The sequence below is a fragment of the Ochotona curzoniae genome, unplaced genomic scaffold (assembly GCF_017591425.1).
Source record: "Ochotona curzoniae isolate NIBS_2020 unplaced genomic scaffold, NIBS_Ocur_1.0 scaffold_4683, whole genome shotgun sequence".
Lineage (NCBI taxonomy): Eukaryota > Metazoa > Chordata > Mammalia > Lagomorpha > Ochotonidae > Ochotona > Ochotona curzoniae.
In genome coordinates, this window is record NW_024467121.1 from 18,221,135 (window position 1) to 18,282,082 (window position 60,948).

Consider the following 60,948-nt stretch of genomic DNA (forward strand, 5'->3'; position numbering starts at 1 on the left):
TCTGCTTTTGCTTCCTGATGAGTGGAGGGAGAGAAAAGATTTCTTTTTCCACCCATTGCAACATATATGGCTGACATACATGCAAGAGACAAACTTCGCAAAAGTATGACCAAATGTGTTAAACATGAATTTGATGGCACTCAGGTGCCTTCAGAAACAAAGACTCCAAGATCCAGTAAAACCTGTGTTGTATTTTTACAGATGGTAGGTCTGTCTGCTGTGCAAAATATGGCTGCAGGACAGAAGGACGTGGCCTCCCTGGTGGTATTAAGCGGCGAGCTTAGCAAGGCCTGTGCCTTTAGCACTTTGTTCTGGTCCTCTGAGACATTCTTCCCCTCTGGGCCCAGGGCAGGATGTATGTCACAGGAGGGTCATCAGAGGAGAAAGGAGGAAGAAGACCAAAGACACACAGAGAGAATCCCTGGGTCATGGCACTTGCTTCAGGGAGAAGAGGGAGGGGAAGTGAGAGTGGCCCTCCTGCCTCTGCTAGCATCTCCAACGCCGAGGTGCCACGCTGTGGGGTAGCAGGTTCTGAACTCCATCATCCAACTTTGATTCTGAACAGTCTTTGTCTGAGACCAGGCAGGTCTCACTTGTTAAACAGTGAGTCTGGCTCCTGCACTAAGAGCTAAGAGGAGTGCACGTGGCCAGGACTTCAAAGAAAATCAGACAGCCTTGACCCCCAGGGCTGCTGAGTAAGACAGGTGTGTGACGACTGTGGCAGCCGGCAGGAGTCAGCAATCATGATAAAGAGAGAGAAAGGTCAGAGGCAGTTGACGTGGCTATGTGGTGGGCCTGTGTGCTTTTTTGTTTTTCTGAAGATTTGTTTGTTTGCAAGTCAGAGTTGCAGAAAGAGAGGGAGAGGTCTACCCTCCACTGCTTCACTGTCCAAGTGGCCACAACAGCAGCCAGTGCTGAGCCAGGTGAAAAACAGGAGCCAAGAGCTGCATATGGATCACCCACAAGGGTGTCAAGGATCCAAACACTTGGATTATTTTCAGCAGCTTTTCCCAGGGAGCCAGATCAGAAGTGGAGAAGCCAGGACACAGGCACCGTTATGGCATGCCAGCATCAGAGGTATGCGGTTTTACCTGCTATACCACAACGCCAGCCCCCGGGCCTGTGTGTCTTAATCTTTATTCCCACAGGTTCTTGTTCCCGTAGAGATAAGAATTCAAAGCAGAGGTAACACTGTACACACAGGGGGTCGTCATCATAGCACAGCAGGTTAAGCCACTGTGACACCAACATTCTACATGAGTGTCAGTTTGATTTCTGGCTTCTCCACTTCCGATCCAGCTCTCTGTCAATGCTCTTGGAAACGCAGGAAAATATGACCCAAGTGCTTGAATCCCTGCCACCCACACAGGAGACCCAGGTGGGATTCCTCACTACTGGCTTCAGCTAAGCCCAGACCTGTCTGTTGTACCCATTTGGGGAGTGAACCAGAGGATGGAAGATCTTTATCTTGTTTCTTTATTTCCCTCTCTCTCTAACTCTGGCTTTCAAATAAAATAAATAAATCTTTAGCTGCTTAAGGGGAAGAGGCCAAAGAAGGATCTGGAAGCATGGTCAAGCACACAAGAAAGACCCTTCCTACATTGCCAGTCTGAGGAGATAGGGGGTGGTGCCTGACTATACATACAGGGTGGAGGTTAGCGTGCCTGAGGCTGTCTGGGAGCCTCATGACATCACCATGTGAAGTTAAACTTCCAGGTGGCGATCATGGCGTCTCCCCCTTCCAGGTCCTAGATGAGACACAGGTACAGCCTGGGATGAAAGAGGCTCACAGATCCACAGGTAAGGGGCTAGAGTTCTGATGCAAGGGCTGGCAGGAATTCTAGTTTACCTATTCTTACCCAAGTTTCCTGCCTGGTTCCTCTATAGCAGTCAAGGACACCAGAACAAACTTCCTGAAGGAGGGAGCATTCAAGCTGAATGTCCAAGGTGGATGAGAGTGTCATCAGGGCAGGATGAAAACAGCCCAGCAAAGGCCCAGAGCCCAAAAGCTCGAGCAGGACTCAAGAAACCGTAGAGTCGCAAATGTATGGCCAAGAGGAGGGGCAAGGGAATGGGGTGAAGCAGTCCTGGGGTCTGATAGAGGAAGGCAGGTCCAACCTAGTGAGCACCCGAGTGTTTGGGAGCAGGACCTGACAAAGGAGACATCAGGCAGCAATAACATGTCTCATAGATGTGGGCCTATTTCAATGTTCCATTTATTAGAACAAAGGAACTGAGTCGCCATGACAACGGCCACAACCTATCCCCTGAATTCTTTGATGCATTTCCCATTAAGGAAGAAAAACAGAAGAGATAATCCAGCAGCTACATAATCAAGAATAGACCGCAGACTCTTCAGACGAGCAGGGTCACTAGTTTCCATGCTGAGCCTCACACAAATAGAGCCTGAGACACCGGCCTCCTCCCTCATCAGTGTGCCAAGAAAAGCCACCAAGTGACAGGTGGGTCACTTCCTTGCCCCCTTGCCCACCTCTGAAACTACTCAGGAGCATCTCCTGTGGTACTGAAGGGTCCTGGGCCACCCACCTCAAGCCCCCTCACCAGTTCCCTTCCATGTGGACACCTGAGTGAACTGGGTCATCAGGGAACCATCTGGAAATGCTTGCCAAGAAGGTTCTTTCCTGAGAGCCTGGTACTCACCGATCCTGGAAGGCAAGGCCTGGAGATAACAAATAGCACCATCAGGGGATAGCGATCCGCCCCAGGCAGGGTGGTCAGTGGCGGGCTGATGCTGAAATGTCACCTCCCTTGGCACCTTGTCATCCTCCTGTGTCAGTTACCAGATACATTTTCACTTAGTTAAACATAGCCAGCCAGTGCCACCCCAGAGCCATCTCTTTGCTAGGCAAGAGGACACAACCCATGTTTTAAGAGGTATCAAGTATATATACAGACTTAAATGTCTTTCCTTCCCCCACATTTTGACATTGGTGCCTTTTTTTAAATCAATGGTCTGACATGTAAATTTGGCAAGAAAAAAAAATCGCAGCATATTATTCTAATGTTGCCTCGTTTTAATGTTATACTGATGGGCAACTTTTGAGCCTGGGGGTTGAGCTACTGCTTAAGACACCTATGTTACATGTCAGTGGCTGGGTTTGCCACCTGGCCCCAGCTTCCAACTCCACCTTCCTACTTATCTACATGTGGGGAGGCAGCAGTGATGGCCCCAGTGCTAGGATTCCTTCATCCCAAGTGACAGACTTGCAGTGAGCTTCCGGCCCCTGGCCTTAGCTCCCCAGCCCAGGGTCAATGGGGGCATTTAGACAGTGAGCCAGAGAACAAGACTTTCTTTCTCTCTCAAATAAAAATTTTAAAATAGGGCCCAGGGCCGAAGCCTAGCAGCTGAAGTCCTAACCTTGCACGTGCCAGGATCTCATATGGGTGCCAGTTCGTGTCCTAACAGCCCTGCTTCCCATCCAGCTCCCTGCTTGTGGCCTGGGAAAGCAGTCAAGGAACACCCAAAGCCTTGGGACCCTGTACCCGTGTGGGAGATCTGGAAGCAGCTCCTAGCTCCTGGCTTCAGATCGGCTCATCTCTGGCTGTTGCAGCCATTTGGGGAGTGAACTAACAAATGGAAGATCTTTCTCTCTCTCCTTCTCTCTATAAAATCTGCCTTTCAATGAAAATAAAATCTTTTTTAAAAAAAGAGAAGAGAAAAGAAAAGCAGTTACCAAGAGAGGAGGAGAGAGAGGAATCAATTAATCTTGCATCTGTTGGTTCACGCCCCAGATGGCTGCAATTGCTCTACCAATCCAAAGCCAGGAGCCAGCAGCTTCTTCCCGGTCTCCTACATGGGTCCGGAGTCTTAAGTCTTCGGGCCATCCTCCACTGCTTTCCCAGACCACAAACAGGTAGCTGGATGGGAAGTGGAGCAGCCAGGACACACCATATGGAATGCTGCCAATTCCTGGAAGTGGAGGATTAGCTAGTTGAACTGAGCACTGACCCTCCCTCCCACTTCTTAATGAGACGACTTCTCGCTAGCATGTCAGGTTGAGCCTGTTATCGGATCGGACTGGGTTAACCTCTGCAACTGATGGATTTAGCCAGGCCTGTTTCTCTTTGGAGGTTGTAAGCTCTTCTTCCTCAGAGAGGAAGGAGAAGGGAAAATCAATGAAAATTATGTTTGTGCTATTTTTAGTAAACTGGAAAAGAGGACTGATGGAGAACAAAGTTCAGATCTGTTGTGGGATGAATTTTATTGCTGGTTCCAAGTGGATGCTTGGAAGGGGGCCTGAGAATAGCAACTCCGTCATCCTAACAGGATTTGCTAGCCCAGATAGCTTGGGAGCGTGGGAGGGAAGCCGGCCCTGGCCCCAGCTGCAAGGGGACATGCCCTGGGACACCCTCAGTGCTGAGTGACTCCCATCTCATGGCCCTGTCCCTGCTTGAGTGATTTGCTTATATGGAGGGCTTCAGTTTAATGCAAAAGAGTAGATGCTTGCCACACAATGGTTTTACTCACGGAATCACTGTGGTTGATTTTTTCTTTTTAAGATTTCTTTATTCGAAAGGCAGAATTAGAGAGATCTTCCATCCACAGGTTTCACTGCTTTCACAAGCATATCAACAGGAAACTGGAATGAAACCCAGACAGCAAGTTTAAGAAATAAACACAGAAGAAAAGACAAGAGCAATCAATATTATCAGCCTGCCACATTTTCATGGGAATCATTTCCAAAGTTAGTAAAGATTTAAGGAAAAAGTCGGGACTCATATATTATTTTCTTCTGGCAGCTGGCTGATTCGGGATGTTCAATTTATTGTACTAGAAACATGGAGTGATTTTATCCCTGCCAGTATCCCTAAACACACTTGGTTGAATCCCTGTTTCCCATAGAGTAGCAGTATATAATGGCTAGGTTCAATCATTTCCCTAACTGTTTTCATATTATGATATCTAACTTTTGGAGCTTTTTCAATCCTAATTGGTTTATGAGGTAGAGCTAGTTAGATGATGGATAGCTAGGGAACAGGAGAGCTCCCCCACCGCTGGTTTACTCCCCAAATACCTAGACTGTCCAGGACCAGGTCAGTCAGATCCCAAGTGAGGAATTCCATGCAGGACTCCCAAGTGGGTGTAGGACTGAAGTTCTTGTCTCATAACTGCCGCCTCTCGGGGTCTGCCTTGGCAGGGTAAGAGTCAGGAGTCCTGGCTTGGCCCAACAATTAAAGGAATCCTCTTTTGCGGAAGGCAGAATTTTCTCCTTTTCTTTTTCCTCCTCCTCTTCTTTTTTCCCTCCTTCCTCCTCTTTCTCATATATCTCCTTCTTCCATCTCCTTAACATTTCCTCTCCTTTTAAGGTTCATTTATTTGAACCTTAGGTAAAGGGATGGGCCCTGCACAATAGCCTAGAGGCTAAAACCTTCTCCTTGCGTCTGCTGGGAACCCATATGGGCACTGGCTTGTGTCCAGGTTGCTCCACTTCCCACCCAGTTCCCTGACTGCTTGTGACCTGCGAAAGCAATTAAAGACCACCAAAGGCCTCAGGACCCTGCACCTGCCTGGGAGATTCAGAAGAAGTTTATGGCTCCTGGCTTTGAATCAGCTCAGCTCTCGCCATTGTTGCCCCTTTGGGAGTGAACCAGCAGGTCTCACTGTCTTTCACTCTCTGTAAATCTGCATTTCCAATTTAAGAAAAGAAAAGAAAAGTAAGGAAAGGAAAGGAATGGCAGAGGGGGGAGAGCAAAGAGAATGAGCTTGCATTTCCTGGTTGTCTGGCTGTTCCACAAATGCCTGCAGATAACAGCCAGGGCTAGGTCATACTAAAGTCGGAGCCAGGAATTCCATGCGGGTCTCACACGTGGTTGACAGGGACCCAAGTACCTGAGGCATCACTGCTGCTTCGCAGGCTCTGTGTTGGCAGAAAGCCATAGTCAAAATGAGTGCTAGGAACCAGACCCAGCTTTTGGACACAGCATGCAGGCTTCTTAGTACTTTGCTAGATGCCTGCTGTAATTCATTTCTTTCTTTCTTTCTTTCTTTCTTTCTTTCTTTCTTTCTTTCTTTCTTTCTTTCTTTCTTTCTTTCTTTCTTTCTTTCTTTCTTTCTTTTCTCTTCTCTTCCTTTCTTTTCTTAAGATTTTTAATTTTTATTGCAAAATCAGATATACATAGAGGAATAGAGACAGAGAGGAAGATCTTCCATCTGTTGATTCACTCCCCAAGCTGCCGCAATAGCCGGAGCTGTGCCAATCCGAAGCCAGGAGCCTGGAGCCTCTTCCAGGTCTCCCACAGGGGTGCAGGGTCCAAGGCTTTGAACCATCCTCGAGTGCTTTCCCAGGACACAGCAGGGAGCTGGATAAGAAGCAGAGCTACTGGGATTACAACCGCTGCCCATATAGTATCCTGGCACCTGCAAAGTGAGGACTTTAGCCACTAGGCTATTGCACTGGGTCCTCCAATTTCTTTTTTTTAAAACCAGGAAACTTCACCAACAAGTTACCTCTGATATGTATCAATCCCCTTTTTTTTACTTCTACCTATTAAATATTTATTGGATGTGTGATGTAAACCAGACTCACTACTAGGCAATTGTTGCTTATCATTTCATCAGAAAAATAAAATGTATCAGTTCTGCTAGTTTTTTTTTTAATTATAAAAGGAATAGTTGCAATAGAAAACTAGAAATAGGGGCCCGGTGCTGTGGCCTAGTGGCTAAAGTCCTCACTTGAATGTGTCAGGATCCCATATGGGTGCCAGTTCTAAGACCAGCAGCTCTGCTTCCCAACCAGCTCCCTGCTTGTGGTCTGGAAAAGCAGTCGAGGATGGCTGAGAGCCTTGGGACCCTGCACCCGCATGGGAGACTCAGAAACAAGTTCCTGGATCCTGGCTTCAGATCAGCGCAGCACTGGCTATTGTGGTCACTTGGGGAGTGAATCATCGGACAGAAGATCTTCCTCTCTGACTCTCCTCCTCTCTGTATATCTGACTTTGCAATAAAAATAAAACAAATCTTAAATAAAAAAAGAAAACTAGAAATATATAACACTATAGACAAGAATCACATGATCATATCCAGAGCAACTAATTTTTTGATGCATTCCCTTCTCATTTGTGTGTGTTCAGTTTGTATGTATAAATAAACATTTTCTTTAGCTAAAACAAGTGACATGCAATTTTTAATGTACTATTTTTTTTCCTTAACAATATTTTCTTGTGCTTTAGAAAATTTTTTTCAGTTTTTTTCCTTTTTTTAAATTATATTTTTGACAATCTTTATTAGGTAAAAAGGTTCAAGGGCTACAGGAAAATGGGTAAGACTATTATTTCCATATTGTTTCCTCCATATATCTGAGGTAAAGGGGGATTTTAACGGAGAAGTCCCACCCAGTCTCCCACCCACCCCAGGTCCCGGATGTAGGGCATACTCTGAGGGTCTTGCTCTGAGTGGTTTTGATAGTTCAACAGTTAGGAATTGCTGCCAATCTCGCCACTCCAAGCATGAGGAGGTGGTAGAAGAATCCACTGATTGACATAGTCCATCATAGAGTCTCCGTTTGCCCAGTTTTACACTGCCAACATATGCCTGAGGTGGTTGATTGACTTGTTCTGTCTTCTGTCTTTTCATGGTTAGGGTTCTGAGTCCAGCAGTTCAATTAGGAGGTATCCCCAAAGAAACTTTGTCTGAGGTGTTCCCAGACCAGATTCTTTTCTTTTTTTAAGATTTATTTTTATTATTTTTTATTGGAAAGGCGGATATACAGAGAGGAGAGACAGAGAGGAAGATCTTCTGTCCGATGATTCACTCCCCAAGTGAGCACAATGGCCGATGCTATGCCTATCCGAAGCCAGGAGCCTCTTCCGGGTCTCCCACACGGGTGCAGGTTCCCAAAGCTTTGGGCCATCCTGCTTTCCCAGGCCACAGGCAGGGAGCTGGAAGGGAAGCGGGGCTGCCGGGATAGAACCAGCGCCTATATGGGATTCCGGGTGTGCAAGGTGAGGACGCCAACCACTTGCGCCACCGTGCCGGGTCCCAGACCAGATTCTTGTACATGCTAGCAAGTACAGGGCCCAGCACAGTCCATTGCCCTAATCAGCTGGTGGTTGCAATTGCTGGGTTGGTTCTGTTTCCAGCCCTGTCTTCCACTGGAACCAATGGTTTTTGCAGTCCAGCCTGCTTCTGCCCAGCACACACTCAGCCCTCACATAAACCAGTGGGAGCTGCAGCCTGGTTGGAGCAACCCATACTAGTCCCCACCAGGCCCGCCCCCTACCCTGGTTTGCCAATATGTGTAGCAGGCTAGTCCAGTCTGTCCCACATCCCATTCGGCGCTCATACATGCCAATAGTTATTAAAGCCTAGTTCCATCTAACCAGCTCAACTATCCAGCCCTCATGGATGTTGTTGGGTGTCTCTCTGTCTAGCCACCTCAGCCCCTGTCCTAGTTTTCATGCCCTCCATGGGAGTGGTAACCCAAGAGGGAAGAGCCCACTATTTCCCTCCCAGGCCTCTCCCACTCCCAGATTATGCACTCTCCAGGTGGTTCTACAGTTTAACTTGATAGAATTAGCCCCCAGCGCCAGCTTGTGCCAGCTGATGCTGTGGCTAAGCCCAATCAACCCTCACCCACTCTAATTTTGTTTGCACCAGTAGGAATAATCCGCCCAGCCTGGCTTTTCCCTGATCTAGTCCATATGAGGCCCACAGGTGTTGTAGCCCTGCCTGGTCTAGTCTGCCCCATCCCAGCTCATGCTCTCCAGTGGGAGTAACGGTCCAGCAAGGGAACCCCCCATATTCCCCCTGCCGGCTCCGCCCCCTCCATTCCTGGTTTTCATGCTTGCTGGTTGGGCACTGCGGTCACATCCAGTACAGTCATTCCGTATTGTGCACTGGTTTTTGTTGCAACCGAACCTGGCTCGACCCACACTCTGTTCTGGTGCTTGGCTTTGCCAGTGGATGATGTGAACTGATTCAGCCTGGTCTGTCCCTGACCCATGCCAAATGTATGCCAGTGGGAAACTTTCCATGGCCTGTTTTGGGCTGTTTCCTTTCATGCTTCTTGTGCTTACCTGCGGGTCTGTGTCCTGCCAGAGGAGTTGCCCAGGCTCCTCCATCAGAACCTCTCCCAATGCCAGATTTTGTGTATACCAGGGGGTCCCTGAGCCAGCCCTACTCAGTTCACCTCCTGTCCTAGCAGGAACAGTGGCTTTTCCTGACTGGCCTTCAACCCAAACTGGTCCTTGCTGTTGAATGTTTCAGCCCAGCCACGGCTCATCCATACCCACATACGGCTTACACATGGCTCAGTAGGAGTTGAGACCTAGCCTAGTCTGTCCCACATCTACCCTAGTCCTTCTTAACAGCGGAAGGTGTTGGAGTCTGGCCTGGCTTGGTGTATCCAGTCCCAGTCCACATTTGTGCCAAGGGAGACCACAACCATATCCTGATCAGAACATAGCCCCCATCCCAGTTTGTGCACCCCTTGGTGGGAACCTCAACCCAGCTGGGGTTGTCCGTTTAGCTCCCCAACCAGGCCTGTTCCCAGACATAGCCCACGCTTATGCTAGTGGCTGCTCTGACTCAGCTTGGCTCAGCCCCTCACCTGTCCCAACCTCTGCCTTAGACACTGTGGCTTAGCGTCCCTGGCTCCCGCAGACCAGTAGGTGCAAGAGCCTAGCTCGGCATGACCTGTGCTCCATCCTGGTTTCTAATTTTGTTTATGGGCTAAGGTTTGATCGGTCGTGCTTGTACACCCCATTCCATTACCAACTCACACATTGGCCAGCCATTGGAGCTACTTTGCCCAGCTTGTCTGACCCCCAAGTCTGAACCATGTGTTCACCAGTGGGAGCGATGACTCGCCAGGGGAGTTTCCTAAGTGCCTCCACTTAATCCATTCCCAGACCCAGTTCTCATACATTGGGTTTTAGTCCAGTGCCTGGCGTAGTCTTCCTTCCATTTGGCCTTGTATGAGATGGTGAACGTTGTAGCCCAGCCCACCCCACACCCTATTCAGGATGCGCATTTGGGTGCTGCTGCCTTGACCAGTCCAGACTGGTTGATTCCTTAACCTGTGATTGATGCCAGGCTCCTTGGTCGCACCTAGCTTAGTCCATCACCACTCCATCTCTTGAACTAACTTGTGGGGCTAGAATTTCCGCAGGGTTTGGCCCACACATCCCCCACAGAATCTACCCCCTGCTATGGTTCTCTAGCATGCGGGGTAATGTCATGGCCCTGCCTAATGTGACCTGTCTCCTGACCCACCATCATGTCAGGTAATAGGATATGATCTTGCTAGACAAGCCCTGAGTCTTAGGTTTTGCATGGACTGGTGTTCGGTGGTCAGCATTGTTCAGTGACTACAAGTTCTTCAAAGGAAAAGTTAATCTATCACTGGGAATCTTTAGGTTTGATTCATATCCTAGAGGCACAATGGGTTCAACGTGGAACTAGATAAGCAGCAATTCAAAGAACCAAAACCCCAGAGCTCGCAGCTGGGTGGCCAGCAGGCAGAGCCTGGTACCAAATGGCGCACTGGCCACCTGGGGACAGCTCATCATGTGCATGTGGTGGCTGGAGTCAGGGATCTGAGCATGGAGACACCCCAGTCTGGGACCCTCCAGCAGCCAGTAGGCTGCCGGGTTTCCAAAAGTCTTTTTTTTTTTTTTTTAATTAATAGCAAAGCTAAACTCCCTAATTTAGGAAATTTTAGTATTTCTAATTTTGTGAGAATACAAAATAATGAGACAGTGTATATCTTCATTTCTAAATACTTATAATTATTTGTTTGCTTTCATAGTTCTCCCTGGACATGACCCAGGAAATTGTGTGTATAAGTGTCTTCCCATTTCTTTCTTACTTTATTTCCTGCCCTTTCGCACTTTTCCTACGGATCCAGTTGGCACAAAGGTCCTTTTGGGACTGGAAGGGAACCTGTGCCCTGTATTTAAGTTGGGTCCTTGGCTACGTGGGCGCCAGCTCGGAGCAAGGCCACCTGACTGTCGTTCCCACACAGATCTGGTGTGCCAGCAGAGCTTGGCCTCATTCCCGCTAATGCCACTTGGATAAACCTCCTCAGTCTCCATTTTCTTCCTTGCACCCCCTCCTCCTTCTCTCCCCTTTTCTTTTTCTTTCCTTCCTTTTTAAATCCATCATTCCTTGAGTTTTCTTCTTCACCTATAAGATAATCCATAAAAGCCTCAATCAAGCCTAAAGAACAAAAATTTAAAAAATCAAGAAAGCAGTCATGAAAATGTCTTTTTTTTTTTTTTGCATGACCTCACCTGAAGGTATTTAACAGTATTTAACTTCCATTAGGTCTCTTCATGATGAAATCATTCATATTTAACAGTACATGGGGCAAAAATTTAAGAGGAAAATACAAAAGAACATAAGCAGAAAGCTTAGATCCATTCTTCTCCAGGATTAAGGGCTGTCAGAACTGTTTCTCTCCCGGATCTGGCTCAGAAAGGGGAATAATAATACTTGCCTAATTAACTAGCATGTTGGGTAGATTAAAGTGCTTTGTAAACAATAATTAAAGGTGCAGGGAGTTAGTTGAGGGCAATGTATCATTAGGGGAAAAGTTGTTGTCCCTTTAATCAGGTATGTCTTCTTGGGAAAGGCAAATAAATGATCTAAGGACTGAGGAATGGGGGTGGGGGCTGAGGCCCACGTGGGCCGAGGGACTAAGTCATCCTGCACACTCACTTCCTTCCGAGGTTTTCCGTACAATCGCGGATGAACACAGACGTGTGGGGAACAGGGTTGTCATAAAGTTGGCCGTTTTAGTACATGACACACCCTATAATTATTAAACTCCATAACTGGCCTTCTCCCTCTGAACCCAGTTGTCCCACCTTCTGGAGACACTGGTAACATTAATTCCCATCAACTTAAAAAAGCCTTCCACAGCCAGCTTAACCTGAGCAGATATTTCCACAGTGATAGAGTGAAGAAGAAAAATCAGCAACAAGCAGTGGGGTCAAAAGCATGTGCCCTGATGGGTTAAACTGCTTGGGATTCTGCATCCCATTCCTGGAGTGCTGGGTTGAGTCCCTGCTGCTCCCCTTCCTATCCAGCAATTGAGGGAGGCCCAGGAGGCCACTACCACCCTGACCAGGCTGTGGTTCCTGGCTCCTGGCTTCAGCCTGATGCAGCCTTGGCTGTTTCATCCGTGGGAGAGAGTGAACCAGCAGGTGGAAGATCTCTGCCTCTTCCTCTCTCTGTGATACTGTCCTTCAAATAAATTAAACATAAAAACAAAAACCAACCTATGCAACTGTATCATAAAATGATAATAATAATAATAATAAAATGTTAAAAAAAAAACAACCAACCAAAAACTTAGAAAAGTTATCAGAACCACAACTTACATTTCTATAAAGTGGTAATAAGAAATCAGAGGTTTAAGGATTAAATGACAATATTGTTCAACGCCTAGTTCAAGGGCGTTGGTATTGTCAACAACAACTGTTATCATTACATTAAAAATCGCCTCTCAAAGCCATCACACTGAAAAGGAAAAAAAGTTCTATCTCATTCATAGTTTCAAACACCAATCCCTATTGCTTTTCTTCACAGGGCTGACTCAGAGATAGGACTTTTCCCCTTGATCATCCCGTAATTGACACTTGCCTGTTTGATTAAATGCCGCTGTGGCCACGCTCTGACGGACGGACCAGAGCCCAGGCTGGGCGGCAGGTGCGCGCGGCTGAGGAGCGCGGGGCTGAGGGAGGAGGGAGCACGGGGCTGAGGGAGCGCAGGGCTGAGGGAGGAGAGAGCGCGGGGCTGAGGGAGGAGGGAGCGCGGGGCTGAGGGAGGAGAGAGCGCGGGGCTGAGGGAGGAGAGAGCGCGGGGCTGAGGGAGCGCAGGGCTGAGGGAGGAGAGAGCGCGGGGCTGAGGGAGGAGAGAGCGCGGGGCTGAGGGAGGAGAGAGCGCGGGGCTGAGGGAGGAGGGAGCGAGGGGCTTAGGGGCTGAGGGAGGAGGGAGCGCGGGGCTGAGGGAGCGCGGGGCTGAGGGAGCGCGGGACTGAGGGAGCGCGGCGGCGGGAGCGCGCGGCTGAGAGGGAGCGCGCGGCGGCGGGAGCGCGCGGCGGCCCGGGACGGGCGGCCAGGCGCGCTAGGAGCGAGCAAGCGGGCGGCGCCCAGGGTTCCAGACCGCGCTTCTCACCGTCACCTGCCGTCCCCAAGTCAGGGGCTTCCGCTAGGTGAGTGTGGTTCTGCCGACTTGTCACAGGCTACAGGGCGACGGGAGGGCGTCCCGGCAGCCGCGAACCCAGCCGGGGTGTCCGTGCACGGGGGGTTTGGTTGCGAGGCGGGGACACGAGGGGGCTTTGGGACAGAGACCAGGGGCGGTGGCGGCGGTCTGCACACCCCCTACTCCCACCTCGTCTCAGCCGGCGCTCTGTGCTTCCCGCAGTGCATGAAGTTGGGGGAGTCCCCGGCACGCACGTTAGGGGCTGTGGTCTCTTAAGAAGTTGGTTCTGTTTCGCGGTATCAAGGGGCGCCGGTGTCGCGGGGGAAGAAGCGCGCAGTTTTCCCATTGTGGAGTGTTTGCGGGTTTTTTTTTTTTTTTTTTTTCTTGGACGGCGAGAGCCCCAGGTTGTGCCCAGCATCCCGTCCCAGCTGCCCTCGCCCGGAGCCTTGCGTGGGGCTGGGGTGGGGGGCAGGTTCAGCACACGGCTTCCCACCGGAGACCTCCGATCTCTGGGCTGCACGGTGGACGGTGTGATCCGACCTCGGCCGCAGATGGCCGGAGCCAACTCCTAGACGAGGTCCTGCGCAAAAGGTTTCAGTAGATTTCCGTCCCTCCCCACCCCATCCCCCATACAAGGGGCCCCCAACAGGTAATCGAATCACGCGGGAATGTGTAGGATCTGCCCTGTGAGCCGGGGGCGGAGGGATTAAAAAGAGAAGAAAATGTGGCTAGTGGAATGTGTTGTTTGAGTAAAAGGCAATAAAATAATCAACTCCAGTATTTCTCCCAGGCTTTGCAAGTTTCCCAGTATTGTTTTACAGGGACTAAATTTAAGCATCTACCCCCCTCCCCCCTTAACTGCAGGAACTAACCTCAGAACACTTAACTCTGCCAGAACTTACTTAATATAGAGCAGAAAATTGAAAAGCATGCTAAGGAAAGTGATTTGGGTTGTTTTAGCCCTATCCCATCCGAACAGAACATCCAGACCTATTGCAGGACAGTGGAGGAAGAAGTTTTTTTATGGTTGAAATTTCAATGAGAAAATTTATGTTTTAAGTTTTTGTTTCTAAAAGATACAGCAAGGCCAAACTAGGTAGATGTGTCAACTTGAAATCTTTAATCAGGAATTCTTTTCTGCTTCTGTTGTTGTTTTAAGAGCTATGAATTTGCTCAAGCTTGTAACGTTTGTCCTCAGAGTTCCCTTCTGAATGTGACAGATTGTTTTTCTAGTTGGAGATTTTTTTTTTCTCTTCCTGAAGCCAATGTGGAAATACAAACAAATGCCTTGTTTACTTGGGATTGGGTAGGATGGATGAAAGTTGTCTAAAATCCTGCTCACCAAACTTGACAGTGTATTATGGAATTGGGGGCATTTTCCTGCCCAGAGTAGTAAATAACCGTTTTTAAGGGACTGATCATAGCACTTTCCAATGGGCTTCTCTCTGATCTGAATGCAGATCAGCTTAAAGTAGTCTATTTTCTCTGTGTCTGGAAACCAGGAATCCAACATTTGTGTGAGAAAACTGGAAGGGGGAGTATGGCTTTAAGAATGCCCGACTCCGTGGCTCCCTGTGGTTGCATGAAAGAGTTGCCTGTTTTACGGTAGGCCTGGCATGTTCAGTCTTTCATTCAGCAGTACCCGTACTGAGCCACAGCTTCCCACTGGGCTTAGTGACTGTTGTAGATGACTGGAGCACATAAGGCTCAAACTGAGCAAAAACCAGATCAAGTGAGTGAGCCTTCGCCAGGAACTTGAAGAAACACCTGGCTCTGCCGCCAACGTCGTCAGACGCCCAAGGAGCCTCTAGCTGGCACCCAGTGTTGATGGCAAAGATTATCTCTGATAACGAGGGAGGTGGAGCAGGGCCTTGGAACCTGAAGGGAGAGAAATGAAAGGCTTGGGCGGAGCTGAGCCGAGATCAGGGCATCTGTGAAACAAGATGTTCAGGTGCATCTTATCTCCATGGTTGCGGGACAGGTGCCAGTGGTGCCATGGCCTGTGAGGAGCCCGGTGCCAGGGGAATCCTAGGAACGTCCCAGAGTTTGGGCCACCTTCCTGCGTGGCAAAGGGCATTTCCTCTTCCACTGCGTTTTCTAGTGGTGACACGATAGCTCCCCTGGTGCATGTGAGCTCGGATGGGTTTGGCCACTCGCTGTCCGGGCGAGTCCACTGTCCACTCTGGGCAGCATGTGTGTCCCTGGAGTGGAATCTCCATTGGCAGCCACTGTTCATGAGACCCAGGGGGCTGCCAGTTGTCCCCCTTCTGGACCTACAGCAATGATCTTGGCACCCGAGGCTGCTTTCAGAAAGCTGGGTCTTTGACACCTACAGTCACAAACATTTTGCATTGTGAGGGAGAGATGCATAGCCTTTATGAAAGTCTGTTTGCATCCTTAGTAGTTGCTAAGGCACAGGCACCAGGAAGATTTGATTCTCCTTTTTTAATTGTACTAAAAACACGTAAAGTATAAGTTACCCACCACTGTGAAGTGTATAAATCAGTGGGCTCAGGTACATCCATGATGTTGTACGAACTTTAGGACTGTCTGATTCCAGAACATTTTCATCACCCTGAAGGAATACCAATCACATTGAGCCCTCCCTCTTCCGTGTGCCCCCACCACTGCAGCCCTGCACTACTGTGAATCTGTCTGCATTTCCATCTGCATCTCTGTGGGTCTGCCTACTCTGGAATTTGTACAATAGAATGTTACAAGAGATGGCCTTTAGTGTGGATGTCTTTCATTTCAGTCTAATGTTTTCAAGGTTCAGGATATAGCTTATATCAGTTCCTCATTCCTTTTTATGGCTGAATAATACTCCATTCTATGTGTATGTCACATGTTGTTTGTCAGTTGATGGACATTGGGCCATTTCTGCCTTCTGGCTCTTTTTAATGCTGCTGTGAACAACTGGATGCCGATTTTTGTTGAAACCCCTTTTCTTTCCTTTTTTTTAAATAAAATATTTACTTATCTTAATTTTCATAAATTTTTTTTAAAAGATTGATTTATATTTCTTGGAAAGGCAGATCTACAGAAAGATGAGAGAAGCAGAGACAGAAAGACCTTTAGTCTGCTGGTTCACTCCCCAAGTGGTCACAACAGTTAGAGCTAAGCCGATCCTAAGTTTCTTCCTGGTCTCCCATGTGGGTGCAGGGTCCCAAGGCCTTGGGCCATTCTCCACTGCTTTCCAAGTTCACAAGCAGGGAGCTGGTTGGGAAGTGGAACAGCCAGGATACAAACTAGCACTCATATGGGATCCTGGAGCATGCAAGGCAAGGATTTAGCTACTAGGCCATTGAACCGGGCCCAGAGATTTACTTATTTTTATTGGAAAGGCAGATTTACAGAGAGAAGGAGAGACAGAAAGATGTTCCATCTGCTGGTTCACTCCCCAGATGGTTACAGCGGCTAGAGCTGAGACAATCCAAAGGCAAGAGCTTTTTTCAGGTCTCCCACATGGGTGCAGGATCCCAAGGCTATGAGCCGTCCTCCTATGCTTTCCCAAACTGCAAGTGGGGAGCTGGGTAGGAAGTGGAGCAGCTGGGACATGAACTAGCACCCATATGGACTGTTGGTGCTTTCAGGGGAAGGATTAGTCAGATGAGCCATCACGCTGGTCCCAGAATACCTGTTTTCAATTCTTTGGGTCTACACCTAAGTGTGACTTTCTGGGTCGTGTGGCCACTGTAGCTCTGCACCATTTTACATTACCACTAACTTTGCATGGCTATCCTGGTTTCTCTACACTCTTGCCATCACTTGGGGTTTTTCTTTTGCCTGTTGTTTTTGAGTTACAGCCATGGTAGTGGCTGTGAAGTAGTATCTGGACCATCTTTTTATGTGCTCATTGACCACTTAGAGTAGCTCTCTTGCATTTGCAGTTAGAACTGCAGTCTGAAAATAGTATCACAGCGCAATGAGGAATTAATTTTTTTGGAGGGCTGGCATCATGGCATAGTAGGTTATGCCTCCACTGGTGGTGTTGGCCTCCAATAGGGGCACCAACTCAAGTCTCAGCTGCTGCAAGTTGGATCACTGCATTCGTGCATGACACTGGGGTTCAGCACTTTAGCCTTCTGGAGCTTGGCTTGCCAGTGTATAAATTAGGGGTAGAGGGCAGAGAAAAAAAAATTTTAGGGGTAGCCTGAGTGGCTTCTTAGGCTCTTCCTCAGACCTGGGAACTGGAGATTTTTTTCATACTGATGCATCATAACTTTGCTGTACAGACTTAATCCAAAGTAGTTCATTTTACATACTTTCCTTTCTTCTTATTATTTTAATATTATGTATTCGAAAGGCAAAACTTCAGAGAGAGAGAGAATCCTTCATTTGATAAGTCACTTCTCAAATGGCCACAGCGCCTGGGGCTGGACTTGCATCTAGGTGGGTGGCAGGGCACATGGATTTGGGCTGTTTTTTGCTGTTTTCCCAGGTACATTAATGGGGAATTGGATTGGAAGTGGAGCAAGTGGGACAACCAATGCCATACGGGATATTGGCATTGCAGGCAGCAGTTTATTGCACTATGCCACAGCACTGTCCCTTGCACACATTTCTGAACAGAATTATCTTGTATTGGAAACATAAAGCTTATACTCCTTTGCACTACACTAAAACCAGATAAGCTTGGTCAGTGGAGCATCAGTGGAGCATACAGTGGTGTGTTTGGTATTGTCTACGAAGATCAAGGGATTTAAGCTGCATTGAAGTGGCTGTTGTGTCAGAGACAATTGGGAATACAAACATAGAAGTCAAGAAGGAGTGGATTCTGCCTTCAAAGAAACTTAACAATCTAATAAAAGATGGTGTCAGAAGTTAATCAGTCGGGCCTGCCTCATGGCACAGCAGGTTAAGCTGCCACTCAGCTGGTCTGCTTCCCGTCCAGCTTCCTGTTAATTTATGTTGGAAACAGCTGATGGTTACTCAAGTACTTGGGTCCCTACCATCCAGTTCCGGGCTCCTGCTTTCTGCTTTGGCTCCCAGTTCTGGCCGTTGCAGCCTTTAGGGAGCAAATTAGTAGATGGAAAATCTCTCTCAGTCTCTATTCCTCTCTCTCTCACTCTACCTCTCAAATGACATAATTTTTTTTTCAGGAAAAAAAATGAATCGATAATAAAGAGATCCATTACTATTTGGGGGGGAATAGAGAACAGAAGCAGTGTTTCTAGCAGAGATGTCAGAATATCTACTTGTAGGATATAGTGTCAGAACTGAGCCGGTAAGGGGAGGAGAGTGAAGAATTAGGCAAAAATGGTTAGAATTGCAGCTTTCATATCATAAAATTAAAAAGAAAAAGAAGAAAAGAATTGCAGCTTTGGTTGTCAGGCAAAGTTGAACCTGTCTTTGGGAGTCCTGAACGCAGAAGGCTCAAAGGTCAGGTCGTGGTTAGCCGATCTTGGCTGCTGGCTGCGCTGCGGACTTGGCATTGGCGCACTGAGGAGTAACTTGAACAGAATGTCCAGAATTGAGGAAAGGAAGATAAAAATATTGAAGACGTAAAGATAAGATGGCATGCACATGGGAAAGATGCTTAACAATGTAGACTAGAATTCTTGGTGCAAAAAAGAACGTCTTGCGTAGAGGGCTTGAAGCGGGCGTGTGAGACTTGCTGAATCCACTGAAGGGATTGCACCTGACTTCCTCCTGGGTGAAGATCCATTGTCACCCGGGTCCACTTGCTAGCCAGAGAATTGTTAACTAGGTTCTTGCCAACTCAGGCAGTTCCATTTTATAAAGCAAAGGTCTTTAAAATACACATGAGACAGAAACAGACTGAGTGTTAATTTTTTTTCCTGTTGACTCCCATATTGATTTCAGAGGCATGCACCAAAGAAAAACATTTCGGTATCCACACGTGATAAAACCAGACTTCAAACCAAAATTTCATTTCAGGGAACACTTTCCCTGTCTTACAGTGTTAATTATCAGTTCAATTCAAAAAATATGAGGTTAGTCCTATACAGTGCCTAGCATACAGCTATGTTCCACCTATACCATGAACATCGTTGTGCTATTAAAGCTATTCGTTATTTAGCCATTGTGTTCACCTGTGGGATGAATTTAGCCAGCACACTTGCAAAATTCACAGAAAACGTCTGGCATCTTCCAGTCTCGTTTTTGTGCAAATTCTCCTTTCAGCAGAATGTTGGGTTTTGCTTTCCAGGGTGGTGAGATTTACCGGCAAGCAGCAGGCCTTTCTCCTTAATTACCAGACTGCACTCCTGATCTACTTTAAAGGAGCTCTGTTTTCTCCCTGAGATTGAAGGCAATCCTTGAATTTCTGAAAATAGTAACATCTTAGCTGGTGGCTTGAATCATCCAGTTACTTTTTTCTTAAACAGACATTTGGTTGTCCCATTTCTTGTGAGAGCACTGAAAATCTCTGTGTTTTTCCTCTTTAAAACAGGGTGTGTATGTGTGTGTGTGCGCGCGCGCGCCCACAAGCTGGTGAAGCAGGTAATTTAGAGGTTTGTGCTGCTGCATCCCCAGGAACAAAATAGGAAGAGATAGGGAGCTCTGTGTGCCCATCCCTTCCTTTAAAGATTTTTTTTTTTTTGAAAGTTAGATTTACAGAGAGGAGACAGACAAGTTTTCTATCCACTAGTTCACAAGGGCCCAAAGGTTTGGATCATCCTCCACTGCTTTCCCAGTCCAAAAGCAGAGAGCTGGATGGGATGCGAGTGCTGCCAGGCTCTGGATTAGCCTGTTGAGCTACCACACTGGACCTGGTAAAATGTTCTCTGTCCTCTTCCCTGGTGGGGCTGACTGGGAGAGACCCCCGGAAGGTGAGGTTAGAAGTTGGAGATAGTGGATCAATCCAGCCAGAAGTCATAGGTGAGCTTTGCACCCCCTGGATTGTATTTAAATCTGTTCCACTTGAGCTAGGACATTGTAAATCAGACCCTGAGCTTCCAGACTAACCAGCTATTAGAACTATGAATGCTAAATGAGCATGATCCAAGTCAGCTTTATTTTCATTGTGTGGATGCACAGAAAAACTCTAAGCTTCTTAGGGAGAAAAGCCTTGTAAACCAATAAGGTATAATTATTACTTCCTTGCAAAAAGTAGTACATGTTTGTTCAACACGTAATAGATGCACAGTAGTATTTGGAGAGTACATGAAGAGGAAGTATAAAAAACTCTTTCACAAAGAATAATTTAAACTGGGATTTGCCTGCTATTTGGTAAAAATTTGCTCAATAATGCAGAAATGTAACAGGCATACTGAACATAATTTGGGGGGAAAGATTTATTTATGTGTTGATTTATTTGAAAATGCAGAGTGACAGGGGACCTCAAATGGACTCAGTAGCCGTTTGGGCCAGGCAGAAGTCAGAATCCTGGGCCTCCATCCGAGGCGCTGTGAGCAGTAGGGCCTGAGGACCTGGGTCGTGGTTCTCTGCCTTCCCACGTGCATCCGCAGAAAGCTGGGTTGGAAGTGGAACAATGCTCATATGGGATGTTAGCATTGCAGGGAGTGGCTTAATGCACTGTGCCACGGTGTCAATTCCTGAAGATCACTTTTTCAAAGATGAGTAAAGAGGAAAAAATTGTGATGTCTGTCTTTGCAGAGATTTCCAAGTAGGCACTGCTCTTGTTGATAACTTTTCTATTCCCTCCTGTCACTTATGGTTGTTGTTGTTGTTGTTATTACTATTATTATTTTGTTACTAGACAAAATCAAATAGCTAGTCCAGGCCATCTTCAGGTGAGATTTGCTTTTGGAAAATCTAGTTTTCATATCTGACTCAGTGATGATAAAGTGGTAGTCGGAGACGTCTGCCCTCAGGGCCTGCCCAGGTGAGACTACCTGGTAAACCTGTTTGTGTAAGTGTAGGCGAATCAGCCACTTTTATGTGGTGTCTGGTGCTGAGTAAATGATTGCCTCCTATTAATAGCTGGAACTATTCACAGTGGAGACTGTTTGAAATCAGCTTTGGTTTTCATGTAGAAATGTTCAGAAATGTCTTTTCCAAAAAATGGATAAATGAAAACATGATTTTTTTTTTCCTTTGGGAGAAGTAAAATTTCTAGCCTTTTATTTATTATTTGGTTTTAATAGCCTTGAATGCCAGTTGTGTTTAACATAAAGACATTTCAGAAATCAGGCAAAACCCAATTTGGAAAAAAAAAAAAAAAGGTTAACTCTATATAAAAGTACTAGACTGCTCACTGCATTAGCATTTTAAAAGTTTTGAGCCAGGCATGGGCCCTGTGGTCCTGTGGCATAAGTTGAATGTCTGCTTCTCAGAAGATTGCCTGCTTCTTGTCCCGGCTGTTTCCCTGCCAATCCAGCTCCCTGCTGAGGCACCTGGAAGGCAAGTCCCTGGGCTCCTGTCACTCCCGTGGGAAATCTGGATGGAGTTTCTGGTTCTTGATTTTGGCTTGGCCTAGTAGGCTTGGCTGTTGGAGGCATTTGAGAAGTGAACCAGTGAATGGAGGGTCTTTCTGCACCTGCCCCCCTCTACTCTGTTGTTCTGCCTTTCAAATAAATAACTACAAATCTTCAGGGAAATCTCCAAGTCAAAATAAATTTGCTATGATAACACCCCCCAACAACAAGCTTTTCCCTGAGGGAACTTACTTTGATCTTCATTGCAAGGATACTTTCCTTGTTTGCTTAGTGAGTGTTTTTAGAATTCTGAGGATTTTTTTTTCCTTTGAAATTGAGAAATAGCCCAAACTAAAGCACAGAAACTGTATGTTGGTTTGTCTTCAACCTGTTGATTTGTACAGAGGCTCATTTTTTTTAGGTTCATCTTGCTCACAGGTTTCATCTGTAGATGGCATACTGTTGAAACTGGTATTTAATAGATGTCCTTATGTATCTGCTAGTGCCAACTGTTTAATATATTTTTGTGATTAAACATCTCCTTTATAACTGATTGCAGTCACTCCCCTCAAACTTCCCCACATACCCTTGAATGAAATCTGTAATGATATATACTTCTCTTACATGAGAACATGTGAAGGATTTGATCTAAAAATATGATTGACAGGCCATGAGTAGTTAGTATAACAATCCTTTTTTTTTTTAAAGATTGATATGTCTTTATCGGAAAATCAGATTTGCAGAGAGAAGGAGAGACAGAGAGAAAGATCATCTGTCTTCTGGTTCACTCCTCAAGTGGCCACAACAGCCAGAGCTAAGCCAGTCGAAGCCAGGAGCCAGGAGCTTCTTCCGGGTCTCCCACGCGGTACAGGGTCCCAAGGCTTTGGGCTGTCCTGCATTGCTTCTCCAGGCCACAAGCAGGTAGCTGGATGGGAAGTAGAACAGCTGGGACATGAACCGGCACCCACATGGGTTCCTGGCACTTGCAAGGCAAGGATTTTTAGCCACTAGGCTACCACTCAGGACCCACATTTTTTTTTAGAGAGATTTACTTATTTTTATTGGAAAGGCAGATTTACAGAGAGAAGGAGAGATAGAACTTCTACCTGCTGGTTCACTCCCCAAATGTCCACAAAACAGCCGGAGCTGAGCTGATTCATTGCCATGAGCCTGGAGCTTCTTCCAGTTCTTCCATGGTCTTGGGCTATCCTCTACTGCTTTCCCAAGCCACAAGCAGTCAGTGAGCTGGATGGGAAGTGGAATAGCCAGGACATGAACTAGTGTCCATATGGAATACTGGCACTTAAAGGAGGAGGATTAACTAATTGAGTCATCACACCAGGCCCTCCCAACTCCCACCCAGCACAACTGTCTTAACATGTTTGAAACTACCACTAAGTGTTTACGCCTTTCTTTTTTAAATTTGTTTTCATGGGTTTATTGATGTGGTTTTATAGAGATTTACAGTTTGAATTTTGGTTGCATAATGGATATTGAGTAAATCTGTGTTTTAGTATTATCTGAAACATGTGGCTGAATTGAAAACCACTGTGAAAGGAGTTTGTAATCTAATTGGAGGAAAGAAAGCTGATGTGAGCAGTCATATCAGAGTCAAACAGGTGCAGTGTAAACAGTGCAGCAGGAGCCAGGCGGGGCCGTCCACAGGAGGTTGTGAAGGGAGGCCCGGCAGGGGATTGAGTGGGGCTTTGAAGACTGGGAGGAGAGCCGCAGGAGTGGTGGATGAGGGTGCTCACAGCTGAGCAGCACCTCAAGGAGACTTGGACGGGAGCAGAAGGTTCCGGTTATGGAAAGTAAGGTGGAAGAGATAAGCTGAAGCCAGGATGGAGAGATACTGCAAAGCCTTATGTTCTTACACATGGGCTCCTTGGCAGTGTAGATTAGCAGAGTGAAAAACCTCTGCCAACTTGACCAGCCAGTGGCACCACAAGTGACCTGGGGTTTCAGAAAGCATATTGCAAATGCCTGTTGATTGCCTGGGGTCGTTGTACTGGATCAAGAACAGAAGTACTTGGGAGGTCTGAGGCCCAACCACTGTGTGTTGCCTCTGTGGGTCGCTCAGTCCCTCTGCCTGTATCCTGTGGGACAGGAGGGTGCGATGCTGTTTGCTGGGTGAATGGTAGACTGGAGAAGGCTGTGCTCAGAACTATCCCGCGTGCCGTGGGAACTAGAGTACAACCCTGTTTTCATGGAAATAGTGTACAAGCTATTTTTGAGGGGCAAGAGGAAATGATTAATTTAGTTTAGGATTATTTTTAAGCCGTAATTATGTTGAATGTAAGAGAAGGAAAGAGGATCGGTACCCAGTTTCCTTTTAATTTAGGAATTGATCTCATTAAACTATAATAGAATTTTCTAGTAAAGGCATTCTTGTAAAACTCATTTTTAGGACAGGATTTACATAAAACAGGAATTAACACAGAATCATTAACACAGAAAATATAAAAGCAAACTTTTAATAACTTTAAAATCAGAGCAAAGAGCATACAGCATAAATGACACTCAGTTTGTGTCCATAGGAACAAGGGTTGTCAGGAGCCACTAGCATTCGGGCCCACAAGGGCTGGTTTGTGTTTCCTGATCTTTGTTTTCACCTATTTGTTGAACCGTATGAAAAAGCCCACTCGTGCTGATGAGCTGTGGTGATTCAGAAACAATTCCCCCTGCGAAATTCTCTCATGTTTAAACGTTGTTGAAGGTCAGTAAGAACATATATTTCTGAAACTCGCATGGCTTTTAAGTCATCATATTAGGGTTTTTTCTTTTCTTTTCCAGGATGAACTTTCAAACATAGTTTGCTTTCCTAATATTGTTTTATCTACATCATTGCAGAATAGATCTTCCCCAAATTCTTACAAATGCAAGTGAGAGAGTAAAGTGATCAAAGAATAGGAACTAGGTGGAGATTCAGTTCTGCCCTGGTCTGTGGTATGCCCCCTGCCCTTGGCCTTGGCCTTGGCCTAATCTATAGGTGTGCATGTGAAGCCTGCCCTCGTCTATCAATGGGCAGACTACTCCTCTCGTCATAATCTATAGGTGTGCGCATTGATCCTGCCCATCAGATGTGCCTGTTGCCTTTGCCCTAATCCGTAGCTGTGTGTGTTGACTCTGCCGTGGACTGTAGGTGTGCTCCCTCGTGTTACCATAGTGGACATCCCGAGATGGAAAGGGAGCTGTCTTCTCTGCTCAGCTTGCCTCTGTTGACTGTGTATTAACAGTGGGAGTTAATGTCTGAACGAGGAGGGAGCGGCCGTAAATCTTTATTGCACGTAGGTCCGTGAGCTTCCAAGTTAACCTGGATCTCTTCCTTTGGGACAGGTGTGTACTGGCAATGAGCTGGAGTTCTAATATTAAAGTGAGATGCGGGACACACTAAAGCGAAGTGAGTTCTGAGTCTCTTTCTTAAGGAGAACAGCTTTTCCACTCCTCTATTCAGAACTACCAAATATGTAGTTATTGTCTGTGTGGTTTTTGTTTGACCTCTCTGTAGGAGAGCCTGGGATCTTCAGTAATTCAATCAGGCTAACCTGTCTGATGGTGTCAGAGCTTATTGTGTCTAAGGAAAGTTTGTCCTCAGGATTTCTCCTCTTCCTTTAGAGCCATCCCGCCCCAGTGCATCCCCTCTGAATTGCCCAAGGATGCTGTGTGTCATCTCCCCCTCCCTCCTGGCTCCCTGCCTGTGAGTCCACCATGGTCTCCTTTGATGCTGGGCTTCTCAATGGCTTAAAGGTCTAAAATGACCAGAGAAATCATCTTTCCTCATTCCTCTAGGAAACCTCCTGTTTTCCAGCAGCAGGGATCTGGTGCTTAAGAAACAAAACAAGCAAGCAGGGACCAGCACAATCCCTTCTCCTTCAAGCATCGGGATCCTATATGGGCTCCAGTTCATGTTGCAGCTGCTCCACTTCCCATCCAGCTCCCTGCTTATGGCCTGGGAAGGCAGTGGAGGGTGGCTCAAAGCCTTGCAACCCTGCATCTGAGTGGGAGACCCAGATGAAGCTCCTGGCTCCTGGCATCGGAGCAGCTCCTGTCATTGTGGCAATTTGGGGAGTGAACCAGCAGATAGAAAACCCTTCTCTCCTCTGTAAATGTACAGGCAGGTGCCCTTGTCTAGGTGTAGGGCAGTCAGGTCGTCACACACGCCCTCACTACCCCGTCCTTATCATTGCCCTGTGATCCTGGATGCAGATGTAGGAGACAACGTGTGTGTGTTAGATTAAATCTATCTACAGCAGTCTTCCCTGTTTGAGGGGCATATCCTCCCAGACTCCTAGTGGATGCCTGCTGCCACTCATCTTTTCATTTTAAGGAAACCCTTTCCCACCCCTTGGCTGTAGCTTTTGAAGTTTTAAATGTGACAGCAAAGCTAGCATGCATTATTTCACCTTCTCAACTTCACTGATATGATTGCTTCTCTTTTAAATTTATATTTTATTGCAAAGGCAGATTTGCAAAAAGTAGAAGATAGAAAGATCTTTCATCCACTGATTCACTCCCCAAGAGGCCACAATGGCAAAAGCTGAGCTGATCCAAAACCAGGAGCCCAGAGATTCTTCTGGGTCTCCCAAGTGGGTGCAGGGTCCCAAGGCTTTGGACCATCCTCCACTGCTTTCCCAGGACACAAGCAGGGAACTGGATGGGCAGGGGAACAGCTGGGACACAAACTAGAACCCACATAGGATCCCAGTGCGTGCAAGGTGAGGACTTTAGCCACTAGGCTACTGTGCCGGATTCATAGGATTGTTTCTTGCAGGTCATAGCAACCTTGGCATATGATTATTTTTTTCTATCTTGATTAAGTTGTGAACTTAAATCTGCCTTTCTCTGTCACTCTTTCAAATGAATAAAGAAAGAAAAGTTATAGGAGGAAGAAGGGGGTAGGTGTTGCACACAGCTGGTTACAATGTATACAATGTAAAGTGTCAGCAAGAGTCCTGCCTCCACCTCTGGTCTAGCTTCCTGCTGATGCACCTGGAGGCAACAGCTGATGGCTCAGGCACCTGCCATCCCATTGGAGAGACCCCAGTGGGCTGTTGGCTCCTGGTTTTGGCCTACACCAGCCATGGCTGATGTAGCCATTTGTGGAGTGAGCCAGCAGATGGAAGATCCTTTTCTCTCTTGTCTCTCCCCTCCTTTCTGTCACTGTGCCTTCAAATAAGGAAATAAAACTTATTATTATTATTTTTAAAAGGAAGCACTTTTATGGGTTTGGGATTCCTAGCATCACCAGCCTTGTGCTTTGGGGGTATTTTAAAGTAAAACAAAGGTTATTTGATTCTGTGACTGTTGTTACTGAGTGTAAAAGGTTACAAGTATGTGCAGTGTAGCTACGCTGGACAGGGCACTGATTCACATCCCAGGCAGGATGGAGCAGGTCAGTGTGCAGTGTCATCACACCACTTAGAACGGCATGCAATTTAGAAGTTACGGGTTGTTTATTTCTGGAATTTTCCATGAATGTTTTCAGACCGCAGTTTGAGTAACTGAAACTGCATAAAGTGACACCGAGGGTCGAGGGTAAGGCAACACTACCATCCATGGCACTGTGCTAAGAAACTAATCCTAACGTTGCCTGCTGTGTGCCTGCCATCCTCCAGTGGACTGGTCCCAAGTGATACAGAGCATTCCACAGTAACCCCTGTTGGTGCTTATTCGTGGAGCTCTCGGTGCTGGATGAACCCAGAGGCCCTTGGCTGTGCTCTGCCGCTAGCCATAGGGTGATAACTGCCTCTGTGTATGTTCCTGTGGGTTCCTGGTGGAGCATTCCCACAGGGAGAGGCCCGACTAGTGTGGCTTCTGGGTCACAGGACACGCTTAGTTTGAGAAAGTGCTGCCGGAATGCTTGTGCTTGGCTGCCGCTCCCAGCCGCGGTACAGATTCCTGTTTGCCCACATTCTCGGAAACAATATTTTTTCATTATCTAATTTTTGCTAATCCAGTAAGATAAAAGCAGTGTCTCAGGGTACTTTCAGCTTGTCCTTATTTTGTCTTCTGCTGGTGTTGCACACTGCTCAGAACTCCTTAGTCACCTGGTATCCCCTTATGACCTTGTAAGGACCCTATTCTTTGTGTTTTGTTTGCTTTTATGTTTTTCCTGATGAGTTTCTTTTTTCTTGTTAAGTTATAGGAGCTATTTGTCTCTCTCTCAGTTCTGGAATCATTCAGCGTAGTAAATATTTTCTACTGGCTTGCCATACTGTTGTTAACATTGTTGATGGTGTCTATAATTTTGATATAGACAGATTAATTACCTATATTAAGTTTCATCTTATGATTTTATTTTTACTCTTAATGACTAGAAAGATTCTTGGAGCAGAATAGGAGAGTTAGAAATAGAACCAAAGAAGCATAATTGTTTAATGTAAAAGAAAATTTGCCTTTTTTTTTTCAAAATAATGAAAGAAGATGGGTTTTTTTATTACACACCTTTGAGCAGTTGATTAGTCTTCTTGGCTTGAGTGCAGGTTTGAGTCTCTCACATATTTATGTTAATTTTTAACAATTTACTTATTTGAAAGGCAAAGTGACAGAGAAAATGATCTTGCATCTACTGGTTCACTATCCAAAAGACTACAACCGTCCATGCATGGCCAGGCCGAAAGAACCACAGAGCAAAACAAACAAAAACCCAAGCAGAGCTCAGGAGTCAGGGCTTCCATCGAGATCCTCAGCTTGTTTTGCAAGCACCTTAACAAGGAGGAGCTGGACTGGGAGGGGGGCGCTGCTCTGTGACGGCTGAAGGTTTCAGTGCAGCCTACACTGCTGACCACCACTCTGGTCCCAGTTACAGGACTTTAAATTCAAGTTGAATCATATCTTTGAATATGAAAAGTAAGACCATAAAAATGCTAGTATAAACTGTGAAGGGTGTTTTTATTGATATTCTGAGGGTAGAAAAGGCCTTTTTAAGTTGAAAAATCTTGAGCATAAGCAGAAAGGCTGATAAATTTGACTATATGGGGCCTGGTGTGGTAACCTAGTGGCTAAAGTCCTCACCTTGTACATACCTGGATCCCATATGGGCACCGGTTCTAATCCTAGCGGCCCCACTTCCCATCCAGCTCCCTGCTTGTGGCCTGGGAAAGCAGTAGAGGACGGCTGAGAGCCTTGGGACTTTGCACCTGAGTGGGAGACCTGGAAGAGGCTCCGGGCTCCTGGTTTCAGATCAACACAGCTCCCAAGTGACCACCTGGGGAGTGAATCAACAGACATAAGATCTTCTTTGTGTCTCTTCCTCTCTGTATGTCTGACATTCCAATAAAAGATATTAAAATAAATCTTTAAAAAATTTGACTATGAAAATGAAAACTTTAATTGCAGATTAAGGCAGAACAATCTTTGCGACTTACAGCATACAGTGTCTGAGCGTCTTACTGTGTTTGTTATGTTTGTCTCAGAGCTAGAACCTGTGTCTTATGGCTCTTCTTTGAAATAACTTTATCTCTTTAGTTCTTTACTGTCTTTTAATAACATTTTTTCCATAAAATTTTATTTATATTTTGTTAGATCCACCTCTAGTATACAAATGGCTATATGCAAATATAGTATATTTATTTTTAATGGTGGCTAATTTTATGCATTGTGGCTAATTTGAGTTTTCAATTTTTATTTATATGTAGAAACTATTAATTTCCTGTTGCTTTTACTAATTTATGGGTTCTTTAATTTTCTACCCAGATAGTAATTATTTCCATGTAATGATATGTTTATCTTTTTTTTTTAAGATTTATTTATTTTTATTGGAAAGTCAGATATACAGAGAGGAGGAGAGACAGAGAGGAAGATCTTCCGCCCAATGGTTCACTCCCCAAGTGGCCACAATGGCTGGTGCTGCGCCGATCCAGAGCCAGGAGCCAGGAACTTACTGCAGGTCTCCCATGTGGGTGCAGGGTCCCAAGGCTCTTAGTTGTCCTCTACTGCTTTCCCAGGCCACAAGCAGGGAGCTGGATGGGAAGTGGAGCTGCTGGGATTAGAACCGGCATCCATATGGGATGCTGGCGCGTTCAAGGCGAAGACTTTAGCTGCTAGGCCATGGCACCGGGCCTGTTTATCTTTTTCTTACAAGTTCTTGTAATGAGTGCTTGCTTGGTTGGTATGTGGCTTAGCATGTACAAATAAAACACAGCATGCAACAGGAGTGGTGGTCAAAAGTGAAGCAATGGGGACTTGAACCTGTGGATATGGGATGCTGACATTGCAGGCAGTGGCTGAACCCACTATGCCAGCCTCTTCATATGTTCCTAGGTGTAGTTGGCCTGTATTTTTTCCCTTCTTGTACATGTTTTCGTATCAAGGTTTCAGATGACTCAAAATGAGATGGGATGTTCTTTTTCTGTAAGCTTGGTGTTATTTGTTCTTTGAATGTCTGAAAAAGCTCCAGAAAAAGCTTTCTGGATCTTCTGTTATTAGAAAATTTTCTGTGCCCACTGATTGATTTTCTGGCTTTTTAAAAGTTTTATTATTTGAAAGACAAAGTGGTGGAGAGACATAGATCAATCTTTGATTCATTGATTTGCTCCCTCAGTGTCCACAAAAGCTGGAGCAAGGCCAGGTGGAAGCCAGGCCCAGGAGCTCCATCCAGGCGCTGGCAGTCAGGTGCCTGGGTCATCCTCTGTTGCCTTTCCAGGCGTGTCAGCAGGAAACGACTCCAAAGAGCAGGGCAGCCAGGACTTGAACCAGCACTCCTCTACAGGATGTGGCCATCCAGTCAGTGATTTAATCCCCACAGCAGCATGATGCTTTCGCAGGCCACAAGCAGGGAGCAGGAAGGAAAGTGGAGCAGCTAGGACACAAACACACCCATATGAGATCCTGGCTCATGCAAGGTGAGGATTTAGCTTCTAGGCTACCATGCCAGGCACTGTCATTTTTGTTATTGTTGTTAGGATTTATTTCTTTTTCTTTGAAAGGCAGAGTTACAGAGGGAGAAGGAGAGACACAGATAGAGATCTTCCAACTGCTGGTTCATTCCTCAGATGGCTGCAATAGCCAGAGCTGGGCCTGGGTCTCCCACAGGGGTACTTGGGCCCAAGTACTTGAGCCATCTTCTGCTGTTTTTCCAGGAGCATCAGCAGGGAGCTGGATCAGAATTGGGGCAGCTGGGAATCAAACCAGTGCCTATATGGGATTCTGGTGCTGCAGGCGGAGGCCCAGCTCATTACTCCATGGCGCTGGCCCCGGCATATCATTTTTAATAAGGATCTATTGATAGCAAACTCCAATTTTCTTTATATGAAAATCTGTAATGTTTTCTCCTTTTTTTTTTTCAAACTTGTTTTATTTTTCTCTTGAAGACAAACAGATGGAAATCTGACACCCATGGTTCTCCAGATGCCCACATAGCCAAGCCTGGGCCAGGCTAAAGCTAGGATCCAAGAACGCCCTCTGTATTTCCCACATGAGGGGCAGGGACACAATTACCTCAACCATTACCAATGCGCTCCAGGGCCTACATTACCAGAAAGCTGAAGTCAGGCCAAACTGCTGTTCAAACCCAGGCTCTCTAATGTGGGATTCAGTTAACCCAGAGTGTTAACTGCTAGATTGAACACCTGCCACCTCATTTAAAAAAAATGCACAATACCAAGTTATCAAAATTGCTTATAAGTTCTTCCCCTGCCCATCCGAAGCTGCCAAAGTTATCCTTCTAAGCTATATGTGTGATCATGCCACTCTACTGTGTGTATCAGCTCTTTTTTGGTTTCCCATCACCTGTGCGTGAAATTCCAAATTCAAAGGCTTTTTTTTTTTGCTCTGGACAAGTTGGTCATGTTGCTCCATGTGTACTTATCTCCTTTGCAGCTCATGCTGTACCTTGCGCTTTAGTTACGTTCAGTGCTTTGCCCTAATCGCGCCCCATTTTTCAGGTAGGTTAAGCGTTTCTGCATCTTGCTTGTACTTTTTTTGTGTTTGGACTGGGCATCGGAACTTAACTGTCAGTCTTAAACCTCACACAGTCCTGAAGGCTTGCCTTACTTTTCACCTTTGCTGTCAAGTCTTCCAGGCCTCCCAGGAGGTCGGCACTGAACTTAGTTATACATCTGTCTTCCATTAAGTTGAAGCTAGATCGCAGAATCACTCATGGAACTCCCATGAGTCCCCTGTGTGCCCATGTGTTATTCCCGTGAATATATTCAGTAGATCTGGGTCTGAGTTCCAGTTTCTGCTGCAGTGTCTCAATTAAGAAGCAGAGCTAATGTGCAATTCCTCTATGAAAGGTTGACTCTTTTTCTTCTCTTTTCCCCCAAATCTGCTCAGTGTGATGTAGAAAACCAGTAAACATCAAAGAATTTGCTTAGATTGGAAAGGAAGATAAGATTCAGCTTGAAGCAGGTATTGACTCATTTGAAAGCTTGTTGCGAGCATTACAGCTTTCAGGAGAGTGGGACATGAAAGTGGTGTTTTAAGATTAATCCAACAACTACCACTTCTCAGCCTTTTGGCTAAGATCAAGTGAAGATTAATCCAACAGTGATACGGCCAGAGTGTACAAAAGATGAAAATGAAAGAATAGTTCATGGCCAAGACAGTAATGGAGGTACTTTCTAAAGTGGTCTTGAATGAGGTAGAAGACTCAGGAAGAAAAGTTGTGAAGGAAAACGCTACAGACCTTGACAACTGAGAGAGAGGAACTGAAGTTGCAAAGCTTTGGTTGTGTGACAAGGCTACAGACCCCTGTACCTGTGGATGGTGTCACTTATTGTCATTTAGTTGTTCAACTGGGCAAAACCAAAGCTTTCCTGTGAGTGACAGAAAGACCTACTTACTCATGTTACTCATTATACCTGAGCATGGCTGTTTGGGGCTGAGATGGAGGGGAGTGATGGTAAGAGGAAGGCTCTATGCAGGCTGCTAGGTCACTTCTTGCTCAGTACATTCACTTCAGGGAGCCAGAGGTCACTTGCCGCTTGACCTCAGCCTGCCCCCCATATCTGCTGGAACCACTGCCCTGCTCAGCAGCTGACCTCGGGACGAGCCCTGCTGGTCAGATGTGGATTCACTAAGACAAGGACCAGCGGTGACTGTGTCCTTGCTCTCATTGTTCAACTAATACATGAGACTGAAGCAAAAGAGAGAGAGAACTAAAATCAGGAAATGTGAAAGAGAAGACAGGTTGGGAACACACCTGCCTCATATTTCTGCTTCTATCATGTTGGGTTTCCTGTCATTTTTTAGTGAATCTTGCTCTGTTCACTTGCAGGAAGTCAGTTCCATTATCCATGGGGCTGGCTTCTTCCTAGGGGCTAGCCTAGATCCTGGCCATCCGCTGACAGTGTGCACTGTTTACACACCCAAAAAGGAAACCCTGGGGTGGACAGGCATTCTCCTGGTGGGAGCGACCTTTCTGGACTCGCAGCCATGGCCTACTCTCAGACCTGCCTGCCTCTGTCCCATGCTCTCTTCCCAGGGAGGATGCATCCCTGCCCTTCCCCTTCAGAAGACTTTGCTGTCTCCACTGGACCTTGTGTAGACTCTGCCTTTGAATTCCCAGGGCACTAGCACTAGGGGAGCACTAACTCCTCCAGAGGTCGCTGACATCTTGAACTAGTGAAGAATATTGAACCAAAGTTTTCCCTTGTTCAGTGACAACTCTTCTGGGAAATTCTGGTTAGCTTCCTCCTGCTCCTTCAAGAGAGTAATTTATGCTAAGTCTAAATAGTATCGTTTGAGTTACAAGTACAGTAGCTTGAGAAAAAGGTGTATTCCGAGTGGTGTGTTAAGTTCCCATTCTGCAGCCACGCCATGCTCACCCACACCCAAATTCTAGATCCTTCCCTACAGCTGAGGCAGATCCACCAGGCACCCTCATGGCCCAGGGCGAGTTGGTATTTTACTACTGGTTGTTCCTGATGCTCCTGTGGGTGGAGAAGACTGGGGCCCTCAGCTCTCTGCTTTCCCCCAGGTGCTGAATCACTGAGTTAAGGAATGACTTTAAGCTGAGTCAGGGGGCAGGCATCTGCACAGCAGGAAGACTGCAGATAATCCCTTCTGGAGGCAGAGCCTGTCCCTCCTCCTTCTGGCTCCAGGGATAGAGCCATGACCCTGCATCCACCTTGTTGGGCTTGTCCCCAGCCACCGCGGACTGAGAGAGAGAGAGAGAGAGAAAGAGAGAGAGAGAGAGAGAGAGAGAGAGAGAGAGAATGAGAATGTGTGTGTTTCCCAGGTCCCTGTGAGGTATGTGAATTAATATACTGAGTCCATTAGGACTTTCACTATGCATTCCCTAGGTAGACAACCTTATACAAAATCTGGGTTTTGATTAGGTTTTCATATTATAAAATGAAACTTAAAACTTTAAACCACCTTACAAAAAAGGGCAGATGTGTGTTCAGCTTCTTGTGATTCCCTAACATACATTTGACCTGTACTAACTTGCCTAAAAAGTGAAGAGAAACGAGCTGTGGTGGGAAGTGGCATTAACCAAGGTGGTACGGAGGCTCGCATCTTGTGCCAGAGTGTCCGACCCTGGCTCCTGACCGCTCTTGGCTGTAATGCAGGAGGCCATCGTATGGCCCTGTGACCATGCGTCAGACTCGGGTTGTATTTCTGACTTCGTGCTTTGGCTAGAACCACTGCTAGCCCCGGTGATCATTCAGAAAGTCAGCTGACAAGTGAAAGCATGTTCAGTATGTGTGTGCCTCTGCCTCTCAGAGAAATACATAAATAAAAATAGATTTTACAGAGATGGCTGCGGTATTTCTCTGAGTTTTGCCACAGTAGTTTTTAGTTTCAAGTGACCAGTCCTGTTACAGGTGTTTAACACTAATGGAACTTTCTCCACAAATGTTTCTACTGTCTTTTTCTTTAACTAACAGAAGGCTTATTCCCATTAGTCCTTTGATCTTCTAGAAAGTTGTTAGTTGTTTTTGAAAGGTAGCGAGATCGAGGTCTCATCCTTTGGTTCCCTCCCCCAGATGCCCACAACAGTGAATACTGAGCCATGCCAAAGGCAGAAACCTGCAGTATGATCTAGGAATCCATGTGGGCAGCAGGGACCCAAGTGCCTGATCCATCCCCTGCTGTCTCCCAGCATGCACAGCAAGCGGCACTTGGATTGAATTCAGACACTTTGATATAGGCTGTGCCCTAGTGACATCATAACCACAGCACCAAGTGTCTGTCCAGGAGTGTTTTGTCGAATTTCCAGCTGAAGTGGTCAAAGGACTGTATGAACCTTAAAAGGGCTCATTTGATAAGGGTATCTTTTTCCTGGAAGTAAAAACATGACCTTCCTGATAATGTTGATTTCTATCTCACTTTTTATGTAGAAGTTGCAGTAGCTTTGGGTTGGCATTGTAGTACAGTGGGTTAAGCTGCCATGTGTGATGCTGGCAACCCATATGAGCACCTGCTGAAGTCTTAATTGCTACATTTCCCAATGAGCTGCTGATGCACCTGGCAGGTCAGAGAAGGCCCAAATACCTACATCCCTGCCACCCATGTGGGAGATCTGGTTAGAGTTCTAGCATCCAGGCTTTGGTCTGGTTCCACCTGACTATTACAGCCACTTGGGGAATGAACCAGTAGATATACAGTCTGTCTGTATTTCTGTCTCACTCTCTCTCTGTCATTCTGCCTTTAAAAAAGAGGAAGAACAAGAAGCTGCAGTAACATCAAGGTGTCCAAAACATCTTTAACTTTAGAAATGTTGACCCAGCTCCCACTGGTGGCTGCTCAGCCCTTGCTGGCTGACAGTAGCTCTGAACTTCAGTGAGCTGAGGAAGGAGCTGCCCTTCCCTGGTATCCGAAGCAGAAAAAGCAGGGCGAGCCAGAGCATGACTGTCTCCCCTTGCAGATGATTCTTTTATCTTCAGAGTGGGTGGTAGAAGGAAGGAGATGTAGACACCAGCACCCCATACAGATTGACTGAGGGTTCCTGAGTCCCCGGAGTCTCACGGTCAGGTCTGTGACTGCAGGGGACTCGGGCTCAAGCCAAGTCTCCTGAACTTGACAAGCTCTAAGACCTCTGACGTCATGCGCTCACAGAGTGTCATTCTTTTGCTTTCTCTAGAAGTCGTCGTCCTCCGCAGAATGGGCCCGTGGCTCGTTCCGGACCTCCTGTGAGCCACCAGGAGCTGAGGTTTCTGTAGGGATGCCTGTGGGCCAGCAGAAACCAGACTCCCCAGAGATGGACGCCGACCTGGCCCCCAGCTGTGGCCTCAGCGACTGCAGCAGAGGGGGCAGTTTGGAGAGTCGAAGCAGCAGCTCCCGGTCCCGAAGTTTCACTTTGGTGAGTGGTGTTTTCTTCCATGTTCTGCCATGCTGGGGCCTGTTGTTTTGCCCCGCCCCTCTCCTCTTTAAGGAACCTTGGACAGAACCCTTTGTGGTTATGCTTTAGAATACTTCTTTGTGAGATGGCAGTTTCATTTTTCATTCTCTTGAATTTTGCCCAAATGTGGAGCTTGATGCATAACAGAGTGAATTTTTAGCTGCAGCCATGGCCCAGGGAGCACAGGAGCACCCGCGGGTGCCATCACAGCCCACGCAGGGGCATCTGGGCCCTTCCTTCCATTCTATGACTGGAAGAAGAGAAGCACCCAGACAAAGACAACACTTTAAGACACATTGTTATGACTGTGAATGCTTTGGATCTCTTTCTTTCAGAACCCAGACCCTCCCCCATAGCTTTGGGAGTTTTACATAAAGTCTTTAGTTTTCAAATGAGAGGTGAATGTTTGCACTTTTCTCCCTCTAAGGACATGTGTCTTTCAGGTGAGGGAGGCCATTACGTTCAGAGGGGGAAGTGAGGAACAGAACTGACCTCTGGGCCCCTCTCAGGCCATCTTCTTCCGGCAGGAGCACCAGGTCCTTTCAGACACGCTGCCCTCTCAGGTCAGCCCCTGGTGTGTTATGCAGGGGTATTTAGTGATAGTGATAGGGTTTTACAGACTCCTGCCTGAATATTTTCTTAAACCATCATGGTAGTAAGTAATAAATATGGTTTGTTTGACTCACCGATAGAAAAATATAAATAGAATTACCTTAGGGTAATGATTTTCATTTGTAAAGGTAATATAAAATGTATTGCAAGAATACGCAGAGAGGGCACAGATTAATATTCTGGTGATTAATGGAATCTGTTTTCCAAAGCATTATTTAGGTTGTGGATCTAGATGAGGTAGAAGAATATTTTACAAGTTGGTGTGGTCAACTTAGGTACAACAGTCCTACCTTGTGCATGTGATGATGGGGTCATACTAAAAATGTTTATCAGATGACCATGGTATCTAAGGAAATGGTTGTAGTGAATTTGAAATCAGGATATTTTAATTATTTTCATGTGTTTCATATTGCTTTTCTTGTTGAACTTGAGGCATAGCTCTTAACATTTTTGCTAGAGAGCTAGCATAAAACTGACCCTTCTCTTCATGGGAAAAACCAAACATGGAAATGTTTTGAGTTTGGGGAAGGAACATTGCTAGGTTGTGTCTCCATTCTAATCCCATTGGGTCTATTCTGCATCGTGACTGCTTTTAACTGAATCCTGTGTGGTAAATCAGACTCATGTCCCCTAACAACAGATGGAACTTCATGGGCATGTACAAACTTGTCCACTGAGGCTTAGAATTATCTATCTGTTCTAATTTACCCTTCTATTTCTTCATGTATGTGTATGTGTGATTTATATATATGCTGAAATATGAAAGCAAAATTCTGTCATAGCAGTTGGGGAGACAGGCTCATGGTTGTGGTTCGTTAAGACAGAGCAGGTTGTTGTGTATTTGCACCGCCAGGCAACAGAGGGTAATTGGAGGTCAGCATGCAGGAGGTTCATCAGCAGTGTTTCTAGGATCAACAGCTCCAAGAGGAAGGGGACGCAAGATTGGACAGAGAAAGGGAAGGTGAGCTGTGAAATAGACCCAGCGAAGGCCTGCACTGGAGCTGGGATAGCCCTTCAGTTGTCCTGCACTGGCTAAAGCTGGAATTTCATGTCCAGTTGGTGATATTGTGTGTAAACTACCAAGGAGTGACCATGACAAATTAGTGTCTTTCAGCCAAGGCAAACCCCAAAAGAGGGCTTACAGCTTAGTGCTGTCTTCCAGCCACACAGCCCCAGCTAGGGGACTGGATCCTTCTTTCCCAGCTGGTGACCTGGATGGCAGTCACATACTGCTGCAAAGATTTAGGAGGAAAATGGAAAGAAACCTCTTGGAGAGATCTGAAGCAGGAAGGGTCCCTGAAAGAGACTGGAACTTCAAGAAACAAATCTGAATGCATGCATGGAGCATTCACATCCAATCAGCTCTTTCTAGAATGTAGAAAAATGGGCTATTGGGGCTGGCATAGTGGTTCAGCAGGCTAATCCTACACCTGCAAGTACCAGCATCTCATATGGGCACCAGTGTCCTGGCTGCTCCACTTCTGATCCAACTCCTTGCTTATGGCCTGAGAAAGCAGTGGAGGATGGCCCAAGTGCTTGGGCCCCTTCACCGACGTGAGAGACCCAGAAGAAGCACCTAGTTCCTAGCTTTGGATCTGCTTGGCTCTGGTTTTTGCGGTTGTTGCAGGAAGGGGCCAACAGATCGAAACCTGATACTTGAGCCTTCACTGCTGCCTCCCTGGGTCTCTGTTGGCAGGAAGCCCAAGTCAGTAGCTGCAGGTGGATCTCAAACCCCAGGCATTTGAAAATGCAACATGTGCATCTTGGCCACTAGGTCAAATATCTGCTTCTCAATACATTTTAAAGTCACTTTCTTCTTTTATTAACCATTCAGTGTCACCTGTTCAGATAATAAGTTCCAGGGCCCGGCATAGTAGCCTGGTGGCTAAAGTCCTCACTGGAACGCACCAGGATCCCATGTGGGTGCCGGTTTGAATCCTGTGGCCCTCCTTCCCATCCAGCTCCCTGCTTGTGGTCTGGGAAAGTAGTTGAGGACGGCCCAAAGCCCTGGGATCCTGCACCCATGTGGGAGACCCGGAAGAAGCTCCTGGCTTTGGATTGGCTCAGCTCTGGCCACTTAAAGTGAGGGTTTAGCCACTGAGCCATTGCAGCAGGCTGGGATCCCTGGTAATGTGCTTGGGCTAGCAGTGGAGGATGACCCGAGTGCCTGGGCCCCTGTCACCCTCATGAGAGCCTCTGATGGAGTTTCTGACTTCTGGCTTCAGCCAGACCTGCCCCTGGCCATTGTGGCCATTTGGGGAGTGAACCAACTTATGGAAGACATTTCCTTTTCTTTCCATCTCTGTAATTCTGCCTTTGAGATAATTGAATCTTTTAAAAACAAAGATCTGAGCATACTATACAAATGTTTAAAAAGGAAAAGATCTGGGCCCAGCACGGTGGCCTAGCGGCTAAAGTCCTCACCTCGAACGCGCCAGCATCCCATATGGGCGCCAGTTCTAATGGCAGCTCCACTTCCCATCCAGCTCCCTGCTTGTGGCCTGGGAAAGCAGTAGAGGATGGCCCAAAGCTTTGGGACCCTGCACCTGTGTGGGAGACCTGGAGGAAGTTCCTGGCTCCTGGCTCTGGATTGGCAAAGCACCAGCCGTTGCATTCACTTAGGGAGTGAATCATCGGATGGAAGATCTTCCTCTCTGTCTCTCCTCCTCTCTGTATATCTGACTTTGTAATAAAAATAAATAAATCTTTAAAAAGAAAAGAAAACATCTTACCAAATAGAAAAGAACCACAGAGTATTCTTTATGTTCAATGTGATTCCCCATAATGGGACTGACAGAATTAAGAAGTTGGTGAGCTACTTGGCAGAAAAGGATGATCTTACTTTCAGTGATCAAAGAAAAAAGCAATCTAGAAGCCCACCAGTAGGAGGAAGAGATGCAAAGAAAAGCATGGACAGTGGTGGAATTCCCCTCAGCTTGGAAACCTAAGCAGATTGTGGGGCAGAGAGGCTGTTCTTACTGTGTGGGTGCTGAGCCTTCCCTTCACGGTAAGGCCTTCGGAGAATGTGCCCCTTTCCTTACTCAGGAACTGAGGGTGATGAGTTCCTCCGGGGAAACCAGCATGGATGAGAAGCTGGTTAGGTCTCCAGCTGACCTTGGGAAGGATTTAGAGATGTGCATCAGCAGTGGCTGTCTGATGCTACCAAAGCAAGCTCTGGGTGTCAGGCAACCTGTGTTCTTGACCTCATCACTTGGACTGATGTCCCAACCCCTCTTCTCCCCTGTAACCTCCTAGGTGCCACTGCTGGGGCAAGGACTTTCCAGTGTCAGTAGTCTTGGCTTCTTGCTGGGAATGTGTTCCTCACCTCTGCCCTGCTCCTGGGCCTGCTGGAGCTCCCTGGAGAATCTGGTTTGGCTAGCTGGAGAGAGCAGGAAGCCGTCATTGCTTTAGTTCTTAAGGACTGTCCTGTGTCTGCCTCTATGGCAGTGGCTGGGGGCTATCCCAGGCATGCTTCTTGACTTGGGCAAAACCCGGGAAGCAACTCCTGAATGAGCTTTGGAGATTCAGTACACTGTCTTGGAGCTCCGCTCTCAACACACACCCCATCTTCTCCCTGTGCTAACCAGTGATGTGGCCTTGGAAGTCACAGCTGGGGTCAGAAGGTAACAGAAGCAGTGGCAGAGATTTTCCTCACAGTGAGGTTAGACTGAAGCTTGTGTAGCACACTGGGAACTTGTCAGGACGTTTACTGGTTTCATGGCAAGGAAAGCCTGGGAGGAGTGGACAGGGAGAGGCAGACTAGTCCGTCAGTGACGCTGTCCTCCTTCTAAGTCTGGCTTCATACCCCAGGATATATGCATAATGTATAATACTGTATAAATGTTTAAAAGGAAAACAGAAAAGAACCACAGAGGATAATCCAAAACCATCCCGAGGATCAAACAACTGGTTTAAAACACAGCTAAATAGCTTTCACAAAAACTAAATTCAGTAAAGTTTTAGTAAATACATGCTGTTTACAATAACTGATAAGTAATGGGCTAAGACTCAGTTTTCATGTTTTCAGAAACTCAGTACAGTGACAAGGCAGCCATGTGGAGAGGTGGGACACCGTGACGCCAGCTAATAAGGGGGTTGGGACATCTAGAATACTACATTCCTGAGCTGTTTGTTTTCTCTGTATGAGACACTGACCCAGGAACAGATAAGAGATCATGATTTGTTTAGCTAGTTTTAAGAAGTTCAAGGTTCTCAGGATGCATGCCCAACTGTAATCCCCTGAAACCATTACTCTTTAGTTCTGTAATCAAAGCTGGATGCAGATTCCTGGCACACTGGTTTGTTGATATCTCTCCTGCCAGAAGTACAGGTCTCAGTGAGCCGTAGATAAAAATTACCATCATGTCTAGTTAGAAATGACCATAATTAAGCCCTAATTCTGAGACTGGGGAAGCGCCATGTGTACTTGTGACCTTTCTCAGGAGGCTCCTGAGGAAAGCAGCAAGCATGACCTGGAAAGCCAGGCAGAGAGTTGGGGTCATGTCTTCTCTCTGCCCTCATTCCAGCTTCTGAGCATCTCATCTGCCTTGATGGTCAGAGCAACAGGGCATTGCTCAGACACCAGGGGCACAATGTTGGTTTCTCCAAGAGGAAGGAGTCTGTGACCATCAAGTGCTCTGCTAACAGCAGTCCTCTAGGCTGCCTACCTAGCAATCTTGGTGCTTGGTTCATTTCAGGAAATTGGGGTGGACACAGTGGTTCATTCTTAATCCATTGCTTGGGATGCCTGCATTGCCTGTCAGACTGCTTAGGATTAAGTTCCACCTGCTTCAAGTCCCAGCTACTACACTTTTGATCCAGTTTCTTGAGAATGTACAAGTTGGAAGGTTGTAATGATAATTTGGGTGCTTGAGTCTTTCAACCACCCACCTTGGGAGCCCTGGGTGGAGTTCAGGACTCATAGCTTCTGTCTGGCCCACCCTGGCTGTGTTTAGTCATGTGCAGAATGAACCAGCACATGGGAGATTTTGCTCTGTGTGTGTCTGAAAATGACATTTTGAAAATTATGTATTTAAAATCTAATATACATATTAGGAAGGGAATATAATTCTTCTATTTTAAAAAAGTTAATTAATTTTCTTCTACTTAAGAGAGCAAAAGAGAGATTGTACTCACAGATTCACTCCCCCAAATGTCCACAACAGCCAGGTCCAGGAGTCCAGAACCACATGCGGGTCATCAGCTGCCTCCCAGGCACGTAGGCAGGGAACTGGATGAGAAGCAGAGTAACCAACACTCAAACTAATGCTCCCATGTGGGATGTAAGTGGAGCATTAACCTCCCACACCACAACATGTTCTCCATTTGTCACAGTGTTGAAGAAAAGCAGCCATCCCACACATACCTGCAGAGGCCTCTGGACATCACCCGAAGTCAGCATGGTAGAAGAGAACAGAGCAGGTGTGGTTTTCCAGTCTCTCAATCTCTGCAGAATTGTGGCTTTACAGAGCTTCCTTTCATTCTGCAATCCAGGTTGGTGCACTAGAAACACCCAGACAGAAAGGGGATGTTTTCTTCATTTCTGTTGTGGTGCCTCCAGCTTCCAAATTTATAGGGACAAACTTGGATTGTTTTTTCTTTAATCCCCATTCCCTGAGAAAACTACTGTTTTGCATTGATCTCTGTTTCTTAAGTCAGGAAGTGCCACTTCCCAAGGTGCCACCAGCCCAGCAGGGGTCCCCTGGTTTCTGCGGTAGATTTGCAGTAGATCTACAGAGTTGTGTAGCCACCACCACAGTTGGTTTTAAGACATTGGAAAAACCCAGCTAGTAGCAGTCACTGCATCCTCCTTCCCACTGCCCTCACACCATTGAGAAGGAGCTCTGAGCATTGGCCTCTGTTCCAGGCGCTTGTATGTCCTCATCCTACTTGTTTAGTTAGTTATTTGAAGCGCAACTACCATCTGCCAGTTCGCACCCAAAATGGCCACAATGGGTTGGGCCAGACAGGAGCCAAGATCTTCTTCTGGGTCTCCCACATGGGTACATTGGCTCAAGTACATGGGACATCTTACACTGCTTTTCCATGCACAAAACAGGGAGTTGGTCCAGAAGTGGAACAGCTTGAACCAGTGCCCATGTGGGATGCTGGAGCCGCAGCCCGTGACTTAGCCTTCTGTGCCTCAACAATGGTCCATCTGTCCTCATTTGAGAGCTGTGTGCAGTGTGTCCTCCTAACAAAAGGAAGGTTAAGGCCATCTCCCATTTTCTGACCCAGTAGTACCCTGCCCTCCTGCCTCGGCTGCCAGGTTTCTGCTTTCTCTCCTCTCTCAGGAGCAGGCAGATTCCAGGTTCATCTGGAGGGCATCTGAGCCCATGGCATTTCTGGGGTCAGCCAGAAATCAGCCAGGCTGATCCCAAAGAAGGCATTTAGGGATATACTCAGTCAGCCAGCCCATATTGTGCAGCCCTAACTCTTGAGAGAAAGACCTCTGAGAGACTGAAAATGCAAGAATCTTAAGTCTCCTGGGACCTGGATGTGCTTGTCCATCAGCCTGGCTGCCACCGGTGTGTGTGTCTTTTGTACAGACCACTCAGGAGCAGAGAAGGATTCTGCAGTAACTGTCAGCAGAGGAAGGGCAGGAGAAGACACACAGAGCCTGGGCAGGTGTACCAGCAGGGATCTGGTGGTGCTTATTAGTAGAAAGGGAAGTGGCAGAACAAAGCAAGCAGTGCTGCAGTTCTGATCTTGGCCCCTCCCATGAGGCAAGTGTGTGAGCCCCAGGAAGTCACCTCATGCCCGTGATGGTGGTGTTATCAGCTCTCAGCACACACGGGACCAGAGCAGTTCTACGGGGCTGCCTACCCTCCCTAGCTCTTTGCAGAATTTCTCATTGGGGCTGCCCCTGATGGCCTCCCAGTCCTGCCTTACTTTGTCCTGTGGGAAGTTGGGACATGTCTTAAGTTAGGGTCTACAGCCCAGGAAAATAATTCCACCTAACCCAAGTAGATTCTCCAAGAACTCTGGAAGAGGACGGTCCCGAATTGGGGAAAGGGGCAGAGAGTGCCGCTCTACTACCCTAGTCTTTTGTTCAGTCGTTGTGGTTAGGACTTTGGTTATGACTGTAATTATCACATCAGCCTCACAATGTCCATCATGGTTCTGTTCACCAGCGGGATCTATCTTATGCTGAACGCCCTGAAGAATATAGGCTTGTGAGGCTTTTACATTGGCTCCCTGAGCTAAGCAATTCCTTGTGGCTAGGAGGAGGAGTAATCCTTGGATGAGAGTAGCATGTGCTGAGTTGATGGGGGATGGGGTATGCAGCACAATTAAGGAATACGAGGAAGAGATGAGGCAGGAATGCATCACACCATGCCCCGTAATCCTGGATGGCTCCACCAATCTTAAATGCACTCTAAAAGTCACAAAACAGAGGGTCACAAATGTTTTAGGAGTTTCATGTTCTGGTCTCCAGCAGGTCAAATGAGCACACAGAAGGCAGCTACAGATGTTTGGTTGCAGTAGCTACCTGCTGGGTGCTAGGAATCATCTATGCTCTGTGTGGAGTTTTCTTGGAAAGGCAAATTTATGTAAAGAAGAAGGGACAGAGAAAAAAAATCTTCTATCCCTTGGCTCACTTCCCAAGCGACTGCAACAACTGGAGCTGAGCTGATCCAAAGCCAGGAGCTTCTTCTGCATCTCCCACATGGGTGCAGGGTCCCAAGCCTTTGGGCGGTCCTCTATTGCTTTCCCAGGCAACAAGCAGGGAGCTGGATGGGAAGTAGAGCAGCCAGGATACAAACTGACGCCTATATGGGATCCCTGCCCATGAAAGGTGAGGACTTTAGCCACTAGGCTACTGTGCCAGGCCATGAGCAAAACATAAATTGATATCCTTTTTTCAAGTCTTATTATTTCTCTATTTGAAAGGCAGAGTCACAGAGAAGGTGATGAGGGGTGGGGGAAGGTAGGAGAGAGAGAAAGAGAGAGAGACAGAGAGAGAGAGAGAGATGTCTTCCCATCAACCTGTTTTATTCCACAAATGGCTTGGCCAGACCAAAGGCAGGATCTAAGACCTGTATTCCAGATCTCCCATGTTGATGGCAGGGTCTCAAGCACTTGGGTCACCATCCACTGCCCTCCCAAACTCACTGCAGGAAGCTGGATCAGAAGTGGATGCCAGCGTTGCAGGTGGCAATGACACTAACCCCTCTACTTAAAAAACAAACAAACAAAACCCACTGTATGTGAATGTACATACTGTGCATTTTTTTTGCTACATCTGTGGCATTGAGTGGTTGCCACTCCCATATCCCCAAATCCTTCATATTTGGTCTTTTACCAAAAAATAAAAAGTTGGCCAAAGCTGCTGTGGAATCTGATAGGGAAAGTAACAGGAAGTGAGACTCAGAGGTGAGTAGAGCCATAACAAGTGCCAAGAAAACACACGGACAACATGCCTGGCATGCCACCAGCCCTGTTGGGAGGTAGTCTGGGTTTAGCACGGTCACTTCAGAAAGCTGTTCAGCTGGATGTCTCCCAATGTGGAGACACTGCAACTCAGAAATTGTCCTAGGTCTGCATCTAGCAGGTGCTTGCTGCTCATTGTCCCTTGTCATGTTCATTGTATCTGCTTACCTAACCCAGGTATACTTCTCTCCTGAGTGTTCATTCCTTCAGAAGCAAGCCTATAGCCAGGTTATGGTACAGCATGTAAAGCTACTACCTGTAATGCCAACATCCCAAATGGGCACCAGCTCATGTCCCATCTGGCCCACTTCTGACCCAGCTCACTGCTAATGGTCTGGAAAAGCAGCAGAAGATGGCCCAAGTGTTTGGGCCCCTATTACCCACATGAAAGGCCTAGATGAAGCTCTTGGTCACTACAAACATCTGAGGAGTAAACCAATGGATGGAAGATCTTTCTCTCTCAAGTCTCTTTTTTATTTTTAAGGATTATTTATTTTGTTTAAAAATCATATTACCATAGAGAGAGGTCTTCTATCTTCACTCCCCAAATCACCACAACGGCAGAGGATGGAGGCAGTAACCAGGAGCTTTTCTGAGTCTCCCACATGAGTGCAGGGGTTAAAGCACTTGGGCCATCCTCTGCTGCTTTCCCAGGCCATAAGCAGAGAGCTAGATGGGAGGTGGAGCAGTCAGGACACAAACTGGTACCAGTTTGGAATGTTGGCATTTTCAGGGGGCAGACTGGCCTGCTGAGCCACCATGATCGCCCCTTCACTCTGATTCTTAAATAAGTCTTATTTTAAAAACCACACTGGGCCCAGCACGATGGCTCAATGGCTAAATCTTTGCCTTGTACATGCCAGGATTCTGTATGAACACTGGTTTGCATCTGGGCTGCTCCATTTCTCATCTTGTGGCCTGGGAAAGCAGTTAAGGACGGTCCAAAACCTTGGGACCCTGCAGCCATGTGGGAGTCCCAGAAGAAGCTCCTTGCTCCTGGCTTTGGATTGGTTTGGCTTTGGCCATTGTGGTTCTTTGGGGAGTGAACCAGCAGACAAAAGATCTTTCTCTCTGTCTCTCCTTCTCTCTGTAAATCTGCCTTTCCACTAAAAATAAATAAGTCTTTAAACACATACCACACACACACAATATTTGAAATGTCTGCATATTTTATCTGGTAATTTGCCATGATTTGTTTAGCCATACCCTAACTATTAGATATTTTAGATTCTTATTTTTACTTTGCTTGTTTATTTTCTTGCTATTAAAAATACTTGCATTAAAATAAACTGGAGTGTGTGGGGGGAAAAATAGAGAGAGAGAGAGAAGGTGAGAGAGAATTGATTGATTTAAGACAGAGGATGGGAGACAAATGTTTCCTTATGTATCATTGGTCTTCCTATGATTGCTTGGTTTTGTGCTTAGCTCTCTGGCATGTAGTGAGCTGGACTGACTGTTGACTGCACAGCTAGCCTTCTGGGGATGTCACTGTTGTTGTTGTTGTTTTTTTTTTTTTTCTGAGATTCCTGTGACTTTCTTGTCTGGATTGTCCTATTTCCTGGCTCCTGTGTCATTGTGGCTTACTCCCTTGCTGAAGGAGGATACCACATGTGCTGCCACCTTGCAGTAGCTTCTTGAGAAAGACAGATGTGAGAGCTCAGCTCATCAGACCTTGTGAGTCTTAACAGATGTCTTTGTTTCACCATAATCCTTATTAGTAATTGGATTACATGTGGAATTCTAGTTTAGAGTTTATCCCAGGTTTATTCCATTATTACATTATCATCTGACTTCCAATGTTGCTGTCGAGAAGTCTGAAGCTATTATGCTTCCTAATCTTTTGTTTTGTTTAATTTTAAATGTTGAAATTACTTCAGACTTACAGCGGAATTATGAGTAGTACAGAGAACTCCCACATATTCTTTACTCAGATTCACAAATTAAATTTTTTCTTGCTTTCGCACTCTTGTTTCTATTTCTGATTCTTTGTCTACACACAGACAGACACACATTCTTTATTGTTTTGCAATCATTTGAGTGTAGTTTCCATTATGCTCTCTTTGAGTATTGAAGTGTGCATGTCAACCATGACAGTGGCTATACAGGCTAGTGCCTGTATCCCATATGGGTATAGGTTCATATTCCAGCTACTCTGCTTCTGATCCAGCTTTGCTTATGACCTGGGAAAGCAGCAGAGGAGAAAGTCCTTGGGACCTGGCACTCACGTTGGAGATGTGGGTTCAGATCAGCTTAGCTTTGGCTGTTGAGGCCACTTGGGAAGTGAACCAAAGGATGAAAGATCTTTCTTTCTGTAAATCTGCCTTTCCAATAAAAATAAATGAATCTTAGGGAAAAAAAGAGAAACTTACTTTAAGACAGAGCGGTGAGGACATTCTCTTACTGCAGTGCACCCCTATGTTTGAGTTCTCATCTTGTGTGTGTGACCTGATGTCTCAGCATGAGAAGCATTCAGGATCTTGATTTTTCTATTCACTGGAAATTTCACAGCAATGTTTGTTGGTATTGTTTTATCATGTTCATTAGATTGTAAAATAATGACCCCTTTCCATTTGAAACACTTATACTTCTGCAAGGGATATTTTTACAAGTTATTTTCTTCATGTTGATCATTTCTTCTTTACTCTTTTCTGTGATTGTCCCTGGAATTCTTCACTCAGATGTTGGCCTTCCCGGACTGACTTTCTGTTTTCTTTTCTTCTTCTTTTTTTTTTCCTGCTTGTTCATCTTTCTCCTTTCAAAAAATTGTATCTGTTTATACAGTTGACAAGAGAGCGATCAAGCAAGTGCACACCTGCATTACTGGTTCACTCCCCCAGATGCCTGGGAGCCAGGACCCCAACCCAGATCTGCCGCATGGGTGACAGGAACCCAATCACTGGAGCCAACACCACTGCCTCTGAGGGTCTGCAATAACAGGAAGTTAGAATCAGGAACCAGAACTTGGTGTTGAACCCAAAGACACTGATACGTGATGTTGGCATCTTAATTAGCTTGTTAACTGCTAGGTCAGACACCCATGCCACTGGTTCTTTTTTTTTTTTTTTTTCATGCAGGTAAAATAGTGAGGAATACACGGGCGCAGTCTGTCCATGTCAGGGATCTTTTAGCTGCAGGGCATCCTGCCCCAGTGCTAGGTACCACAGATCACTATTTAGCCATAGCTTTTCCTCTACAACCAAACCACCATTTATCTTCTCTCTCCCATCTCTGATCCCCACACCTCACAGGATGATGAGAGCCTGAAGTACCTCACGCACGAGGAAAAGGACGTCATCCTGTTCTTTGAAGAGACTCTGGATTCCCTGGAAGATGACTTCGAAGAGCCAGCCCAGTGTGACAGTGGGATCCACTGCCACTCCCCGCAGTCTCTGGAGGAGAGCACTTCCAGCCACTCCGAGCCTGAAGACGTCATTGATTTGGTACCACCAGGACCTGCAGCTGGGGAAGCTGAGCACCTTCCGGATGTGACCCAGCCAGCAGGTGAGGGCTGTCCCCATGAGATGGGCATGTCTACCTTGACCAGTGTCAATGCTCTTGAGGCCTCGCAGATTTTTACCGGGAAGAGACAGGTATGTGGCCCTGTGGTTAAGATGCAGATTAGTGCACACATGCCAGGAAGCAGCAGGTACTTAGTAGCTCAAGTACTTAGGTCTCTGCCATCCACATGGGAAACGTACATTAAGTTCAAGGCTCATGACTGTGACCTGGCCCATCCCTGGCTGTAGTGCACATTTGAGGAATGAACTAATGGATGAGGTATATTTCTCTATCTCTGTTCGTGTCTTTTAAGTTAAAAAAAATTAAAACAGACTTTTAGAGATTTTAGAGATTAGCATCCTCAGTCTAATTGTCCAACAAAGAAACTCCAAAAGGACTGGAAGAAAGAATGAGACTAATTAATTATATAAGTAGGAAAATTGAATGGATGGATAGATGGATGGATGGTGAGGCAGGAAGAAGGGAGAAAAGGAAGGAAGGAAATTGGAAATGGCTTCCAGAAAATAATTGCATTCCCTTTCTTAAAGAAAGTTTTTTTTAAAGATTTACTTTTATTTGAAAGGCAGAGTTACAGAAAGAAGGAAAGATAGATTTTCCATCCTCTGGTTCATTCCCCCAAATGACCACAATAACTGGAAGTAAGCCAACAAAAGCCAGGAACAAGGAACTTTTTGTGGGGCTCCAAAGCTTTGAGTCATCCTCAACTACTTTCCCGGGCCACAAGCAGGGAGATGGATTGGAAGTAGAGGATTGGAGCATAAGCCAGTGCCTATATGGGATGTCAGCACTGCAGACAGGAGCTTAGCATGTTATGCCACAGCACTGGCCCCACAATCTATTCTATAAGGAAACATAGGAGACCCTAGTATTTCAGGGCAAGCCTCCACCCCATTTCTGTGTCCTGACTTCCTGAGATGTGAGTTTAGACTGAAAAGCCAGCATGATTCAGAGGCTAGCAGCAAAATTTGGCTCAGCATCTGCTATATCTGTTTCACCTAACTCCGATCAACTCACAGGGAACGGTGCCACAGGGTGGACTTGGAGGGAAGTGGACCCAGAGAAATTCCCTCTGGTCTGTGCTCTTCCTGATTCTTAGTGGTTACTTAAAGAAAAATGTGGGCAAGGAGGTAGGGCTGGGAAGGATGAGGAATGAAGAGGAGGGAATACTCTTGCTCCACTCACTTATAAAATGCTGCCATTCGTCATGAGCCTCCGGGAGTGTATGCATGATTGGAAGCATGGCTGTGTGTCACGCTGAATGTCACATGGGCCTGTTGTGGCTGATTTTTCCTCTTAAAGACAGAGCTTGTCTGCAGCCATCTCTCCTGAGAACAGACAATGTGAAACTCGTGGTTTTATTACACTTTTCTGCCTTGAAGTACAGCTCCTCCATGTCATCCAAGCCAGCTGAGCCTTTAAAACTGCCAGCTTCACCAGCATCCCATTTGGGTGGCGGTTCAACTCCTAGTTGTTCTACTTCAGTGCAGTTCCCTGCTAATGCCTCTGAGAAAGAGAGAAGAGGTCCCAGTGCTCACACCCACAGGGGAGACTCTTGGCCCCTGGCCTTTTCCTTCCTTCCTTCCTTCCTTTATTTATTTATTTATTTATTTATCTTTCTTTTTTTAAAGATTTATTTGAAAGGCAGATTTACAAACAGAGGGAAAGATAGAAAGATTTTGGACTGCCAGTTTATCCCTCAGATGGCTGCAACCACCAGAGCTAAGCCAACCCAAAGCCAGGTGTCAGCAACTAGGAGCTTCTGGGTTTCCCACATGGGTGCAGGGTCCCAAGGCTTTGGGCCGCTCTCCATGGCTTTCCCAGGCCATAGCAGGAAGTTGAATGGGAAGTGGAGTAGCTGGGACATGAACTGGTGTTTGCAGGCACAGGACTGCCAGTTGAGCCATCGTACTAGCCCTAGCCCCTGGCTTTGATCTGGCCAGTCCTGTCTGCCGCAGCCATTTGGGGAGTGAAACAGCGGATGGATGATCTTTCTCTCTCTCTCGCTTTCTCTGCCTTTTGAAACCTTGTCAGCTCACATAAACATGCTGAGGGAAACATGTTTTGAAAATAGGCCACCTATACCTACTAAGTTGCTTTTCAGAGCAGTTCTAAGTGCTTGCTCACTAACCACCTCGGTAGCCAGTACACTGTAAGAAAATGGGCAGGGCTGAGTTGGGGTTCTGGGGCAGGGCCCTGGGATCCCACCGAGGCTGCCAAGAGGCCTAGCTGGAAGGACCCAAGGGCGCTGCTGCCTGGGGTCCCCTTGGCGGGCTTGGGATGGTGCCCAGCAGCCCTTTGCCAGGATGCTTGCAGGTGCTGCTCACCTGCAGGCCTTGGGCTGGCCCAGATCAGGTTATTCTGGCTAGACTGGGCCACAGGGACTTGAATGGGTTTGCTCAGAGAGGCACTGTGCAAGTGTGTGTGGTGGGGAGGCAGAGGGAGTCGCTTCCCTTTGTGCTTCCCCTCAGTCCAGGGAAAAGGAACATATGCATTGCCAGTAACATTAAATGGCAGCTAACGAAGCTTCTTCCCCCTCCTCACAGAGGCTGCACCTGTCGGAAAGGAAGATACTCCCACTGCCCTCCCTGAATGTGGGAAACCAGATGCTGAGGGTTCACAGCCCCTGGACCCCACAGCACCAGATGCCCTACCTCCACCACCTTCCCTACCCAGCATGGAGGCCCCAACCTTTCAGAGGAAAGAGACGCTTTCCCCTCCTCCAGCAGAGCACCCAAAACTTGCCCGCTCTGTCCCCACCCCTCTGGTCATTGCCCAGAAGATTTCGGAGAAGCTGGCAGGAGGTGAAGCGTCTTCTCCTACATCACCCTCAAAGGAGAGCAGGCCTGGAGAATGGAGGACGCCGATGCCACCAGCGCCACGGTCCGGGGAGCCCCTGTGGCACCGACACTCGGCACAGCCCCCGCCCAAGGTGCACCGCTTCCCCAGCAACATCAGCGTGACCAACAGCGCGGGGAAGGAGTTCAACAAGACCATCTCCAAAGCTGCCGTCAACGTGCAGGAGCGCAAAGCCCAGGTCCTGGCCAACATCAATGGCGTCTCCTTCCTGGCTGCATCGGCCGCTGACAGGGAGGACAGGTGCCAGAAGAAGGAGTTCGCAGGGGAGCAGGGGAGAAACGTGCCTGCAGGTGCCGCAGCCTCTGAGCGGAGCCGAGCAGAGGCCGAGGCCCCTAAGGCAGCACAGACTGGCCGCCAGCACTCCCGAGGCGTGCAGACGGAGCGGAGCCCGTTGCCGGCTAGTGGCTTCCAGAGTATCCACGATGTCCTCCGGAGCGAGCCCAGTCCCTTTGTCTCCACTGGCAAGACCGTCACCTTCCGGCCAGACCCAGCCGTCACCAGTAGTAAACTGGTGCGCCAGAACGCCAGCAAGAGCTTCTACGCACACAGGCAGCAGCCAGAGGACGGAGGCGGGCCCCCAGCAGACGCAAGGCGGCGTGCAGGCTCGCTGCCCAGGGCGGTGGGCTTCAGACCCCAGGGCATCACCGTGCAGTTCTCTGGCCGAGGCTCCACTGAGGAGGCTCGCCGGGAGGCCCTGAGGAAGCTGGGGCTGCTGAAGGAGAACTTGTGACGGAAGCTCGAAGCTGCGGGAGGCATGATCGCCAGCGCGAGCCTGCTGGCAGGATGGCCACACAGACTGGCCTTTCCCGCTCTCATCCTGCACATCTACAACCTTCCCTGGCCAGGTGGCCAGGTCTTTGGGGGCGTTTTTGGGAGGTTTTTGGGAGGTGACCTGCCCAAGTGGGCAGGTCTTTACAGAGCAGAGCAGCTCCTGCTGCCCACCCTGGGGAGGATCCTGGAGAGAGGCAGCCAGTCTCCAGGGCTGGGGGAGGGAGGGTTGACACTACCCATGCTGCCCACCTCCTGGCCTGGCATCCTTCTGCAAAGGAAAACCCTAGCCTGCATCTTCCAGAACCGCAGTGTGGGGCGAACGGCCTTGAGGCTGAGGAGCTTTTGTGTGTTTTGGGGTTACAAGGTGGGGAATGAGTGTGATTTGTGATGCCTGACTTAGTCCCATATCCAGAGCCAGCACAGGACACAAAAGCTCCTACTCAGGATCCCCCCTCCTTTCCTGAGAGAATTAAAAATACTTGGTAAATGCTTTCATATATTTCTTCAGGTTGTTTCCTTCAGTTTTGAGGGGTGAACGATGGTACTTTGGTTCCAACTGTGCTTTCATTTCCTGACATAATTTTGGTTCCCCAGAGTTTTTACTGAAAATAACAGGAGATTATAATTTTGAGTCATGAGAGTGAAATGGAGAAGGTTGAATTTGTGGAAAAATGGTAATTTTGAGAAAGCCAGTCTCATTGCATTATCACATGAGTAGAAACTTCTAGAAACCCCAGATACGAGCGCTTCCTGTTCTCTTGATGTGCTCAGACACCTCGGCATTGTGACAGGCGACACGAGCAATTGTAAGCATCCCTTATGGACATCTGTGGTGACACAGAAGAGCCTTCCCTCAGCACTGGCTTCACCTGTTCCCAGAGTCTCTACTTCCACATCAGAAAAAGCATGCTGCCTTTGCAGTGAAGAGCACTGAAAAAGATTTGTCTTAGTCACCTCATTTTAGTTGTGTGTTTTCCAAGGGCACCAGTGAGCTGAAGGAAATAGTTATTGTTGTTGCAATTCTAGCCAAGTTTTATTGAGGAAATGAAGACAGAAATGTGGGTGATTAGGCAGGTGTCTCTGAGAGCTAGAAATAGATTCCTGGAAGTGCTCCTGCTGATCACGGTCTGCAGGTGAGCCCCTCAGAGGGACAGACGGTGAACAAGTTACACCATATGCCAAGAACTGGGTGTGTCCCAGGCTAAGGCTTGCATGCTGGGCTGAGGCCCCCCAGGGCTATGGTGGATGCCCCAGGAAGTTGCCCCCTTGAGTTGGTCTATGGTGAGTGTTTGTGAAGTTGAGACTTGGCAAATCCACCAGGAAGGACATTGTCCACAGTGTACCACTGATTGCGTCTGTTAACAAAAACCCATGAGGCTCCTCTCTGCCTTAGAGTTACAGGTCTCAGCCAACTTGTTCTCCCAAAGTCATCGAATGGATTCGCCAGGATCCTGATTCAAGTCCATTCTTTGATCTTTCAGCACTGAAAAAGGAGTTGGGTTTAGGTTTGCACCTGTTTCTGTTGAGTTTGTTGAAGGCATTCCTGAGGACTCCGTGTCCTCTTCACAGAGCAAAATACTCTCACAGCACCCAATATGGCAGGGCCTGACTGCAGCGGATGTTGTCAACGTCCCACGTGGGGCCATTGTTCTCTTACCCTATGATTGCGTTGTGCACAGGGTGAACTTGTCTATGTGTCAGTGTTTTGCTCTCCAAATCTGACAAAGAGTTTTACCATAAATATGAGCAACTTTATTTTCACATCACATGTTGTATTCTCAGGCATCTTCTTTTTGATGGTGATAGCCTTTTATTTATTCATAATTTCTTCCTAATTTATTCATAATTATCCTGGTGTGTGTGTGTGTGTTTGGTCCCTTCTGGTGCCACAGGCCCTGGGGATGAAAACCAAAGGATCTGTACAAGGTTCGCACCATAGCTGTCGGTGCCCTAGCCTGTAGGTGTCTCTCAGGTTAACACCATGCCTAGGCTGCTGAAGAGCACCACCGTCCCTGCCGTGACTAAGTGATGGGAATATCTTGAAGGTCATTTTGCTCAAGGGCATTTGCATGGCCACATTTGAAAGCAGAGCTATAGTGAACAGGAAAGCGGCTCCGCTGCTACACAGCCTGGGAGGCAGCAGACAGTTCCAAGTACTAGAATCTTGTGGGAGACCTGGAAGTGGTCTCAGTTCCTGGCTTCTGGCTTCGGCCTGGCCCACTCCTGGCAGCTGCTGCTAGCATCTAGGCAGTGAACCAGCCAGAAGGAAGCTCTCCATCGGTGTTGTCTCTCTGTCTTTCAATTAAGATGAAAATAAAGAAGAATGATGAACTCTGAGAGCCCAGAGCTGTCTTCTTTCTCAAGTGATGCTTATAAACCAGTCTTCATGCTTATGAATCTCTTTATCTTAATACTTGAAAAACAAGGAGAAAAGTTCTCCTTCACTCTCTGGAATGGGTGTGCAAATGACCAAACTGGAGCCTAGTCTGTAGCAAGTAACTTGGTAGGCCCCAAGGGGAGCAGGTGTCTTCCCCTGGGTCTCCCACCTCCTTACTGCCTGCTGTGTGGCCCCCTGTAGTCATTCTCTTTGCCTAAGCCCTATGCTCCCGCATGCTGGCTGATGGGGGAGAGACACAAGAAGCAGAGCCAGGAGGGGTTGGCAATGCTGTATTTCACAGGGTCTGATGGGAGGGAGCCTTAGTCTCTGCACTTTGGGCTGACTCTGAGCTTTTGAGGGAGACCCAGAGGGCAGGGCCCAAGGCCTGGGATGCCCTCCTGCCTCCTCGGGCTGCACAAGCTGACATGCACTCAGAATTCATGGTAGGCAGATCCCACTGGAGATGAAGATCTCTGTGCAGCTGGAACTCTTTAGGTTGACTTTCTTAAAAAAAAAAAAAAGAATTCAAGGGACAGGAGGCATGGGGCAGTGAGTGAAGCTGCAGCTCAGGACACCAGCATCAGAGGGCTGGCTTGGGTCCTGGCCACTCCCCTTCCACCCGGCTTCCTGCTCATGCACCTGAGACCCACAGATTTTGGTCCAAGTGCTTGAGTTCCTGCCATCCACGGAGGAGAGACCAGAATGGAGTTCTAGCTCATGGCTTTGACCTGGCCCAGCCCTGCCTCTTGGCATTTGGGGAAGGGGAGGGGGATTGAACCAGCAGATGGAAGATCTCTGTCTCTCTCCCTCCTCTCTTTCTGTTACCCTGCCTTTCAAATAAACAGATCTTCTAAAAGCAGTATCAGAAATGAATTCTTGGGCCCGGTGGTGTGGCCTAGTGGCTAAAGTCCTCGCCTTGAACACCCCGGGATCCCATATGGGCGCTGGTTCTAATCCCGGCAGCCCCGCTTCCCTTCCAGCTCCCTGCCTGTGGCCTGGGAAAGCAGTCGAGGATGGCCCAAAGCTTTGGGACCCTGCACCCGTGTGGGAGACCCGGAAGAAGTTCCTGGATCCTGGCTTTGGATCGGCATAGCATCGGCCGTTGTGCTCACTTGAGGAGTGAACCATTGGACAGAAGATCTTCCTCTCTGTCTCTCCTCCTCTCTGTATATCTGACTTTGTAATAAAAATAAATTTAAAAAATATAAATCTTTATTTTAAAAAAAGATTAAAAGAAAAGAAATGAATTCTTGTTCATTCCCCACAGCTCTGACTCTCCCACAGTTCTGAGCCTTTGAAGGCTTGGTGCTGATATCCCCCATCCAGAAGTCAGTCCTTTAGTTAAGAAGAAAGCAGACCTAGCGAAATATGACCATTCATTGCCTGAGACAGTTGCAGCTGCTGTGCTGACGTGTTATGGGCCCTCAGAGGGCATTTGATCGCTGTGACATGGCACAATAAATCTGCTTTTGCCCCAAACTGCAAACAAAGGAAAGTGTCCTCTGAGTGAGTGGTACCCTTGTCTTGCGCTGCCGGCCCTCTGCCTAGGGCCCCAGCCTGCAAGGAGGAAGGGGAGGCTCACCTGGGAAAGGTTCCTGTTTCCAAGTGCCAGGACAAGTCACCAAACAGGTTTTGTGTCTTTCTTCTCTTCACAACAATCCTTTTTTCCCCCTCTCTCTTCCCTGCTTTCAAGTATGGGAAACAGGTTCCCCTATCCTTTTCTGATCTGCTGGTTGAACAAGCCCTGCTTTTCAAATATCTGAACGCAGGGGGAGGCTGAGCTGTCAGCTGCCACGTCCTGTGGAAACTTGAGCTCTTCGTCCTTGGACTTCATGCAGAGACACAGCTGTAACTCCTGTTCAGGACAGACTGCTTCCCCCAAGCCTGCTCCAGCATGGCCTCCCCCGCCAGCCCACTCCTCATCCTCCTGCATCACTGCCTTTTCTAAACAGAAGAGCTTTGGGGGTGGGGAGAGAGAGACAGTGCCCACCGTACAGCAGAAAGATTCCAGGGCACCTCCCAATCCACTCTGTGGCACAGAATTGTCAGCCATTGGGGTGGTGGAGTCCTTCCAAAAAGGTCTGTTTATGTTTTTAAAGTTTAATTTTATTTTTATTGGAAAGTCAAGTATATGGAGAGGAAAGAGAGAAGATCTTCCATCCATTGATTCACTCCTCAAGGGGCCACAAAGGCCAGGGCTGAACTGATCTAAAGCCAGGAACCCGGAGCCTCTTCCAGGGTGGGTACAGGGTCCCAAGGCTTTGGGCCGTCCTCCACTGCTCTCCCAGGCCACGAGCAGGGAGCTGGTGGGAAGCAGGGCCACCTGCAGCTGTATCGGCCTGTTTGGAAGCTGAACTAATGGAACTGCATCATTGATCAACAGGTCACACTCCATAAACTTTACCCTCGGGTGTGCAAGAAGCAGGGCTGCCAAGGGGAGTCACCTAGATTCCGGAAATACCTTTGAGAGGCGGGGCTGAATGAACACACAACCCTGTGCCAGACATACAAGGCCACTGTGCTTGAGCCTGCCTGAGTTTCCGTGTGTGTACGCGCATGTATGTGCCTCCTTGCACATTGCTGTAGCCACTCACTCCTAGGCAACTGCATTGACTAGTGATGACTGGGGTGTCTTGAACCCTGGGCCTGCCCTTGCCACTGCAGATACCCTCAGGCATCCGTGGTATTGATGAAATCGCCTAAGTCCCCATAAACCCAGCACCCAAGTTCCACCCACAGGCACGCAGCCACTCACTTTAGCCTCCAGCCACTCACCGGACTCTGCAGCTATTTCTGGCCTGTGATGTCACATAGACCTTCTCTCCCCTTTCCTGACCGTGGCTTGGCTTTGGAAGCTTTTGGACTTCAGGAAGTAGGTCCTGGGTCATGAAGACAGCTTTCAGAGGGCGAAGCAGAAGGAAGGTCTTTGTGGTTCAAATCCTGGCTGCTCCACTTCTGATCCAGCTCCTTGCTATGATGTACCTGGGAAGGCAGCGGAGGATGGCCCAAGGCCTTAGGACCCTGCTTCCACATGGGAGACCCAGAAGAAGCTCCTGGCTCCTGGCTTCAGGTTGGCTCAGCTCTGGTCATTGCAGCCACACGGGGAGTGAACCAGTGAATGCAAGACCTTCTCTATCCTCTCTACAAAATTTGCCTTTCAAATAGAAATAATCTTTAGAAAGAAGAGCTCTTTTATTTTCCAGTCCAATCCTCAAGGCCAAACAAACAGAATTTAACCTGTTAAGTACCACCTTTTCAATTCTATGACTATTTCAACAAGTTAATGTTATGCCAAAGTTCCATGAGTGGTACATACATTGCACAATTTAAGCTTTTATCAGTGTCCTGTGTGTGTGTATATGGGATGATGAGACCTGATGGCTTACCATGTCTATAACATGATATTTTCTGGGAATGGGAAGGTGAAAGTTACAAACAAAATAATGTTCATTCATTCATTCAGCAACTCTCTGCCCTTCCCATATGCACATATTGAGTGGCGCTAATTATCAGATTCCCCCCTAGTCCCTTACGGCACCAGGCAGATGGGGCTGTGATGGCCACCTACAAATGGAAGAGGGAGGCTACTTCTTCTTCAGCAGGCCCCTTGAAGGCCTAGGCTACCTGGGCTTCTGCTCTCAGCACCTTCTTTGAAACTACTCACGCTGTCCGGGCTGTTGTCTCCCAAGAATAGGGAGGGTCAACCCTCCTCCAGCCATCAAGCATAGGGAGTGTGTTTTTGACATCTGGATTTTCTTTTCTTTTTTAGCCTCCTGTGGAGTCACTTCCTCATCCTCTTCTCCTGAAGGCTCCTAGCTGCTTTAAGGCTGGGGACTGACTGGTCTGTAGGGAAAGGAGAGACAGAGGAAAACTATCATCTGAAGCCAGGCCTGGAAGCAAGGGTGTCAGGGGTGGGCAACACCCTGCCAGAAGAAAGGGAGGTAAGGTATACCTGGCCTATAGGAGGTGGGGGGCACCCAGTTGCTGCAGTGGGGGAACTCCTTGGCTGGTGACCAAGATCTCTACTTTAGAGCATCCACTTCAACGCAGGTCATCAGTGCCCTCCTGTCCCGTCCCTTGCCCTTAGGACTTGGACCTAGAAGCCATAGGTTCCATAGTCCTACGGTACAGCACTCCCACACACAAGGCAGCCAAATGAGTTCATGGGCGATTGCCCGGCCTGCTCCTTGGCAGCTCTCTGAACTCGTGGTTGTTACTGGAAAGGCAGATCAGCCTCACTGGAAAAAAAAACTTAAAGCCTGGCTCCAGCAGAGCCACGGCTCCAACAGGCCGGGCAATTGCCTGGTTGTCTCCATCTGGCAGGCAGTGGGGTTAGGGGGACCTGCTCAGGGTGGGAGCTGTTTGGAGTTCCCATGGCACTGTTTGCAGCTTCTAGACCCATCTTCACTCGGACACCAGTGCAGACCTGGCTGGTGGGTCCGCTCTTACCCTGCCATGAATAATCATGCTAATGTCAACATTTGTATGAGGCATCATTTGACGATTTTGTCCTGACTTGAACAGAGGTGTCTGCTCTCAGATGATGACAATCTCCATGCCTTGGGATGCATAACATTTCTTGTTTCCTTTTTTCCTTCCTTTCTTCCTTCCTTCTTTCCTCTCTGCTGCTTCTTCTTCTGCTGTTGCTTCTTCTTCTTTATAATCTTTTATTTGTTTGAAAAGGAGTTATATAGAGAGAGGCAGAAACAAAGATCTTCCATCTGCTGGATCACTCTGCAGATCACCATAATGGCTGAAGTTGAGCCAATCTGAAGCCAGGAGCTTCTTCCAGGGGTCCAAGCACTCAGATCATCCTCCACTGCTTTCCCAGGTTATAGGCAAGAAGCTAGATCACAAGTGGAGCAGGTGGGACTCAAACCAGTGCTGAGTGCCAACATTACAGACAGTGGCTATACCCACTATGCCCCACGCTGGCCTCTCTAAACCTCATAGGATAATGTTGCTATAGAAATGATTACTTTGAAAGTCAATTTCTCCTCCTAAACCAGCTTTGTTCTCAGCTTGATGTCCCCTCACACAGTCTCGCTTCCCAATGACTTGCCTCCATCGAGCAGACTCACAGAGTTCTAAGACACATTTCTGCTGTAAGTGGATCCAGCTGGATTTCCAATTTCCTGTGAGAAACTGCCTGGCTTCCAGGAGCATGTGGGAGAAGAGGTGAGGGGACCAGGCACAGTGAACAGTGAACAAATGGGAGTGGAGAGGGGATGGACGGCAAGCTCACAGGGCTGTTGCCACATGAGACAATTCCATGTGGCTGCAGCTGTTCCAGAAAGCTGCTTCAGCTCAGGGTGAGGGATTCGATGGCGTTTGGACTCCAGGGAAGTGTGTGTGCAGAGGAGAGGGGCTGTCCTCAGTGATGGGTGTGGCCCACCCAGTGCTGTGATGTGCCACATTCCCCAGAGGCCAAGTGTTGTCATTATATCCCCACTGAGGTTGGACCCGACCTGAGCTTGTTCCCCACGGATTCTCCTGCTCCAGGCCTTTCTTGCTTAATATAAAATAATGGGGTGAACCAGGCTTACCTAACAGGGCCAAACTGAGGTCATGTGTATACCACTTAGCACACACCTGGCTCACACCTTCATCATCACCATGGTTGCCCCTGCCATCAAGGTCACGGTACCTCCCTCCCTGGTCCTGGGAGAGCAGCAAGGGTGGCAGCATGAGGGGCTGGCCGGCTGGGTACAAGCCCTCTCCCATCCCAGGTAGGTTCCCTTCCTATAGGCAAGCCCACTTAGTGCATAGCCAGCCAGCTGGAGAGGCGAGTTACACTGCAGACAGGAACTGGGGCTTGCTCACTCGCTAAAAATACATGTGTCAGGGCTTATATTGCACCATCTCTGGGGCCGGGTGGGGTTGGCTTCCTGCGGGAGCTTGCCTTTTCCACCGGGAAAGTCTTAGAGCTCTCTGAGACCTGGCCTCTCCCAATGCCTCCCTCCCACACTTCCTCCCACGGAAGAAGCCAGGCCAGCCCAACCCAGCCCAACCCAGCCCAGGAACACTGGGGGACTGTCCATCCCAGAGCCTGGACCTCCGGTGGGGAGCTGGCAAGGAGGAAGTGCTTGTCTGGGCTGCCAGGCTGGCCAGGCACCGAGATTTCCAGAAAGAAGCATGCTGTGTACCCAACAGGAGCTGCCCTGGCAGCCTGGGGCTGGGAGGGCCTCTTTGACCAGAGCTTTCAGAGCAAGCAAGGGTGAGGTAGGCCCCAAATTCCACCCCAGGTAGCAGGAGGCCCTCCCAGGAGGGCTCCACAGCTATTACACAGTTCCCTCCAGCTGGACTATGACGGTAACCCCAGAAGCCCTCACAGCCACTAACCAGAGGTTGGCCTTCTGTGGGAAGAGCCCAGCTCTCTCCAGCTGTGGCACTCAGGTCACCAAAAGGAGAGATTGGAGCATCTCAACAAGACTGCACATGTGTAAAAGTGTGAGAGTGGGGCCCCTGACCAACCAGGCCGGCAGCATACACATCACCTGGGAGTTTGTTAGAAACACGGATGATTGTAGAGGGGAGATCAGGCAGTCTGCAACTAAATAACCCTGGGCCAGCAAGCACAGAG

At 47.5% G+C, this 60,948-nt stretch overlaps 1 protein-coding gene across 1 annotated transcript; it reads left to right on the top strand.

Moving 5' to 3' along the window:
• The first annotated feature begins 13,068 nt into the window (after positions 1 to 13,068).
• PROSER2 (proline and serine rich 2) lies at positions 13,069 to 52,060 on the top strand. The gene is made up of 4 exons (XM_040968107.1): positions 13,069 to 13,178; positions 35,540 to 35,758; positions 48,091 to 48,343; positions 50,905 to 52,060. Exons 2-4 carry the CDS (start codon positions 35,621 to 35,623, stop codon positions 51,945 to 51,947), a joined length of 1,434 nt encoding a protein of 477 aa, XP_040824041.1. The 5' UTR covers positions 13,069 to 13,178; positions 35,540 to 35,620; the 3' UTR covers positions 51,948 to 52,060.
• Positions 52,061 to 60,948: the final 8,888 nt, after the last annotated feature.

Coding starts and splice junctions, on each gene's coding strand:
- PROSER2 (XM_040968107.1), top strand. CDS start 35,621: ATGCCTGTGGGCCAGCAGAAACCAGACTCCCCAGAGATGGACGCCGAC. Junction 35,759..48,090: donor GGTCCCGAAGTTTCACTTTG/GTGAGTGGTGTT, acceptor CACACCTCACAG/GATGATGAGAGCCTGAAGTA. Junction 48,344..50,904: donor GGATGTGACCCAGCCAGCAG/GTGAGGGCTGTC, acceptor CCCTCCTCACAG/AGGCTGCACCTGTCGGAAAG.